The 60948-nt window shown below is 44.0% G+C and overlaps 3 protein-coding genes and 1 pseudogene across 4 annotated transcripts in view; 1 reads left to right on the forward strand and 3 right to left on the reverse strand.

The window, feature by feature from the left end:
• Window positions 1–3952, reverse strand: part of SCN2B (sodium voltage-gated channel beta subunit 2) — a 12678-nt gene extending 8726 nt beyond the window's left edge. Inside the window, exon 1 of one of the 2 annotated variants that reach the window (XM_037505364.2) lies at window positions 3885–3952. Coding sequence is in view for 1 of the 2 variants with exons in the window: in XM_037505363.2 (XP_037361260.1) it covers window positions 3692–3761 (70 nt within the window). In the remaining variant the exon portion in view is untranslated. Of the gene's footprint in view, window positions 1–3691 lie in introns of both variants that reach the window. The other variant, XM_037505363.2, reaches the window with a different exon arrangement.
• Window positions 3953–11355: 7403 nt separating this feature from the next.
• JAML (junction adhesion molecule like) lies at window positions 11356–37931 on the reverse strand. Its single transcript, XM_037504273.2, has 10 exons — window positions 37843–37931; window positions 32693–32758; window positions 29601–29755; window positions 27264–27489; window positions 23510–23622; window positions 20860–21097; window positions 17799–17937; window positions 15766–15817; window positions 14179–14262; window positions 11356–12514 (listed from the first exon to the last, which is right to left on the reverse strand). Exons 2-10 carry the CDS (start codon window positions 32748–32750, stop codon window positions 12431–12433), a joined length of 1149 nt encoding a protein of 382 aa, XP_037360170.1. The 5' UTR covers window positions 32751–32758; window positions 37843–37931; the 3' UTR covers window positions 11356–12430.
• LOC119242079 (60S ribosomal protein L7a-like) lies at window positions 35871–36550 on the forward strand (annotated as a pseudogene).
• Window positions 37932–38863: 932 nt separating the features above from the next.
• MPZL3 (myelin protein zero like 3) lies at window positions 38864–60647 on the reverse strand. Its single transcript, XM_037505365.2, has 6 exons — window positions 60501–60647; window positions 49937–50103; window positions 46645–46855; window positions 44964–45129; window positions 43255–43318; window positions 38864–41592 (listed from the first exon to the last, which is right to left on the reverse strand). The coding sequence occupies exons 1-6, from the start codon at window positions 60571–60573 to the stop codon at window positions 41566–41568; spliced, it is 708 nt and encodes a 235-aa protein (XP_037361262.1). The 5' UTR covers window positions 60574–60647; the 3' UTR covers window positions 38864–41565.
• Window positions 60648–60948: the final 301 nt, after the last annotated feature.

The raw sequence follows: 60948 nt of genomic DNA on the forward strand, positions 1-60948 counted from the left end.
AGAAATTAAATAAATAACCTAAGTTCACAGCTCTAATGACAAGGCTAGATTTGAACCCAGGGTCCAGGTTCCAAACAGGTAAGGGTATGATTGTCGTTGAAGGTATCCCAGGGATGGAGCCAGCCCCATCTGTGCCATCCCCCAGCTCTGGGCAGGCTGGCCACAGGGGACTGGATCTTATGATTTCTAATAACAGAAAGGAAGTGATGATCAACAGGGGTTAGGAGTTAGGTCCAGAGCATTCCCTGTGCTCCCCCACCCCCGCCCCTGCCTTTCTCCATGTCAGGCCCACATCATCCACTGTTTTAACTGGCCCACCTTGCAGAGATCACAAAGATTTGCTTATTTTCTGCCAACCACCATCTCCTGCAGAGACTGGGATTTAATTCTTTTTATTCTTCATTCCAACCCTACAGCAACTATCAAGGTGGACTTATCTTATTCTTGATTTTAACAGGGTAGAGAGACTGTCTACGCACAGAAATTGTCTCCTCAGCTTTCTGGGGCACATTGTCTCCTGGGGCAAACACTGCCTCCCAGGTGAGTGTGACATGCATCCCCCATCTCCTGCATGCTTACATATGAAACTTCCTGCACCCCAAGATCAATCCTTCCAGACCAGTCCATCCCATGCAGCCTTGATTTCAACCTTCTTCATCACTCCTCACCGCAAAACCTGCGCTGGCTCTCTGTTGCCTTCAAGACCAAGTCCAGGCTCCGGGGCACAACTTCTGAGGCTTTTATCCTCTGGGACCTAGCTCATGAGCCTAGCTCATGTCCTCAACCTGCCCTCCTCTCCTGCCACCTCCCACCCCTCCATCAGCCTCCATTCCAGTAACCCCAGAGTTCCTTCTTTTCCAGAAAACACCCCCTTCTTTCACTCCTTGCACCTCTTTGCCTCAGATTGGAAGCTCTTTCACCCTTCAGCCCCTAAAGCCCTCCTACTTTTCCTGCAGATCCCAGCTAATAAGGCTTCAGCTCAGGGACAGCTTCCCAGCGCCTGTGCCCTCTCCCCAGCCCTGTGCCCGTGGCAGCCACGTGACTCAGAGGCAGAATGGCAGTGACAAGGACCAGACAATGTAACCTCCCTGCACCTCAGTTTCCTCATCTCTAGAGCAGGAGATAATGGCAGGGCTGCTGTGGGATTAAAAACCTTGCTAGCATATGTCTCACAGCAGTGTGTGGCGCCTGTCAGCTCGACAGGGCTTAGCTGCCATTATTACCACCACGCTTCCTGTTATTGTTACCACCGCACCTAGGACACGGCATTGTTCTTACTTGTCGATGTGTCTCTGTCCCTCAGGTGGCTCTGGGGAACTGATTCTTATTCATCTTGGTATCCCTGGGCCCAAAGCTGTGTGTGACACACAGTGGACATGCAACGAAAGTCCACAGAAGGCAGGGTAGGCCTCTGCCCTCTGTCTACCCCCAGCAGCAGATCCATGCAGCAGGCCTGGCCAAGGACCAGACTCCACTTTCTAGGCCTCTGTCTGCAAAACCCAGACATTAGGCCAGGCCGGAGCTAGCAGTCTTGAGAAAAATTCTAGGCAACCCAATCATTTGGATTGTTCCTGACTAAAACTGGTCTCCTATGCTCCTGTTGCGTATCCAGAGGTTGCCTAGTTTGCCCCCACCCCTTGGCCAGCTCTATACTCTTCCTCACAAACCCAGCCCCTGGCCAGTCCCCTCCTTGTCACTCATAGAATATCTCCATCTTGGGACTGATGCTATTACAGCCACCAAAGTTCCACTGTCCATGCCAGCCCTCTGCCCTGGAGTGCCCAGGACATGTTTACCCACACACCAATCAAGTTCAAGTCCAAATCCCCACTCCTGCGTCCTTCCTGAGCCTTCCCACAATCCCCACCCCTCCTACCCCTGCCCTCCCCCGTCCCACCCAGGTTTGGAAAGGCTTTAGCTTTTTCCCACCACCTCACAGCTGCTATGCCCTGACCTCTTCATCCCAGACTGTTTTCCCCTAAGCCACACCCTGGTCCTGGTCACAGAGGCCCTTTCCTCTCCTCACGCAGGTCAGGCTCTCACAAGTCTGTCTCCCTCCCCCAGTGGTTCTCCTCATCTCCCAAAGGAGCTCCACCCCCAGCTGCATACACAGAGGCCATTCACCCAACTCCCCCTTTTTACTGGCACTTGTGATTCTATCATCAACTATTGTTAATAAGCAGCACTGTATCTTCAACACTGAGAAACCAGCAAAGTATCTAAGTTAAACAGCTAAGAAACCATGACAAACAGGGGTTCAAATCTCAGCTCGCCTCAAACTAGTCATGTGATCTTATAAGGAAAGTTACCTGACTTCTCTGTGCCTGTCTCTTCCTCTATAACATGAGAATGCCAGCATCTACCTCCCACAAGGACTAAGAAAGACACACAGCACACGCGAGCATGCTCGTAAAGGCCAGCTCTGATGGAGCACCCGCGGCGTGCCAGACCCACAAACAACCCAGGCAACAGGTAGGTATTCCCCGGTTCACCCGTGGAAGAACTGAAGCTTGGAGGGGTTCTAGTAGCTCTATGGTCACGAAGTAAATGACAAATGTGGCTTTACACCCAGACCCGATTTCAAGACTCATGGTCTTTCTACTCCCAAGTTTCTATAACATTTCTGCTGGGTTGTTGATATATCCAATAACTCAGCAGATCTGGTAGGCCTTGCCATGCAGGCTGCCAGGGATGCTGTGCTGTTCTGCCTAGCTCTTCTACCTAATACCCAGCGTGGTATGCCAGAGACCGAGAGACAGACTTTGTCCTAGGGAATATTCCCGCAGTCAATTCTTGGACTTGAACCTCAGTTACTACACCAGCAATTACTAGGTTTAGGAATGAGAATGAAACTACTCTAAATCACACTTGCAAATAACTGTCTAGCCCACCGACCCACCAGGAAAGTGGTCAAAATGAAATTAATATCCAGGCAATTTGACAAGACAGTCTGCGTGGCCGGATTGAGCGGTTCTGGAACATGGTCTTAATGGGCCAGAGCCTCGCCCAAACTAGGGGCTCCTTTTTATTCTGTTTTTCCTGATCCTATCACCTGGCCCCTCCTCCACTTCAGCTGGCTCAAGCCAGAGGTAACTTCTCTATCAGCCTGCTTCACCAGGTCCCCTCCCAATCCAGAAATCGCTGCTCAAGCCTGATTCCCACCTACTTCCCCCACACATTTCAACAAATCAGGGGTACAGATTTCCAGGGAACCAGACCAAGACTCAACTTTCTGCCCTCCCCAACTCCCCCATATACTCTCCTAATATCCTAAATCTACCAGATCCCAAGGAACAGGGTTTATGGAAGAAGCCCTTTAGGGGAGCATTAAGTCCCAGAACCCCACAGATTTCAGATTAAAGAAAATCCATAAAGAGTCTGTAGATCTAGCTACCCTCTGCCCCCACCCCCATGTAGGTCAACTTCAGGGAAATCCAAAGAAAATCACCTCCCTAGATAATTGTCAGCCCCAAGAAACTCAGATCCCCTGACCCAACATTTCTGTGGCAACTATTCCCAGCATGATGCAGCCCCCAGCAATGTCTCCCCCAGACCCGGCAGGCACCTCCCTTCCCAAGGACATCAAAGGGAAGCTTAGCTATGTCTCCCTCCTGCCCCCTTCCCCCATCCACTTCCAGGCGCCTCTGTACTCGGGACCCTCGGGAGCATGCAGAGGTACAGTCTAACTTACCCAAAGAGAAAAAGAGACTGAGCCCCGTGAGACTGAAGGCAGGGCGAGGTAGCCAGGCATCTTTGTGCATTTTCAGACTGAGATGTTAGTCGGGTGGGGTGTGGGAGAGGGTGATTTGAGGGGCGGAGGGCTACAAGGGAGAAATGGTTAAATGCTAAAAAGAAATGCACAGATGTACTTCAAAGACACATACAACATTAAGGAAGCTTTATTTCCATCTCTCTAATATGGCCGGCTTGTATGTTGCTGCTTAAAAGAGAGAGGGAGTGTGTAAAGGAGAGAGAGAAAAGGGGATGGAGTAAATTTTGTGGTTGGTGGATTTCAAAAAGCAGGTGGAAGGGCATGAAAAAGTCTTTCTGCAAAGAACAAAATTCCTCAAATTTTTACCCTCCAGAGCAAGCACGAAAGCAAATCCTGACTCTCCTCTTTACTGGGATGCTTGTTGGGTTTTGAAAGTTGCCAGAGGCACACATTTATCTCAAAGCTGTCATCAGGGAGAAACTCTTTTGTCATTTAAAACTCCCCCAAAAAGGAAATGCTTGTTTTTTTGCATTATGGAGAAATGGTTCAGGAAAATGAATTGAGGAAACTTTTAGGAAGTAATGACTTCTTCGTTTTTTGTGAGTTTTTTTTTTTCCCTAGCATTTCCATTGAAAACAGAACACATCAAAGCAAACTGGTGTAAAAACACCTAAGAGATTTTGCAATCCAGTGTGAGGCGAACCTATGGGGAATTCTGATTCCATCAACTCAACAGTAAAAAGACATTTTAAGACAACGGGGAAAAAAATAAATATAGACTGGGCACTATATCATATTAATGAATAATTCTTAATTGTTTGGGAGGGTGATAAAAATATAATTATCAGTGTAATTATTTATTACACTGAAGTGTCTATAGGTGAAATGATAATACTGGAATTTGCTTTAAAATAGTCCTTGGGGGCAGGAATGGGAGGGTTGGGGGTTGTCAAGAGAGGTAGGTAACAGCTGGCTATTGTAGCTAAATGTTGAAAACCCTAGCCAGGGCTTCCAAGGGGGCCTGGTACAGTTCTCTCTTCTGTTGTGTGTCTTTGAATTATTCTTCTTTTGAAAGAGGAAGACAAATAGGCTAATGTAACAAGGAAAATTTGGGATGGAGACTCAAAGTGACTCCAAACACAGAAGGTGACCCCCCCCTTCTAGGGAGCCACCGAATAAGAGCACATGCCCTCAGGCAGCTGTCACAGGAACTGTGATGGGCCATTGATGCACCAAAGAGAGAGCAACTAGTATTTCTGTGCATTAGCTCTGTGCCACGTGACAGCTCAACTTAACAGTAACCTGGGATAGTTCATTTCCTTCTTTTTTAAAATGAAAGCAAGAAAACACAGCTTCTTAGGATCTAGGAGTTATAGGCAGAGCTGGAGATAGGATTCAAACTGAGGTGTGTGTGAGAAACACTGGGGATTCCTGGGATTCCATACTATCTACCACCTAGGAGGCTATTTAAAAAAGCCCAAGGAAGGGGTCTCCAGGGATGATAAAAAGGAAGGGGCCAAGAAGAGAGCATGGAGGAACTAATGAAGGCAGCTCTGTGCTTGGCGCAGAGCACTCAATATGCAGGGGCTGCTTAATGCCAGGGGCATGTCTGAAAGAATGAATGAATGAATGAATGAACGAATGAACGAATGAATGAACGAATGACCTGGGAGAGGGAACAGGGAGAAGTGGACATTTGTCATGAAGGCAGTGAAATCTAACAATTGCTGCTAAAGCTCTTCTAGCTGGGAGAGAAGTGGGTCAGAGCTTAAAGGTAGTGGCTGAAGGCAAGAAGGTGGAGTGGAGGCTCTGTGGTTCTCCCACACCAGAGGAGGTTGTCCAGGCTCCAATCTTACACAGATTCTGTCCTCAAAGTGCTCTGTCACTTCTCTAGGGTCTGGCTGCAGCTGGTTTATCCACAGAGCACACAGCCCATATGAAGGAAAATCAAGGGAGGAAAGGAAGGGGCTGCCAGAGAGGAAGAATTCTCTGGTGACAGTGGCCAGGCTGCCTCTCACTGTGCTCAGGCTCCAGGCCCCCTCACCATTGGCAGGTGTACCCAGGGGGTAGATGGCACCAGTTTGGGGCCTCAGCTCCCGCCCATGCCATCCCAGACTGCAGCACAGCCTCCCATGCTGCCGCAGGCACATGTCAGCCAGAGAGATTTGGTTTGATGTAGCCGGCCTCCTCTTTTTTAAAAAATGCAGCTAAAGGTGCCTGTGAGGCCCAGAAACCAAAGGAAGCTGCTTACCCAGCTCCCTTGGTTTCAAGCTGGGTCCAGAAGCTTCTTTTTGAAGGCATCTGAGACATGAAATGGATACAGAAATGGTTCCTCTGTTTCTATCTAGAATTTTGCTGAAACAGGATATAACATATAACAGAATAACCCTGTCCACCTCCACCTTCTAGGACCAAGTGTCAGAAGGTGCCAGATCATGAGTAAGGGACTCTGGCAGGGGGAGAGTGTAGGGGCGGGAAGGCACAGTGCAGGTTTTCTATGACCCGAGCAGACGGGGTAAAGGAGGAGAGTCTTTGAGACTTCGGTGGCTTTTTCAAGGTTTTATTGAGTTTACCAGGTACATGGCAGGCAGGGGTGTGGGGCGGGTGGGGGGGGGGGGCAGGAGCCTGGCAGCCTTCCTAGCCCCCAGCAAATCTTCTCTCTTTACTGGGCTCTCTCTGGCATTCTCTTCCCCTCTCTTACTCATTCTCCTTCCGGTGTTTCCGTTCCATGACGCTGCCCTTATAAGCCCGTCTCAGCCCAGGTGAATCCGACCTACATATGCCCTCACCCCGCTCCAGGTGCCCGCCATTAGGCATGCATTCAGGACCACAGAGATCCATCATCAATCCTAATGGCAGGGGGCAGAAGCCTGACAATCATTTACCATACAGAGGGCTACCCCAAAACCCCCACAGCTCAGTTGGACCTCCAGATGCCCATTTGCTCCAAAAGAGTATGCCTTGCCTGGAGCCAGTAGAAGCCTGGAAGCAGAAACTCAAGAAGGTCTTTGCAGAATGAAGACACCTATGTCAAAGATAGGCTTTTTGGGGGTGAAGCCCTGATTTTGGTATTTCTACCCAGTGCCATTTATCAATGAAGATTTTATCAGACAACACTCCCCTATCCACACTGCTGGAAAAAATTTTACAAATAATTAGAAGGAAGGCAGTTTCATTTTAGCTTTAGAAGCCTAGAAGAGACTAGAGAGAATCTTCCCACTTACCTTAGGGCCTCACTTCTCAGAATGTGGTCCCCAGACCAGCCTCACCAACATCACCTGGGAGCGCTTAGAAATGCAGAGCCACAGATCCTGTCTCAAACCCAACATTTTTCATAAGATCTCCAGCTCCTTCCTGAACACACGAAAGTTTGAGAATTGCCTTCAACTAATATTAAGAGGTTTGCCTCCTGTTAGCAAGGCACTGTGAGAAGCCAGGTGTGGGGAGTTGGGGAGAAGGAATAGCTACGCAGGAGCAAATTTAGGATTCAAATGATGACCTCAGGTGATCTGCAGAGCACAGGGCTGCCTGTTCATGGACAGCAAGATGCATTGCACCCTCTTCTCTGCCCCAGGCCCTTTGTAAGCCCCATGCCAGGAGGGGTTTCTCTTAACCCACATAGGGCTTTACATTTGTAGCGTTTACGAATTTAAAATCAGGTTTTTAACCACTTGTGTAGAGGGTACACAACCGAGGGGCCCCAACCAATGGGCATGGGTGCAGGGCACCCGTGCCTGTAATTGTAGACCCCTAGGCCCAGAAAACAAGGGGAGTGTGCACGTGTTATTGGGGACACCCGTGCCCAGGAGCCAGTTTAAAGGGCCATGCCACTCTGAGGGGGCTCAAGCGGCTGTCTCCCCACCAGGTGTGTCTCCTTGGTTCAGCATTAAGGGCCTGCAAAAAATCTACTGAAGTCTCTGAAATTATCTTCTCGTCTGCGAGAACCGATGATGAACCTACCCAGCCAGGGATGGTTGCAAAACAAGAAACGTGCCAGTTTCTTCTTCTAGGAATACCTTTCCTCTCTTGCCTGCTCAGCTAGCATCTAGTCTTTCATCAAAAATCTGCTCCAAAGTCTACTTCTTGTCTTCTACATACCTCCTCTCTCTGTGTTCTTGTGATGCTGAGTACTTTTATTTATCAAATCCTTCTTGCAACAAACTCAAATATCTATTTAATGTCCCTTGTGTGCCAGACACTAGCTAGAAACTACAGACCCAGAAGTGAAGAGCTACAGCTCACATTAAGAGCTCACATTCCAGAAAGGAGGCTATTGCCCAACATCCCAGGCCAGGTAGGTTCACCATCAGTTCTAAGAGTTTAAGAGAGAACTTTGAGCCCTTGGCATCATCTTCACATGTTTTAATAGTAAGCAGGGGAGGAGACATGCCAGCAGGGAGACAGCAACTTGAATCCCCATCCCCCAGGATAACACTACCTTTTTATCACCTCCTTCCTAGGCACAGGTGTACACACTTGCACATGCACACACACCTGTGCTCCAGGTGTCCACAATCAGGCACTCGTGCCCCACACCCACACATTTTCTGTGTTAACACGACCAAGGCCACAGGTGATGGTCAGAGGCTAGTGGCATGAAAAGCCTGATTAACTCATTTACCCAACAGAGACAAATGCATCAACTCCCAACACAGCACGATGAGGATAACCCCATCTACAGGAGCAGTGGAACAAAGATCCCTGGGATTGCTTGGGTCTCCATGTCAATTGGAGTCAGACAGTATTGTTGGGTTTGTTTTTTTCTTTTAAGTTGTTGTACCCTTGGGGGCCTCCCCGGTGGCGCAGCGGTTGAGCACTGGGTTGCGAAGCTGCCCACAGCCTCTGCAGCACCAGTTCGATCCCCGGCTGCTCCCCGGCCACCGGAGGAGGGTCCCACATGGCGCGCAGACCTCTCCTGCCGCCCGCTGCTCCCCTCAGCAGTGTACTTTGTCAGTCTGCCTGTTCTGCTCCCCGCTCTGGCTCTGGTGAATTCTCTCACCCTCCCGCGCTTCTGACTGTACCCAGTGCTTGTATAAATAATAAACAAATAAATCTTTAAAAAAAAAAGGTTGTTGCACCCCAACTAAACTGTAGCTCTTTAATAACAGGAATTGTGTCTTACTCTTCTAAGTTTGCACTGAGCCTCTACTGGTCCCAGGACAATGTGAGGAATAAGAGGTCACCCAAGCAGGACTCAAGCAGGACCTTGAAGGAATGTTGATTTGGACAGGTAAAGAAGGGAAGAGAATGCCAGACAGGGGAACACCAGGAGCTAAGGCTCAGAAGCAGGAAAGACAAAGGCACATGGAGCAGGAGGTTCCTGTCATAAAATAAAAGGGGGGGTGTGTGTGTGTGAATGGGTAGACAAGATAGCACCAGAACACAGAAGGCCATGAACATCCAATGTGGTGTTCAGAGACGTGCTTTTAAAAGTTCTAGAACAGCTAACTCACTGTTACTCTCACCATCTGGGAAATAAGGAAGGTCTTAGCTTTCTGAAAAGACTCCGAGTTCCCTTATTTTATGATAAAGAAGAGATGTTTTGAGAGTTGGGTTTACAGAAGTAATGGGTTGCCTGATCTCCGTGAGGAAGATCAGACCACATTCGCAAAGCAGCTGGCCAGGACAGGTCAAGGGTCCTAAGAAATTTTGCTTATTCTTAGCGGGAGAATAACTGGTCTGTGTCAGATAAAATTTGCAAACTAAGTCTCTTTGGCTCTAAGTAGCTAAACTCACTGAATGGCCACATGATCCCTTCCAACTACACACAAAAAACTAGTGTTTTATAAAATTGTCGATGTAGACATGCAAGCCTACTGACTAGCCAAAAGGAGGGAAAGGATGGGGCTGGCAACTAGGAACAAAAGCTTAACTGAAGGGCTGGCAGAAGGCTGCAGTCTTTTAAAGAAGGCCCATCTTCTACAGGTTCCCAGTGGGCAGGCTGGGCTCTTTCCAAGCCCACTAGCCAGACTCTGTTGCTGCTGGATAAATGCTCCATTATTCATGGGTCGCCTCACCACCTCCACCCGTGAGCTGCTTTATGTTGGCACAGGCCTGCGTGCTTCTGGAAGCCTTTGAATAGTGGAGCATCTGGTGTTCTAGGAACTTAAAATACTGCAAATTCAAATAACCAAACTGCTTGTTAAAGGATCTACTGTAAGGAGATCCAACTTGCTCAGTCTCCAGCACCATCCTGGGCCTCAGAATGTCATCCCTCAGAGCTCTCCTAAGCCCTTCCCAAGCTCAGCCTCCTAACACTCTCTTTTAGGTATTTTGAGTTAAATGACTTCTTCCCACTAACAAGAATTCACAAGAGTTGGGAACTGATTCACCAGAAGATAAATCCAGCTGGGAAAAACACATTTGAAGGAGATGGAGGACTCAAACCAGTCCTAGCCCCTAAATGACCTCATTTAGTTTCCTCTAAATCCTATGAGCCTCCATTTTATATACAAGGGAAGCTACCTCAAAGAATTGAGTAAGCCTTGCAATATCGAAGAGAGGAAGAGGCAGAGCTAGGCTTTGAACCAGACCTAGATGAACTTGAAGCCCATTCCCTGTATCATACACCTTCAGTTCCCACCTAACAGACAGCCACCCCCAGGGAAAGGCATGAGGGAGTGAACAGGTCTTTTTTCATGTTCGCCTGCAGGTTTTTTTGGTTTTGGGCAAAATAAATATTTGACAGGCATGGGAGTCTATCCTCAACCCTGACGCCATGCCTATGTGTGGGGGTGGGGGTAGGGTTGGAGGCGAGAGCTGAGAGGTGGGTTTCCCTTCGCTCCTCAGTTACAACTGCTGAACCCAGAATGGAAGCCAAACTGAGTGGAATAAATTCAAATTTGAGTGAGTCAAACTCTGGAGGGAGCACCCACAATTCCCCCATCAAAGCACCCCTCTGCAGGGGGCACATGGGAAGCTGCCCAGCCCACCCTCCATCTCCTAACCCAGCCTTTCTCTTCCACCCAGAATAACAGGTGTAGAATCGTCATCCATCCTCTGCACTCTGTATCCCGAAGGTCAGCGTCCCATACACACAACCTATGAGGAAGTGGGAAGGGACCCCTTAGACAGCTGGTGGGGGGTGCTACTTAATAGCCCAGACTTGAAACCACTTCCTCTCCACAAATTCTTTGGAAATGAAAGAATCATCCTCCCCTCATACTTCTCGTGCCAATATGTGTTCCCTTTCTGGTGCGTCTCCATAGATCACTTTCAATTCACTGACTGTAATTGTTGGGATACTCCTTGTTTAGAGCTAACAGGTGAAAAAGAAATAATTAATACTTCTTCTCCATGACTGAACAAGAAAAGAGCTTACAGACCTCCAAGTGAGGACCCAAGAAGGGTTGGTAAAAAATAAGGAATCCCAAAGGGTGCAATGAGAGGGTTGTGATGTTTGGAGGATTAGGGGATTCCTTCAGAGATAACATGTAGCCCACTTGAGTCTGGATGAGAAATCAGAGAATCAAACAAGACCACCTCTTTATTCACGTCCTGAAAGGCTAAACGGGAGGAATGGCATGCAGAGAATGAGAAAGGGCCAGGGTAGTCAAGGAGAGGAACTGACCTGAGTCCAGGCTAGAAATAGGAGTGCAGAGCCAAAGGATTTTTTTAAAAGATTTATTTATTTATACATACAAGAGCTGGGGTACAGGCCAGAGATGCAGGGGGTGAGAGGATTCACCAGAGACAGAGTGGGGAGCAAAGCAGGCAGATGTACTGAAATACACTGCTGAGGGGAGCAGTGGGCCAGACAGGAGAGGTCTGCTGCGCCATGTGGGTCATCTCTCTGGCTGGGGATCGAACTCTTGCTACAGTGGCTGGGGATAGCTTCACAGTGCTGTGTCTTAACCCCTTGAGCCACCAGGAAGGCCCACCAAAGGATTTTTAAGACGAACCTTACCAAATCTTAAAGTGGAAACCTCACATTTCAGATGAAGCAAGTGCAAGTGGCTCCACTCTGGTGACCCACACCTGTCATTTTGAAAGAGACAGGTGCCCAAGCTCTGCCTAGAGATTTCAAGTCAGGATGCCTGTGGTGAGGCCAGAAAAAAGCCACTGGTGATGTGAGGTCCGTCCAGAATTAAGAAGCACTGGCTTAAACCCTATACCCGTAGTATAGCCCACCTCCAACCTGTTCACCCTCCAAAAACATTCCCAAAAAACATTCCCAGGGCCAAGACCAGTCCCCCATGGGTGAGTCACACAGGATTCCGCCAGGAACTCTAGCTCCCCTAAGAGTTCCTGACTGTGAATTCCTCACCAAGTCTCCACTCGCCCCTCAGCCAGGGCATAAAAACAGGAGGATTTCCTCAAAACACATTTATTTTGAGATAATTTGCCAAAGGAATCCTTTTGATTGGATTTGATTCCTGTGATCCTTCCCTGTAACTCAGCCAAGAACAATGTCCAAGCAGAGGGGCTGATTTGCTGGCATGTCTTCAGCAGCTCAGTCAGGTTCCCCAGGTCCAGAGCCCCCCTCCAGAGAGACCAAGTCCATCGCCACACTCCCGCCCCTTCTCAGGGCCTGTTCCTCCAGAGCCATCCATCTTTCTGCCAGATTCTGAATGCTCCATCTTCAGCCCTCTGACCAGGCAATGAGGCTGGAGGTCAACTGGAGGGTACGGGGTTCCTGAAATAGTTGGTGGGGTACTCAGGAGGCACGGGGAGAGAGTTTCTGCGACTGCTGAGAATGAAGGGAACACTCCTTTCTTTTCAAAAAGCTTGCATTGTTTGGGGCACCCCCCAAGCTGACTTCCCTTCAGGTGGCATTGACCTTAGAGAAGGCCGAACTGGGTGCTGCAGGGAAGGGAAGAAAGAAACAAAGGATGTTTGTAAGAAGAAATTCAAACATGACAGTTAGTGTTCACTGAGCTCTTCTATGAATCTGGCCCAGTTCTCGTTTCACATGCACCATCTTGATTGGTTCTCACCACCTGGGAGGGAGGTATTATTTATTCCCATTTTAAGGATGAGGAAACTGAGGCTCAGAGAGGCTAAGTTATCTGCCCTAGATCACCCAGCTTCTAAGTCACAGAGTCAGGATTTGGACCCAGGTCTGTCTGATTCCAAAGCCTGTGACCTTAAACCACTGACATCTAAAGCCTCGGAAAGAGGGCACACCAGTATGCCTTCACTGGAGTAAATTTAATCAAATCAACAAGAAAAAAATCAAAAGTTCCTTATTACTCTGCTCCCTCTCCACTAACACATTTGTACCGGAAGTCTCCAACAAGTGGCCTGCAGACCAGAATTCACCTGCACGCTTGTTTAATTTGGCACAGCAGGTTTTAAATGAACTTGAGCAGCCCCTGAAGGCCTTTGGGTTTGTGGCCTTGGCCTTTCATCACACTGACTTTCTTGGATCTGTTTCAAGAAGACAGAAGGGCTATTTTCCACGGGGTTTAAATCACAGGCACATATCACTGAACCAGGGAAGGTAGATTTGAAGGAGATTCACACCGAGGTCATCTCAGCTCATAGACTTTTTGCAAAAGTCTGTCCCCAGGTGGGAGACACAAGCAACTGTATCAGCAGGTCTCCCATGGCATTCCCATAGTATCACGTGACAGCAATGGTGTAAGGATGAGGGGAAAATGGCTCCATTCAGCTGCAACTTGGGAGGGAGGTACTGTTGTCCCCGGGGTGGAACCAGGCCAGGTCTCCGACCTCACACTTCCCTGGCTTCACAACCTTTCCTGGCTGCGATCATCTGGGAGTCATGTGTCCACCGTACTGGGGCGACAGGAACAAACACAAGCCATTATCTCACAAACAGAGGAGGCCAGCCTTCCTGGATCCAGCCAAACACTGCACCTTTGCTGGCCTGGGTGCCTATCTACAAATAGCTGTGTCTTACAGCTCACTCCTTTTGTCCCTGCCACTACTCACTACATGCCAGGTGGCCTTTCTAAGTGCCATATAACCCCGGGGAGCTGAGCAAAGAGAACACAGGCATCAGGCTCCCTGTTATTATTTGAAATTTGGCATGTAGCCTGCCTGGGGTTATGTTATATCAAGGTATATAAATCACAGAATTTAAGAAAAAATTAAGAGTTGGAAGAGGCCTGTTGATAGAAAGGAAAATAATCCTTGCAACACAAGCCTTGTCCAGGAATCTGCTGGCACCTTCTTTACTAGACTGTGTTTAACTGATGAGGCAGACACACTTTGCCTGACTGATGAAAGTGCCTCTTTTTACCAATAAAATTAACCATCTCAAGCCCCACTGTCCCTTAATACTCGAGGAAAAGATGTAATATTACTCTTCTGTCCAACAGAGCTTCAGCTTCTCAGATGTCCCCACTACTTACAAAAAATCTACTGAGCACAAATCTCTGCCCTCAGCAGTGACCTCCCCAGGTGACCTAGCCACATCCACCACCCACAAGTCCACCGTATCCTTCCCAGCACCTTCTCCCACCTCCAGACATCTACGTCAGCGGGCCCAGAACTACCCTCACCATAGTCATGTACATGGCTTCTGATTTTCCACTTGGTTCTTCTTCCTCGGGCACCATGGGTATTATTGGGGAGTAAACGTGCTTCTGGTCGGGGAAGAAGGGAGAAATGGTATTAAAGTTCCTAAAAAGCTGCACATCTTACATGCAAGAGAAAAAGCCATCATCTACTATGGCGTCAGTCACCAAAACTGGTAAGTTCAGAGGGTTACTAAATGCTAGAGAGCGACCATCAATACTGATAATCCAGTCCTCCTAAAAACTAACAAAATTCATTTATCAGTGAACAGCAAATTCATTGCTTCAACAGCCAAACATTTTTGTTCAAATGGGTGTTGCAAGAGCAGCAGGGAATCCTTATCTTGCCAAACAATTTGTATTCTGTGATGATTTCCTATTAATTGGAGGCACGGCAGGGTGGTATTAGTCAGCAACTAATTATCCTCCTCTGGGGGGGGGTGCTTCTAAGGCAGGGAAAGCCCTCACTGAGGCTTTGTGGGGCTGGAGGTGCTTTGTGAACCCCATTCCTGTCATTACATGAGGAAGCAACATCACTCAGTGACAAATTCCTGGACTTTGGGAGGCCCCCACTCTATGTTGTGAGAAAATCCTATAAACAGGGCCTCCTCTGGTGGCACAGGCAATGGAGTCCAGTGCTGGGAAGCTGTCCTCAGCCTCTGCAGCGCCGGTTCTATCTGGGCCAGCCAGCGAGGGTCTCACCTGGCGCGGCAGACCTCTCCTGCCACACCCGCTGCTCCCCTCAGCGTGTATTTCGTCAGTCTGCCTGTTCTGTTCCCCGCTCTGTCTCTGGTGAATCCTCTCACCCTCCCACGCATCTAGCCTGTACCCCGGTTCTTGTATAAATAAATAAATCTTAAAAAAAAAATTAAAAAAAAAAAGAAAAGAAAATCCTACAAACAGCCCAGAGATGGAAAGAAAACTATGGAAAAAGGAGCTTTTAAATGTATTTAAAAAAAAAAAGAAAGAAAGACAAAGGAGTCCAAGGAAGTGAGTCCACTCCTCAGTCCCTTATTTATAACTCCATTACAAACTAATATGGAGGGGGAAGTTCTTCTTGGTCCTCTTCTTCTAAGAGAATATTGAATCTCAACCACTAACTCCTCCTTCGCTTCACTCCTAAAGGTACCATAACTCTCCTGTGTATTTACACAGTGCCTCACAGGGCGCGAAGCACTAGCATATCATTGTGCTGTGTAAACTTTACAATAGAGCAAATATGTTGCCCTTATCATTTTACTGATAAGAAAATGGAGTTTCAGGGAGGTGATAGAGCTTGGCTCAAACCCAGACTTTCTGATTCCAAGTACAGTGACCTACCAGAGTGTGCTGCCCCGCTGGATGGCCCTGCCTGCCCCATCCCAGTCACCCTGGGGTGCTCCTACTCCAGTGATGAGGATTTCCAGAGCTTCTCCCCACTTCCCACTCTGTACCTCCAGACCAGACCTTGGGCACATGCTGAGATATGCTGGTGACTAAGACCTGAGAAATGACAGCCACACCCGGTGGATCCTGGCACAGTATCTACTTTACCCTCAAGGGCTCAACAGCAAAATGGTAGCATTTTCTTACCTCTTCTTCAGCTTTCTTTGTGTTCTCCAGGTTTTTTGTGGAAGTTGGTGAACTGCAAGGAAAAGTGTGCGGAATTAACAAGCTAGCACTGCCTATTCAAGAGTGTCTGTGTGAGACACCCACCCCATCCCCCCACCCTTTGCTCTGTAGAGACAGAGTCCTCAGGAGAGAAACGATTCTGTCTAGAGAATCCATCTCTCTAATGGAGAGCAAGAAAGTATTGTGGATATAGTTTGGGCTAAAAAAAAAAAAGCTTCAGCTTCTCTATTCACTCGAACAATTTTCCATCCATAACAACTTCAAGTGAATGAATTGAGCGGGACCCCAGATGAGACTTTTATCATTTCTGAGCGCCAGAGAGATGCACCTCAACCAGCAGGGGGCAGCAGAAGCTCAACAAGACACCAGTTCAAAGGACTCCGGGGACGAGGCCAAGCAGAACTATCCCCACAAACACCAAAGCTGTGACTCTGGCCCCTTCCTTCAATCTCTTGACCATTTGCCCTCAGCATTTGCCATTGAAAAACTGCACTTTTTTTCCTATTTTGACCTAAGCTAGACCTAAAATAAGTCTGAGTTAAAACTAGAAAACTTATATTCTTATCTCAAAATAGAAGTATTTGTATTGTATTTTATGATTATAAAGTTATATATTCTCACTGCAAAAGAATTCAAATAATACAGAAATGTAGAGAATTAGAAATTGAAGTTCCAGTAAACTCCCTACCCCTATGGGAGCTGCCTTTTCCTTTATCCCAAATACCACTATTGATATCTTAGAATTACCCTTTCAAACCTGTCTCAATGCAAGCACCCGAAAATATATTTCCTGTACATGCTACTGAAGTGAGCACTGTGTAATTTTCTAATTTATAAACATACATTACACTCTGTATCTACACTACTACTCCTTGGGCATCTTTCCATGCTGTTGCATTGAATGGACTACTAACCCACTGAGTTATTATCTTTCTGGAAAAAACTGAGGATGATTCCAAATTTTTACTGGAATCAGTGCTACTGAGAACATGTCTGTGCACAAATATCTCAACATATCAACCTGATTATTTCTCTAGAATAAACTAGGTCACATGGAAATGCTGCCCTTGCTTTTGAGAGGAACTGAGGCTCAGATGAGGAAGTGAGCAGATATGGAAGCAGGTTGTCTAATTCTTGGGTCTGTGCTGTCTGCATGTTCAGAGCTAAGATCCTCAGAGAGGTCAAATGGTCAAAAACCAAACCAGAGAGTGGGGAGAGAAGGGGCAGCTGGGGGAAGCGCAAAAGCAGAGCAGACACGCACTTTCTGTAGAAGCCACGTTCTAAGCAGAAAGGAGACTGGAAAGGCAGCATTGCTTAGCCTTCGTGGGAGTCTTTCCCTACTGACCCTATTTCAACACAAGAGTCAGTCTGCCCTGGCAGCTTATTTCATCAATCATTGGATAAACAGCCAGTGAAACACTAGCACCACGTCAGAGCATCTGAGCGATACTGGGAAAGCTACTGATGAAATCCAAGCCTTTAAAAACACCTTCCAACAATAAATAATTTGGAGCCTGAGAGCATCCATTAGAAAAATAACCTCTCATGATCACAATGTGGTCCCTTGAAGCCTCTGACAACGCTCAAGATTGGAGTTTCTATAGGAAGCGTACAGTGTGGACAAAGCAAAAACCATGTCTCTCATAGTTTTTGCCTAAGATTTATACTCTTAATTATTCTCCACTTAAACCGTAAGAGCTGGTAATCTTTGTGAAATACCAAAATGAGCTAGGATGCTGTGGGAATGTGCCAGGCCATTCAGGAGCACAGTGAGTAAAGCGCTGAGGGGTGGGGGGGTGGGAAGGGAGTGTCACTATGGAGATGATGTCCAGTGTGACATTAGGAGACCTATCTGTGGCCACAGATGATGCTATTTTAAAAAAGCCCTTTCTGTGAAAATGGCAGTTAGAGCCTGATCACTCTCTTCCACTTCAGGTTAAAGGCAGTCATGCACCTCCAGCCCCCCAACTCAAAGGGTTCGTGCAGCTCCGCACCTCATGCTTATGTGGGTCCTCTTCATAATCAGTATCAACACAGAGAGCAGCAGGATGGTGGCGCAGATGATCCCCACAATGGTCACCAGCTGGCCACCAGCCAGGATCTCGGATTTGGGCAGTCCTGATGTCACCAGTCCTTGGGAAAGGAGAAAGCAATGAGAGGGCCTCATTATTCCAGAAAAGGGCTGAGACAGAACCCCAGGATTCCTACAAGTCAGGTCAGAGAGTGGGGGATAAGGCCAGACCACACCCCAGGATGAAATATTGGACTTCAGTTGTCCCCAGTAGATTGAGAACCAATGTCTGACTCCCCTTACACACCCCTAACATGTCGATTAAGGTAGGTGGGAGGAGGGAGAGCCCCTCCTAATGAAAGTAGAGTTTCCTTTCATATTAACAATATGAAATGTGGTTTGTTGAATGACAGACTTTAAAAAAATATATTTATGCATGCATGCATGCAAGAGATGGGGTACAGGCCAGAGATGGGGTTGGGGGATAGAGGATTCACCAGAGACAGAGTGGGGAACAGAACAGGCAGATTGAAGTACATTGCTGAGGGGAGCAGCAGGAAAATCAGGAGAGGTCTGCTGTGCCATGTGGGTAGCTCCCTGGCCAGCTGGGGATCGAACTCGTGCTGCAGAAGTTGCTGATAGCTTCATAGGTTGCGTCTTAACCCCTTGCACCACCAGGGAGGCCCCAGAAATAACAGACATTTTAAAGGTAGCTGATGTCTCAATGGGGAAGGTGTTTCTGAAAGACCCTATGCAGAGCACCCAGCCACACAGTCAGGATACCAAGCAGGGCCTTCAGAGGTGCTCCCTCACCCCTCCCTCATTTCCTCAATTCATTCTAAATACACACAGCAAGTACCTCTGCGTTGCCAGGCAGCACTGGGCATGGAGGGTACAAAGGCAAATAGTGTGTGGTCCCTGCCTCCCTTCAAGAAAGGGGACACACGTAAACATAAAACCACACACTACTAGAGACGCTGAGATCAACAGCACTCAGAGCACCAAGGGCACAGAGAAAAGGGTAGTCAATTCTAGGGAGCAGAGGGTGAGAATTTGCCAGTAGACATCTTAAGTTTAAGCTGAGTCTTAAAAGAAACACCAAGTTTCATGGGCAGACAGCCTGGAAAAGGCCACCGGCCTTTATGCACCAGGTCTCTGTGGTGCTCTTGGAAACTAGGAATAGCTCCAGGGATCTGGCTTAAAGGTTCTATTTGTGGTAGGAGATTAGACTGGAGAGATAAAAGGGGCTCCATCATGAAAGACCTTGATTTTGGACCAGGAGTTAGCTTTTTTCCTGTAGGCAATGGAATGACTGAAAGACTATAAAAGGAAGAGAGAGTTTAGATCAGTGATTTAGAAAGATGGCACAGATAATTGCAGGAAGAATGAGAAAGGTGATTGGGAATAAAAGCTAAGACTGCGTAGGGACAAGCCAGAGATGTGACAGCAGAACTAAGGTGGTGGTGATGGACTGACTGGAAAGGATTCAGAGTGAGTACAGAGAGGACGGGACATGCCTGGTAAACAGGGAGACACAGGGAAGGGAAGAGTCAATTCCAACTCCGTGGGCATCCAGTTAGATAACTGTGTAGCTGGTGGTGAGGCCGGGGGATGGGCTGGGGAAAGGTATGCTGGGGCAGGTTCAAATATATGCATTTGAGTATTTGTAGCATATATGGGTGAAGCTGACCTTTACAAATATATATAAAATTGTATATAAGTATACACATAATATTGTGTCCAACACAGGATTATGTGCAATATTATATCCAGGATTACTGAGGAAAAGTAAGCTGAGGATGGACAATTAGAGTACCTTTGTGATCGGAGCTACCTAGGGTAGAAGCGGAAGGCGGGAGGCAGTGCACTGAGGTGTTAGTGGCAGACGAGCCGGGAGACACCAGGATAGCCTTTGCATCAGCAACTGGCTCTATCAAGAAAGATATTGTTGATTGTGGTGAAGGTTATACAACTCTAAGTATACAAAAAAAACCACTGAGTGGGGTATATGGTTTGTGAGTTGTATCTCAATAAAACTATTTTGAGAAAAAGGGTCAGGAGGAGAGCGATAGTAAGCAAGGACACGGGAGACAGAAGAGTGTTATCTGCGTGCTGAAGGCAGAAGCAAGTGAGAGCTTAAAGGGCCACGTTGTGCAGCTCCCGAGGAGAAGGAGAGTGTGGCCCCTGAGGGTGGGGTTCTGATAAGCCCCTCACAGAAGGGAGCTCAGGATGGCAAGGGAGAGAGATGGGTGGGAGCAGATGTAAACGTGCTGTGAGCATGAGGGCTTGCCAGCTGAATGAGCTCCCACTAACGGCCTATGTTTTTTCTGTGAAGTGGAAGTAAGACTTCTAAGAATAAAAAAACCCACAGGCCTGCTTCCTTCTCCACCTGGGACCCTTTGCTATTATTCTCCAAGCAACCACAGTCAGCCCTTGATGGCTCTAGAGAGGCAGAGTCCATGGGCCACATCCTCACAGCACACTGTGGGTCATTGTTTACTTTTAACCCTCTTCACCTCTCTCAGTCCACACGACTGAGTCTTTTCTTACACACCACTGGTTTTAACACACAGCATTTGCCAGAATACAGACCCTTTGATCACAAAACCCGTCTCTTTTAGTCCTGGCCCCTTCCTGTTTTCTCTCTGTTGCTTGCTCTCTCACCAGCTCAGGATCAGTTTTCCTTCCACTGCAGAGCATAACAGCATCTCCTGAGAGCCAGTAAAAATGACTTTGGACAGCAACTCCCATCCATTTCCAAGCTCCCATAAGTCAGTAGATCACATGGCAATGAGTGAGGTCTGGCAGAGGCCTGGTGTTCACTAAATATTAGCTCCATCCTCCCTGACCTACCAGCAGGGCCAGAGCTAGGGGCAGCGAATCTCAAGAAACATCACTCTCAGGGTCGTCTAAGTCCAGGGTCAGCCCCTGAGAGAGATGCCTTCTTCAGTGCTTCACCCTAGAAGCCTGTCTGGCCTCACCCTAGTCTAGAGCACCTACCAGCTAGGAACCCCCTCATCTCTCCTCAGCCAAGTGTTACATACTTTGGGACTCTTTCAGGATCACATGCAGCATAATAGTTTTCTTGAATTGCTTGTTCCCCATGTAGATTCTGCAGGTGTAGTTTCCTCGGTCAGACTCCTTCACTCCTTGGAGCATGATGGAGCCACCATTGTGGGAAGGGTCCCCCACCAGGCTTACGCGGTTCTGGAAGCGGCCCCAGGTTTGGGGGTACCCCACAGGTGCATTGGGGTTGGGGTTATAGCGCAACACACTCTCCTCCTAGAAGGGAAAGACAAAAATGTGTGAGACTGCAAGGACTAGGGGGGAGGGGGGATGGAGAAGTGGGGGGAGGGCTCAGGACTAACAAGAACCTGCAGGTGTGGGAAGTAGAGATACTTCCAGGAAGTATCAGAGGGCAGGAAGTCATGCACACACACGCACTGACACACACACAAACACACACCACCACCACCACCACCACCACCACCAGACCAGGAATGACATCCATCTCAAGAGAGAGGTAAGGAGAGTTGGAAGGAGGAATTTTTCACTTTTTTGCATTTCTTCAGTAAAAAGAAATAAAAGTATACCTTCTTTTTTGGTGACATTTGTGCCTGAATTTCCAGTGGGCACCTGAAACATGTCTAGCCCTGAACTTCAAATCTTCCCCCCAAACTGGTTCCTTCTAGTCCACCTCATTTGGGTAAATGGCAATACCTGCTAGGCTGAAAATCATAGTCACTCTGAACTCCTCTCTGTCAACAACTCACATCTAATTCTATACATGCCAAATCTAGAAATACAAGAGATAAAATACATTCTAAATCTTCTCACCCCTCCGCTGTTAGCATTCTGGCACAAGCCACCACCTCTCACCTGCAGCAGTTTCCTTACTTGTGTCCCTGCTTACCCCCAACCCAGTCTATTCTCAGCAGATGAGCCTTTCGAAATATGTTAAATCATATGACTCCTCTGCTCAAAATCCTCTCATGGCCCTGCAGTTCTACGAAAAGCATAAGGCTCTCCGTGATCTTGCCCACCCTTTTCCTCTCTGATTTCACCTTCTACTTGCTCTGCTCTTACTTCCTTGGGTCACTTCACTCCAGCCGCACTGCCCTGCTTGCTGCTCTTTGAGTAATGGCCTATACAGTTTGATTCAGATGATTCTGGGTGGACAAAGGACTCAGGCATCTCACTCAAGCCAATATGAGTAGAGGATACCCTTCACCTTCCCATATACATCATACTGAAGGGTCCTATGTCTGTACTAGAGTTAATACCTTCTAGACCTGGAACAATCTTTCCCCTAGACAAACATCTGGTTCACTCCCTCACTTCCTTCAAACTTTTGCTCAAATGTCACCGTTGACCAACTACATAAATTAACAACCACAACGCCCTGCTTTATTGTTTGTTTCCACAGCTCTTACATGATGAAATGACATGTTATCTACTTATTTCTTGTTTTACCGAGTACGTGCCTCCATCTTACTTTGTAAGTCCCGTATCAGAGCAGGGACTTGAATGTTCACTGCAGAGCCGATACTTAAAAAATACTTGTTAAATGAAAAAAATATTGGAAGTTTTAATAAAGATATGTAATTGTTAATGTTTTTTAAAAGCTCTTAATACAGGAAATGGGTATGCAGACATAAAAAGATGTGAAAAGACCTGGCCTCTAACCTCTTGTGATTCAAATTCACAACTCAAAATGTCAACTCTCATCCTATTTTCTGCCATAATTCACTTAGTGGGTGACATTTAGATACATGACAGGCTCCCAGGGGTGAACCAGAAACCACACTCCACCAAGATGCCACATTTTCTGACCTACTGCATAGTATACAAGTGAGTACAAATGCCTTTTTTATAGGCATGACCTCGAATATATCTTAATGTACAAATGTTAAATCTTTTATAAACTTGGCTCCATAACTTTTATTAATGTATTAATTAAGTTACCTGGGAATGTCCCTCACAACACACCTTGACACTCAAGTACATTATCATGTGAATGTGGAGCCCCACCAGTCAGTGAGCTATTGTGTATCTACTGCTCCAGCATTCCCATGAAACACTCCTCACCCTGGCCCCCAGAATCTACTAATCCCAACACCTGAAGCATGCATGAGACAGAAAATCCCCTCTATCACATAAAAGGGGTGATGTGGCACAAGAGAAAACTCACAAAAGTAACCCAAATAAGAATAATAATGTAATCATTCTTATGCCTAGTCCAGAGCTTTCCCAGCCAGGCCCTGAGTCATCCCCTTGTCTTCTCATGGAGTCTACAAAGAGGAGGAGAGAGAAGAAGAAGGAAACGAAAATGCAGAGGACAAGTCATGTACAAATGCTTTACTCCAACTATCATAGATTCATCTGAACGATGCTAAAAGCTAAGCATTTTCTTCTTCCTCCTTTTCCTCCTCTTCATCTTTATTATCATCTCATCAGTTATTTTTCCACTAGGGACTTGAAGTGGTTCAGTCAAGTGACCAAAAAGTGGTTCAGTCAAGTGACCGAACTAGGAGACAGCTCAGATCCGACAAGCTCCAAAGCCCAAACCATTGCAATACAACAACATGACACCTGATGCCTAGATGCCCCACCTCTCCTGATCCCCCTCTCACCACACTCTCCTGACACCATTGGCCAGAAGCTTCCACTACAATGCTGGTTCCTCCCCATTACCTTGGCACTCCCTTCTGATGAGAACGTCCATTCTACGTTGGTCACACGTTTTTCAGCTGTGCTCTCAAAAACACATCCCATCTGAGTCGGGTCACCCACATGAACTGTGAGCTCTGGAGATAAAATGGTAAATCAAGTCAAACCCAAGGTATAATCTATGTAACCAAAAAACTTCTTCTAGACCAGAGACTCCTTAAAGATACATAGGAGTAAAATAAATGTCACTACTAAATATGTACATGTCTCCTATACAGTTGATTCAGATGATTCTGGGTGGACAAAGGACTCAGGCATCTCACTTAAGCCAATATGAGCAGAGGATACCCTTCGGCTTCCCATATACATCGTACTGAAGGGTCCTATGTCTATACTAGAGTCAACACCTTCTAGACCTCTTTCATCTCTTTCTCCTTTTCCAGAATGCCTTCCATTAGGCCCAATTCTATTTTAAATTTATACTAAAGAAAGTACAGAAACTTTCTTGAATGTTAAAGCCCCTACTTTCTGTTCACCCATTGGAATGCCCATATGTGCTTAACATAAACAGGAAGTGGAAAGTTATATAACTCATTCTTACATATAACCCACTGACTTTCACAGCTGAAAAACTGAATCATTGGGTGACTTTCTCCAAATTCTTTTATTCTTTTTTTACAAGTTCTTTTGGCCTTACTTAGGATTTAGTTCTGGCTACAGTACAGATCACAGGACTCCTTGCTAATTAGGTCAAGACAAAAGTTTTCCTATTGACTTTTCTTTCTGCTTCAACCCCTGCCCCCACTCCTCCAACTGATGCCCCTTCTGGCTTTCCAGCTCTTCTTCCTTCTGCTTAATTGTATAAGCAGCTGACCCCATCACATGTCTACTGCAGAAAAGGTCCCTAAAAAAGAAAACAATTAAAAAGACATTTCTGATTTTTTTAAATAACACTCTATCTACACAGATCAGTCACAAAGTCAACTGGGCAATGAAAGACACAAGCCTCGTTCTAACTGGACAGAGTTCCTTCAAAAGAGCATTAAGCAAAGCTCATGCAGAGGAACAAACACAGAACATAAGCTGACCTTTTCATCCACATTGTTTCCCCGGGAGAACATTAACTTAAGTCCCAGCAGGAAAGACGCACAAAGGGAGTAAAGCAGAAGAGAATATTGTGAACTCTAAACCCTGTGAGGGAGGTTATTTTGACTGCTGTAAAAATCCACTCCAAAAAATACCAGTAGATGAAGATCAACACATTAAGAACTAAACTAAAATGCGGTAATAGCAACCAAACATTCTGAGTCATTTCAATGTACCAGGCGTTATGTCTGACACTTTGTACATAGTCTTCCAGCGAGTCACTACTGTTTTCCGAGATATGCTCTGTTACTCTGACTTAACCGAAGAAAGTAAGAGACCAAAGGGGCATGGCCAGCGAAAGGGGGAGCCTGCTGGTCCACCCAGGCCTGAGCGAAAACAAAGCCCAAGGTTTTTCACTCACTATCCTGTACCACCTCACGTAAGTGGAAGAATGGCTGATTCCAGAGGGAAACTGCAGGAATATTATTTCAATTTTTAAAAATATTGTCTATGGTATTTAAAATAAGAACTGTGGGGCCTCCCCTGGTGGCGCAGCGGTTGAGCGCTGGGTTGCGAAGCTGCCCGCGGCCTCTGCAGCGCCGGTTCGATCCCCGGCTGCTCCCCGGCCACCGCAGGAGGGTCCCACATGGCGCGCAGACCTCTCCTGCCGCCCGCTGCTCCCCTCAGCAGTGTACTTCGGTCCTTCTGCCTGTTCTGCCTCCTACTCTGGCTCTGGTGAATTCTCTCACCCTCCCGCGCTTCTGACTGTACCCAGTGCTTGTATAAATAAATAAATCTTAAAAAAATTAAAAAAATAAAATAAGAACTGTGGGTTAAAGAGTTGAAGTAGTACTACAAATCACTGGATGACTGGACAAATGAAGTCTCATACAGGAGGAGACGCCCTCCATCAAGCAAATTGGATACCTTGCTACTGCCTACTAGGTAAAATTTAGGAGCTGGATCTATTTCCACTCTGACTGGAAAGAAAAATAAATACAAGTTATTCCACTGGCCACTGGGAAAATACCTGTCTACCCCTAAAATTGTTCTAGTCTCTTTCCACAGATTCTTCAGTTCTGGAAATTGTCTCCCCTTGCAGCAGGCCTTCCTATATCTCTTCTCAGCAGCATAGGCATCCATCTCAGAGGCTGTGCTGATACGGACAAGCGTTCATCATGACTTTAGTGGACAAAGCAGAAAGGGTAGCCCAAAGATAATCCTCAGGGAACATGGCAGCTGATTCACTTCCTCTTCTTAGAGAAACATATTGTTTGGAATCAAAAGAAAAATGCCAATTGAAAAACAAAACAGTAGGAAAAAAATTGGAGAGAGACCAGAGGTCACTTTCTACCATTCCTTCTACAGTCCAATTTTTACAAATCAGATTTAAGTGAGGGAGGCTAATTCAATAACTTACAAGTGTTTATTGATTGCTTATTCTTGCCAGGCACTGTGCCCAGGGCCATTTAGAAAACAAAGAACACAACCCCCAGAGTATGAGGGAAGACACAACTGAACAGGGGTGAGGAGGACAGGGTAGCCCAAAGGAGCTCATTGAAAGAGTGGATGGAAACCAACTACTGGAGAGAGGACAGTCCAGATTCTAGCTCCTAACTGAACTGCACCTTCCTGAGGTCAGATAACTCCTTCTAGCTCACACTTTTTTTTTTTTAAGATTTATTTATTTATGCATACAAGAGCTGGGGTACAGGCCAGAGATGTGGGGGGGGGGTGAGAGGATTCACCAGAGACAGAGTGGGTACAGAACAGGCAAACTGACATACACTGCTAAGGGGAGCAGCAAGCAAAACAGGAGAGGTCTGCTTTGCCATGTGGGTAGCTCCCCAGCCAGTCAGGGGATCGAGCTCCTGCTGCAGAGGCTGAGGACACCTTCACAGTGGGGTGCTTAACCGCTTAAGCCACCAGGGAGGTCCCGTCTAGCTCACACTTTTAAAGAATGCATCTATTTCTGTAGTTTTCAAACTTGTTTAAAGCAGCAGAATTCTTCCTTCAAACAAAGCCTTACTAGCATCACAAAGAATAAAAAACAGGGGGGTTAAATTCTGGTCACAGAGGGGAGTGGAATTCAGGTCACAGAGGCAGGTGGAAGCATGAGGTCTTCCCTGCCTGCTTCTCCATCAACACCCTACCCTGAACTCACCCTTTATGCAGCCTACAAGGTTCCTTGCACCCTGAGGGCTTACAGAGCACACACACCGTGAAAACCACCAGTCTACAGAAGCCACTGCCTCCACTTACAAATGGGAAAATAAGGTTCAAAGAAGTTAGAGAGATCTGCCTAATTCTTTTACAGCTCCAAAAGACTTCACGTAGTTATCCACAAAATATGGACATTGCCTCCATGTGGATAATTGATGGGAAGAAACTGGACTTTGGTCACAGGTGCCAGGTTCTAGTACCAGATGTGCCATTTAGTAAAACAGTGAGCTCGGGCAAGCAAGTCACTGAAGCTCTCAAAGCCGTAGTTACCTATCTGTGGATTGGAAAGAACCAATACTCCCTTTGTAGCATTTTCATGAGGATGAAATATATTGAGTAAAATAATTACTGTCATTGTTTTATCTAAAGAGCACCATTCGTGAGGAGTGTCTCCTCCTCCGCATTTGCTCAGCACAACCACTTCCCCGCCCCTTCTGCACGTTAAATCTCTAGGGAAGCACCAAGGTACCTCTGGGCTCCTCAGGCAGCACGTGCAGCACCACGCTCCGTTTCAACACCTCACTCTCCATTTCCAGGCGGATTTCACAGGTATAGGTCCCCTGGTCAGCTTCCTCCACATTTTGGAGCAGGAGAGAACCGTCGTGGTGTAAGATGTCCCCCACCAAGAGGGTCCGATTCCGGAAGCGGCCCACAGACACACTGAGGTTGGAGTAGTAGTACAGCACGTAATCCTCCTGGAGGGAAAATCTAAAGTCAGTGGTTCCAGACCTGGGAGTCTGGATTCAAAAGATCCTGTTCTGTGGGGGCAGCAGTGTCACCGCCATCATCCTAACAGCGATTAAAGAGCACTTTGTGCCCAATTAATGACCAGCACATGCCAGGCACTACTCTATAACTGTTATAAGGCTCTGGGGCTCATTTTACACAAAGACATCTGGAGAGACAGGGTCCCTATATGTGTATTTCTTACAGTTTAAGATAAGAGGAAACATAACTTTTGAAAACTATCTCCTGCCTCCACCCTATTTTCTGCCACGGCCCCTGAATTAGATGCCATTCAAAGGCATGATGCAACCCTACAAGCTGGCTGGTGGCAGGAGTGCGGGCAAGTTGGCTGCCACTCCTCTTCCTTCTGTCCTCCTCAGGCAGCATATCATAAGGAATGAGGAGGAGTCAATGGGAATGGTTTATGGGCTGGGAGGGGAAGAATTCTTATTTCAACTTATACCATATAAAAATTTGAGTGAGAATAGCATTATAGGGAAAACATGCTCTGAGCTAGAAAAACAATCTATTTCATTTGCAAGCACTGGCATTTTACTGGACATATTTCATTACTAACGACATATCTCATAAATGATCCTGACATACTATTGGAGCAGCTGAGCCCTGTGCCTCTGGGCCCTCAGAGCAGCCACCACCGCCTCCCAGGCTGAGTGCAAATGGAGTTTTTTTCCCACCAGGATGAAGGGCCAAACTCGACCCCCTGATGTCCAGACACCCAAGAAGTCCAGCGGGAATGCATCCTGAGTGAGGGGGCTGAGGAAGGGAGTAAGCTGAGTGGCCATTTTGTGAGCCTTTAAAAAGAAGCAATGCACACAGATTTGCTCTATTTTTCACCGGAGTGGCTGCAGAAGCAGCACCAAACCAACTGGGTGGTGGGCCTTCGCCCACCTCCCCCCAGAGCAGGGGAGCCCCCCCCGACCTCAGTAGCAGCAACTTGCCATACCCTGCCCATTTTTGTAACTACAACTCCACCTGGCATCATTGGTTGGTAACTGGGCCTTTCTCCCTCCCCCTCTACCTTATTGATTTAGAATAAATAGGTTTTTTCCTTTTGCTGTACCAAAGGCCCTTTGATTTGCATTTATGGTTGTGGGTGAATGGACCCAGAACTAGAGATAGGTTATGACCCAATAACAGTTTTTAGACCCTTTGCCTGATAACAATACAAGTATCTCCACAGAACCTCTGCTGAGGCTTCATACACTATTTCCTCTTCCAAGGAGCTCCCATGAAAGATGCTCACTCAGCCACGCTGCACCCTGTTAACCCCAACACTTCCAGCATCCGTGAAGGAGAAAGAGTTGATTCCCCAGAATATAAGTGGGCAGTGGAATGCTCAAAGAATGTCTCCATTACTCACCCAAAAAGATGATTGTGATACCATCCTTTTCTCTTCCCCACCTACCTATGCTTCTCCACGAAGGGCAGAAATGGCGGGGCGGGGGTTGCTAAAAGAACTTTATGTGCCTATCTCCCTTTAGCTTCTCAATGACCTGAGAGTGAAGCATTACCACTAGTACAATCACCCTCATTTTCTTTTTTTTTTTTAAAGATTTATTATTTTTTATTTATACAAGCACTGGGTACAGTAAGAAGCGCGGGAGGGCAAGAGAATTCACCAGAGCCAGAGCGGGGAACAGAATAGGCAGAAGAACCTAAGTACACTACTGAGGGGAGCAGCGGGCGGCAGGAGAGGTCTGCGCGCCATGCAGGACCCTCTTCCAGTGGCCGGGGAGTAGCCAGGGATCGAACTATCGCTGTAGAGGCTGCGGGCAGCTTTGCAACCCAGTGCTCAACCACTGTGCCACCAGGGAGGCCCAATCACCCTCATTTTCACAAATGGGGAAGCTGAAATCAATGAGGTTGAGTAACTTTCCCAGCTGATTATACAACCAACAAGCCAAGTTAGGAGGAGGCCCAGTTCTGACAAACTCTAAACTCACGCTCTTGCAACACCATTTCACAGCACCTCTTGACCTGAATCCCTTCTCTCCACACTGTTCTGACACCATTGGCCAGGACCTTGCTGCTACTCCATAGTCATATTACCTCTTCTTACCTTGGCATGCTCTTTCGATGAGAACATCCAGTCTACCTTGATCACACGTTTCTCTTCTGTGCGCTGGAAAACACATTCCATCAGAGCTGAATCACCCACATGGACTGACAGCTCAAGGGAGGAAACAATCACATCACTCAGGCCTGAGGAATAATCTGTAGAAGTCAAAGGCAAGAGGAGGTTATCATTTAGACAAATGCCCTCACCAACAAAAACCTAGTAATCACCTAAACTGTACACCTTCACTCTGCCAGTGACCTAACATGGATGATGTATTCAGAGTCCCCTCACTCGAACCAGGATGGCATTCCCAGGGGGTGAGGAATACCCTGTGGCTAGCCACACAACTCGGGCAGAGAGACCCTGCAATCTTCACACTACACCACAGGCGCTCTGGTCCCCTCCTCTTTACCAGTCCCTTCTTCTTCTCCAGATTTCCTCCCCTTCCCACCCCCAATCACCTTTCTAAAAAAAAAAGAAAAAGAAAAAGAAAAAGAGAAATCCTGAAGTCCCTCCTTTTAGGTCAGAATTTAAACCCCATAAATAGGAAATGTGGGGGACTCTTGCTCTAAGTTTAGCACTGGTTCCTTATCTGAAAAGCCAATTACAGGTAGATTTATTTTTTCTTCCTCTTTTCCCTTTGTTTCATTCCTTTGCAAAAGCTTGTCTCCAAATTTGCCAGTTGAGCTGGCTACAGGGCAGATCCTGACAATTAGGCCACTACAGAGCACAGCTTTCCCCTTGAACTTCTTCCATGCTTGCCTTCTCCCTACTCTACCCCCTCCTCTTCACCCCCAGTTTTCCGTCAACCCTGGCTTCTCAGCTTCTACATGTTTGCACTTGTAGTACACCAGCCATCATCTGCACGGTGCTGAGTCATTTCTTTTTTTACCTAAAGAGACCATCTCTACATGGATACTTCTGTTTCCACAAGACATGCTCTAGCAAAGAGATGAAAACAGCAAGAAAGACACGTTCAGAAGCTGGCCAGGTCATACCACAGGAGAGCCAAGTGATGGCATATGGGAATGTGGCAGTCTTTTCATGCAAGCTGTTGCCCTGAGAGAAAAGCCTTTGCTTCCTGCTCAACAGCAGGCACACACAGTGGGGAAGACAGAAAAGAAAACATAAACTCTAAAGCCTTTGGGGGGAATTATTTTGAAAGAAATCAAAATTAGCTCCAAAAACTATTTGGAATTTTCCTATAAGGAAGAACTGAGCAACGGTTAGGTGGTATAAGAAGCTAATTAAGAGCACTGTATGTGGAATTAAAGGAAAGTTTGCTAAAAAGCAAAAGCAGCAACCAAAGCAAAGAGAAACATATATCTATCTAAAGGGTAAGCTTTGTGGAGAAATGGTTGAAGAAAATGAGGCTTTCACAGAAGAGAAAAACCCCTCCACACAGAAATGCAAAACCACATGATGGCCCCAAGCCACAGAGTGGACAGTTAACTCTCCGGGTAAAAGGACAAAAACCTGCAGACAGCATCACAGACCTCTGAGGAAAGGTCTAAATGCCCTCTGAGATCATTATAACCCTGCTGCCATGAAAAGAATGTTTCTGCTTCGTGCCGTGTGTGTGTGTGTGTGCATGTGCATGCACACACATGTGTCTGCATGTTGTGTACACTCTGCATTGCCTGGACTTAGAGCAAAGGCAATTCTTCCATGCTCTTTGCTGAGTCTGTGCTTTGGTCACTCTCCACGGTTCAAACACCAATAATAATGAAAATAAAAGACTATGAGTATAAATCACCTAACTAATTGATTCTTCCTACAAAACTAGATCTATGGAATAAAGAGAAAAGGAAAAAGGATCAGAAAAGTTAGAATGTCAGAGATGAGCAACAAGAAGCATCCTGAGCTGTTAGGGGACTTTGGCCTGGTCTGAGGAGGTAGCCCACACTTTTGAGAAAGAAGTGGAGCTTAAGGGGGAACCTGAAGGATAAGAAGCCTTCCGGACAACTGAAGAAAAGTGAAGAGAGAGGTTCTAGGCAAAAGAAACCACCTCGTAATGGAAAAGAGCTCAGTGCATTTGAGGAACCAGTGCACTTAACATGACTAAAGCATGAAACAATTACTGGGATTCTGGGACTCTCTTTGGTAATTTCATTTCCTGATTTGAGTCTAGCTGTGGTTTTAAAGATAACAATTTAAAATACAGGAATGCCAGAGCATAACTTTTTTTGTATCCCATCAGAGAGTCCTAGACCACCCAGTAAGGACCCAAAGGCATTCTGTTCTTAACAGAAACAGAGGAACATTCTGATTTCCAAGAAAGAATGTGCTACCAAGCTTCTAAAACAGCTGTTTCAGGCTAACTGTGAAGTTCCAGGTTAGGGTTTCTGTTTTCAACAAACCAAGGAGAAATGAAAATACACAAAATTGGTTTTGAAAAATGAATGTGGGGCCTCCCCAGTGGTGCAGCAGGTTGAGCACCATGCCGTGAAGCTGTCCGCAGCCTCTGCAGCACCGGTTCGATCCCCAGCCGGCCAGGGAGCAACCCAAATGGCGCGGCTGACCTCTCCTGTCTCGCCCGCTGCTCCCCTCAGCAGTGTACTACAGTCCTTCTGCCTATTCTGCTCCCCGCTCTGTCTCTGGTGAATTTTCTTACCCTCCCCAGCCTCTGGCCTGTACCCCAGTGCTTGTATAAATAAATCAATCTTTAAAAAAAAGGAATTTAAGGGCCTGCCCGGCGGCACAGCGGTTGAGCGCTGGGTTGCGAAGCTGCCCGCAGCCTCTGCGGCGCCAGTTCGATCCCCGGCTGCTCCCCGGCCACGGGAGGAGGGTCCCACATGGCGCACAGACCTCTCCTGCCGCCCTCTGCTCCCCTCAGCAGTGTACTTCGGTCCTTCTACCTGCTCTGCTCCCCGTTCTGGCTCTGGTGAATTCTTTCACCCTCCCGCGCTTCTGACTGTACCCAGTGCTTGTATAAACAAAACAAACAAACAAATAAATAAATAAATAACATGCCTCTATAAAAAAAAATAAAGTCTAAAAAAAAAAAAAGAATTAAAAAAAATAAATAATAAAAATGAATGCATCCTACAAGAAAGCAAATCCCCTACCTTGTTCCTTTGGTGTCTACTTACCCAGTAACAGTGGTATCAGGATGAATATCAGGGGGCAAAACATGGTCCTCCTCTCCATCTTCCAATCTTAAGGGGAAAAGAAGGGGGGTCAGAAAGAAGTGTTGAGGGAAGTTTGTTGATTTAACAAACCAAAAGGAGCCCCTCCATGGGCCAGCCTCTGTCTGAGTTGCTGGGATGCAGCCTGAGCAAGAAAGACAATTTCCTCTCACACATGTGGTTGCATGAGGGGGGTAGGCAGAAAAACTAAGTGAATGCATGAATAAGAAAATAAGAAGCTGATTAAGTGCTCTGATGAAATAAAACAGGGGGTGTTTGTAGAGCCACTGAGGGGGCTGCTTTAGACTGACTATAAGAGAAGATGAAAGTGGTCTTTCAAGAAAAAAGAAAGCAGATAATTGCAAGATACCCTTAAGAAGATAGCCCTGGCTAGTCAAACAAAAAAATGCCAGAGACTCAGATTTTGTTGTGGCCATCATTTCACTATATATGTGAGTCAAGCCATCAAGCTGTGAGCCTTCAACTCAGCCAGGGATATATGTCAATTTTCTCTCAATTAAAATTACAGGATACTCGGCCTGAACTTTGTACTGATCTCTCCAAATTAACTTAAATGACTATTTCTAAACATAATGAATGATCAGGACATGTGGGAAAGGAAACACACAAATAAAGGGGAAATTTTCCACTCAGTTAAGGCATTCACCAAGCTCTTTAACTAAAAGAAGCCACCTGAAAGGTCCACAGTGAGCTTCCCCGCCTCCCCCCAACACCCCTTTTTAGAAAACTTTTTAAGGCAGGGCAGTGTAGATATAACAAGAATTGGACTACAATGGGCAAAAAGCATTTTTTTTTTTAAATTTCTGTATGATCTGCATTTACTTGACTGCATCCACTAGCTCCTGGGAAAGACACCACTGTTTTATACAAGACCCCACAGTTTTCCTAATGAAACAAAAGGAGTGCAAGGAGTTGCAAGGAGTTGCAATTCAACCACCTTGGGCTCCTATCTACTACTGTGGCTGTTGTCAGTCATGATCCCTGCACCCTAACATCCTGCCACTGGAGCAATTCCACCTCAGGACCTGCTAGAAGAAACAGTCTTTTTTTGTGCATTAACATGCAGTACCCTACCTCGCTCTGGGGGGAGTCCAGCATATACAGGGACCATTTTAATTGTAAAAAATTATATGCATGAGATTCCTTGCCTGTATTCTAATCAATAAAATCCTCCATCTGGAAAATCAGTGTCAAACTGTTCAAAGAAGTCCTACCCTAGCTCCCACTTATGCAGGAAAGTCAGTTGACCTTGCTTAACCTCAATTTCCTCGCCTGTAATATGAGAATAAAAATGCAAGGATTAAATATAATCACGTAGATAACAGTGCTATTGAAAAATAGAAAGTATTACCACAAAATCCTCTTTTATCACTGAAAAATCAGATAGGAAACAGAGTTTGTGGCTTTAAAAGACATTTTGGGTTCTGAGATTTCTTTATAGAGATGGCAGGTGATGAGCCAGAATGAACTGGAAACTTTGAAGTTTCAATTTTCCCATTGTAACAATGTAGATAATAATCATACTGACCCAGATATATGGACAGTCACATTAAGTTTTCCCAAACATAAGTCTAATGAAATTACAGTTCTCCCTCAAGATCACCATAACCCTATTTCTGCTCCCTGTCACCAACCTTACTCCACACATACATGGGAGAGGATGACACAGGGCTCCCTTTACAGCATGTCAGAACTTTAACTTATCATATCTGGAACATCTGAGGTTCCTGTTGTATCTGGATCAATTGGTTGCACTCCCTCTTCTGCCCAGCCTACAACTCTCATTTATTCCCTCCAGCAGTGCATCATTTGCATGGAGGAGTCATTGATTTTACATGCTTAACACCAAACCCTATTAAGTCTACATTCTCAAGGGCAGGGTCTGTTTGCGCTTTGTTCTATGGGTGTCCCAGACCTGTGCTACAGCACCAATAAAGTACCTGGTATACACTAGAAAAGTGCGGATGGCACAAAAAGACCATCAAGGTGAAGTCAGCTTAGATGTTCTGCAACTGTATCATTTTATTCTGAGAAAAATGGGACCACCAAAAGATTCTGAATCTAATCACCAAACGTAAGTCATTCAGAGCCACACCCAATTCTAAGAAATGTGCAAACAAACGCATGAGTAGAAGATACCCATTTTCAGACCTAAGTACTCAATTGCACCATTGGAATTCTATATGCATCAATGGAGAAGTAATGATTGAATTGAAAAAGCAGTGAACTGAATTTATTTTTTAAATCTCTTCCTGAGACAGACCTTTTGTTAACTAACTCTTAGATTATTGGGAAATCAGTCAATGCCCCTGAGCCTCATCTTTAAAAGATTGGACTTTTCCGCTGAGATACATAGCACCACATTAGAAGTCAACAGTTGATATGCAATAAACTGGAGAAGGTTATGCCAGGTACCGAGTTTTTTTACACAGTGACCCACTTCATCCTCACAACAACCCTATGAGATTTTACTGACGAGGAAACTAGATACAGGTTGGTGAACTGACTTGCCTCAGAACACATATCAAGTGGCAAGCCAGGATCCACACCCAGGCACACACTGCACTGCCCCTCCTGTAAAAGCAATGACTGCTGTAGAGCAAAGCTTCCCTGGATTACATTTGTCAAAGCAAGATTAATCTGCCCCCCTAACTGAAAGCTCTCCCACACTCTTCACAAACACTCCTCTTCATCGTTCCGATCTCAAGTTAAGTGTCATTTCCTCAGAGAAACCTCTCCTGAACCACTCTTTGTGGGTCAGACCTCCTAGCCACATGATTTCTAATTGTCTATTTATTTGTATGCCCATTTAATTAAAGTCTCCACCCTCACCCCAAGACTACAAGCTCATTGAAGCCAAGAGCTATACCCATATGCCACTATATCTCCGGTGCCAACTCAGCGTAAGGCACAGGGTAACAGCCAATAGCCACTTGTCGCATGTGCTACTAACACCTAGGAGAGTCATTAACCACTCACCACATACTTAACACTTAGTCAAATTTCCTTTTCCTAGTTGGCAAATATTCAGAAATTCTCATCAAACTTCCACATAGTCAGAGTTATATATACATATATATATGCATATATAAAAAACAAATTTCTGAATTTTATATATATGATGAATAGCAATCATTTAAAATCTAACCAAGCAAAAAGCGAGCTCACCCATCGAGTTGAATGGCCAGCTACATCAGGCTGCAGTGGCCAAGGGTGATTCTCTAAAAGTGGCTGAAAGTGTCTCCTGCCATTAGCGCGTTCACCCAGGCCTTGAATCCCAAACAGCTACTAAACTGTGTAAGCTGGCCCACAAATACAGACCAGAGACCAAGCAAGAAAATAAGCAGAGGTTGCTGGTCTGGGCTAAAAAGAAACTCGCTGGCAAAGGGGATTCCCTACTAAGAGGCTACCTATCCTTCGAGCAGGAGTTAAAACCATCTCCCTCCTGGTGGAAAACAAGAAGGCTTGTGACACACATAACATGGACCCCATTGAGCTGGTCAAGCTGGTCGTCTTCTGCCTGCCCTGTGTTGGAAGGTGAGGGTTCCCAACTGCATGATCAAGGGGAAGGCGAGGCTGGGGTGTCTGGTCCACAGGAAAACTTGTACCACTGCTGCCTTCATACAGGATAACTCGGAAATCCTAGCTGAGCTGGTGGAAGTTATCAGGACCAATTACAATGACAGATACACTGACATCTGTTGTCACTGAGGAGGCACCCTCCTGGGTCCAAAACCTGTAGCTCACACGGCCAAGCTGGAAAAGGTGAAGGCTAAAGAAATTAACATGAAACTAGGCTGAGTGAATGTCGTAGCACCTTCTCTACACTGGTCTCCTCTGCCAGTGCCAAAAAAATAAAATCTAACCAAAGCATTCAGATGCACCATAAGCACCTTGATAATAATAGACTCCATTTAAATTTTGCACTTCTACCCTGCTTCCTTCTCCAGATACTAGTTTATCTCCTCAGCAGATGTTCTGGAGACAATTCTGCATCTACTGTTTTGTCCTGAGCTCAAGGCTCTCATAATATAACTCCCAAAAAATATCTTCTATCATTCCTGGAGAGTTGTAAATGCCAGGATTACTTTTCCTGTTATTAGGCTAGAAGAACTGCTATCCTTGGCAAAATTATGACAGAACAGAAACCTTCCAAAAGGAGATTCATGACAATAAGACTAGCACACAGGATGTGAAAGTGACTCCCAAATATTTCAATATTATAAGACAAAATAAGGGAGAGGTACTGCCTCTCAGTAAGAATGTTTGCCCCAGTAAGCACTGAGCAAACATACCGGCATGGCCTTCCCCACTCCATCACCTGCTCTACCCCTAATGCTGAGACCCCTCCACTTACACTTGCCATGGACTCCAGGCTCACAGATGTCTTTAGGTGTATGGGTCCACAAAACCACTCTGAAGCATAAGCCTCTTAAAACGTCTCCTTGTTTTTCCTTCCAAGACCAGTTAATGCAGACAGGGAGGTTATGTGGCTCCTTGTGACACAGTCTAGGTCCTAATCTCTCAACTCTCTATTTGAAGGGAACTATGGAAGTCATCTTGTTTCCTTTTTCAGACTGGGTTATACCTAAACCATCCAACATCAGTCTTCCCGGAGACCAGGATTATGGAGAGGGAGTGACAAGTATGGGCAACAGCCTAGCTCTCTCAGGAGGCATAACTCCCTGACTTTTTAAGGTTAAACACTGGCCTGTCTAGGATTGGAAGAGGGAAAACAGTGAAGGAACAGACCTGCTATGAGTGCAAGGGAAGCGAGACACTCCTCTACCTAAAGCCACAGCTGACTATAAGCTAAAACCATATCATCACCACCACCACCATCATTTACTCGTTTATGGAGAGCAAACCTCACTCTTCTTTTCTCTGAGGATCATAACAGAAGTTACTCCACACTACAGAAATGAAAACTGTTTCCACTAGACTCTGTTCCAACAGTCCTCCTGTGAGGCTGAGTTTTGGCATGTGGCCTCGCCACCCAAAAGGACTGCCTTTAATTAAACCTTCAGAACCAGCATTCTTCTGAGGGAGAAAATTGCAAATCACTGTTTAAGAAATACAGAGTGATTGCTTACCCAAGATGAGTCTGCGTCCAGGAGAAGCACTGCACTGGACTCCCCCACAACTGCAGTTCCCAGGTCCTACTGAAGAGGCTTCTTTCAGCACAGATGGTTAGACTCAGCAAACCAAATACATGAGTTCCGAAATAGCTAGAGATATAAACAGGAACCTCTAAATCAAGTTCTCATTTCAGCCCTCTAGCCGACTATCCAAATATTTTTTACATTTTCATTCTAAAAAGAGGTAATAAATTCAATTCACTGAGGGGAACCTCATATTCCAGCCCTCAGAAGCTATCCTGCCCCACTTCTAGATTACAAGATCTCTTGGGATCTCGAATCATCAGGGGAAAAAAATCAGCCTCCTACAAACAAAATATAGTAAATTTAAGATTAATGCAAAACATTATGTATTCAAAATACAAAAACCTCTATGTCTTTCTCCCAACTGTCAACTTACCACTTAATTTGTTTATTTCCTTTGACCATGTGACAGCATTTCCAGACTACAGGTAGCAATTTTTTCCCCAAGAATCCCTTGGGTGACTCAGAATCTTAGTTAAGAACTCAAGGCTTTTTCAAGTATTTCTTGCTCATAAGTTGCCACTTCACTGAACGTATTCTCAGCCTACACGTCCTCAGCCTGGTTGAACTGGCTTGACTGACACAAGGGTATGCTTGTTTTCTGGAACTTGCCCCGTGTCATTTGAAAGTTGTTGAATGCTGGCTCTTCTTAAACCATATTCTTATGAAGTGGTATGCTGGTAAGTGTATGCTCACCATGACTTATTTCAAGGTACAAAGCGTTTAACTTGCAAAAATCCTAAAAATATAACCGTTGACTCTTGCTCTGTGAGCTGGCTCCAGCACCCACCTAAATCCATGCAGATTCTTGCTGTGGTACAGCTCAGAGATGAATGGTTGCCTGACAGTAAAAACCACAAACCACCCCCCACTCTGTTGCGCACGACAGTTTTCATCTTATATGTAGATATATAACAACAACAACAAAAAAAAAAGACAGAAAGTGCAAAGAAGTTTATTAACTATGATGTGGTAAGGATATCAAGAGTTACAGTATCTGTGTACATGGCCCAACTTTGCATACCCACCGACAAAAACTCAAGTAAAATACAATAATTAACAGTCCAACAGTCCAACACTACAACTCCAGTCAAAGGAATGGCGCTGCCTCTACTGGCAGCAAAGTTTTGAGTTGTGCAATTAAATGACAGGCTTGGTCCACTCACTCTTCTTGAACTCTCCTGTGGAATCATAATTGAGTGACACAGTAGAACATTTAGGTTCCTGATTTGGCCTCCAAATATTTTTTTCAACAGGGACATGAGTGGTTCCATCTTGAAGCACCAGGGTCCAGATCGACAACTGAAGAGAAATAAGATGTGCCCCAATAAGCCTGAGGTAATAGGCCATATGGAAAACACAAAGCATTTTTTGAAATTCATATACGGGAACAGAATTAAGAGCTCAATGCACAAAACTCTTAAGGTCATGTCACCACAAATAAACACTTCAGCAGCCAAAGAAAAATCCTAAAAGGTTTTTTACCCTTTCTAAAACTTTCAAGATAAAATTGCTTTTCTAGCCAAGGCTGGTCTCCACACAGTAATAAGAACTCAAGGAGCAACAGAAAGAAACAGAGAAATAATAGCACCTTAGAAGATACTCAAACAATTGGTTAAAAAAAACCTGTGTTCCTCCATCTTTAAAGAAGGCTATGTCTAAACACTGCATGGTCTGCTTTGAAGGAAAAAGCTATAATTCAGACATATAAGGGATGAAGAAAGAAATTGATAGCAGCCTATGACCGTGATGTGGCCATAACCCCATGCAGCAGACTAACTTACCAACTTACTCTTTCACCATGAAGGACCCTGTTGCTCAGTCATTTTAAAAAGGAAGCAAATCCTGAACAAAGCTAAAAAATAACATTAAAAAATCACATATTAAGTGTTCCCACAGCACCACTTACCTAAAGTGCCAAACATACCACACTGGATGAATCCTTGTAAGATGGCTAAAAGGACAGTACAAAATCTAGCCAAAACTAATTCCTCAATTAATGGCTTTAACTGGATTCCTTTCTCAGGGAGACAAGGATGCACAAAAAGTCTGCCTCACAATTAGATCTTTATCTTCAAATTTTCTACAGCCCCAAATTATTTACTTTCATTGCTCAAACTGTTTTCTTCATTCTTTGAGGTGTCAGAATTGGTCTCACTAGATTGGGCTCAGAAACCACAATTTTTAACAAGTAGGCCAAGAATGTGAGGTTTAACCACTAGAAATACAAACTGTAGAGGCTGTCTTTGCCTCTTCTACTTTTTTACATGACTAGAAGCAAACTGTAATCTCTGTTAACTAATCAAACCCTGTAATCTATGGACCAGGTTTACAAAAGAGGTGAGACCAAAACTCTTGGACCTCAATACCTGAATTTTAAAAATAGATCTTGGCAAATTACATAAAAGTGATTTTTTATAACATACAGAATATGATGCTATCATATGGAAATCCCCTGAGTCAACTAATGAAGAACCATGGGAAGGGACAGTTCTGTTTTAAAAAAAAATGGGATGAGGGGAATAAGTTTTGTCTCTTAAAATTGAGAAGTGAACTGTATCACGCTATTACAGAGGACTATACTGCTAATACTTTCTGACATGTCACACATATTTCTTAATAGTTTGTAGAAAATCCCATGTAAATTTTGACAAAGGTTACCAATGGAGGAAGTTGATAGAAGGTATCTAGAGAACAGAAGGGGGAAGTCTAAATTGCACACAAACTCACTTCCTTTTCCCAAATATTATGCAAGATTAGCTTGTAAATACCTTCATTTATTCATATTGGTGTGTTTTAGAAATCAAAAAAGTTTTGAAGAAAAACACTGGTAAAAGAGATTTCCTTGCAAATAATTACTAAAATATTTTATACATCCTCACTAAAAAGCTTTTAAAGAGTTTTCCTTGCCTCTAATCTGTAAAGTCAAGAAGGAAATCATATAGCAGTCAACTAGAAGATAGTAAAATAACAAAATGCACCTAGCAAGACAACAGAAAGGAATCCTCATGCTTCCTTTCCTCCTTTGTAAATGGATGACCCTTTACTATTTCAAAAACCCAGTCAAAGCGGAGCATTGATTCTTAATCCCACCAAGAAATTTAGGGTTGTACACTTCAAGTCACTCAAACACAAATAATATCACTCAATGGTGATATTATTAAATCAATAAATTTATGCTATATGCTAAGTCACAGCTGAAAATGTTCATGGAGCATAAAACAAAGAATACTTATCTCAAACAAACATTTTATCTGGTAGTGCAGCAGGAAGTTACACATTCCATTTCATTAAAAAAAAAAAATTTGGCATCAGCAGCATGGCCAACATTTAGAATTCTCCCTTAAATAAATGGAAGAAATCATGTAATACATTCAAGAGAAATTATTTTCAGGAAAAGAATTCCTTCCTTCAAATTAGAATATAAGTTATTAAGAGGGGTAGTTATGAGTCTCTTCTGAGAGTTTTTAAACAGTTTATAAATACAAAAAGAACATTTCTTCAATAAATAAATGGCTCCCTAAAGTCTTTACTGGTGACTTCCAGAATCCTCCATCACTACTGTCCAGGCCAACTCCACCTCTCTGAGAGGCTTTGGCTACTAGTGGGATGGCACATTTTCTGTCTTTAGGTGATTTTTCATGCAGACTTTCATCAATATGTCTCTTCACAGTCTGAATCCTAGACGGAAAAGTACAATAGTTAGGGTTTATATATGAAGTATAATACCACAATTAGAATCAGGCAAACACCACACATTAGGACCCCCATATGAAAGTCAGCTTGGGGAACTTTGAATCAACACTCCGAAATCCCCATAAAGCTTCACAGGACCTCAATATAACTGAAGTCTATTAGACCTATTTCTGCTTTGAAATCCTAAGGGTTCCCTCCACATCATCAGATCATCAACAATCAATTCTCAGTTCTCATTTTACTAGATCTGACTCAGCAGCAATTGACACATTTAATCATTTTCTTTTCACTTTCTTCACATGGCTCCCAGGATATTCAACTCTCCCGGTTTTCCTCCTACCGCACAGTACATTCTTTCTCAACATCTTTTACTAATTCCTCTTCATCTCCCCAATCTATCAGCCTTGGTGCACCCCAGGGTTCATTCCTTTGACATCTTTTCTGTATACACTCATTTCCTTGGTGCAAATAGCTCCACTAGTCAATCTGCTACTGAATACTAATTATGCTTTCAGTCTAGATCTTTCTCCTGAACTCCACACTTACATAGACAATTGCCTATTCCACATCTCCACTTGGATATTTAAAAACTATTACAAATTTAATACATCCAATCTCAGCTCCTGATCTTCATCCTAAAACCTATTCCACCCACAGACTGTGACTTGGAGGATGAGATTTTTCCAACATGCAAAGAATATAAGTTATTTGAGGGCAGGAATTTTTGTCAGTTCTGTTTACTACTGTTTCCTAAGTACCTAGAATCATATCTGGCACATGTCAGATACTCAGTAAGTAAGTGCTGGGTAAATTAATAATTGAAACGTAGATAATAATCATATTAACTTATTTTGTGCTGTCAATATTTTTAAACCCCAAAGGATTGGTATTAGATTCTTTCCAATGGCACCATTAACCCTTCTCTCATCTTACCTATTATAGTGAAATGCCCAAGAGGAAGAGAAACAAAGAACAATGCAATGAATAATTGGGCTGCAGTATCATGGCCAAGTGCTGAACTTGGCAATAAGTACAAAGAGGCTCAAGTTTAAACCCTGCAAAGACAGGTATGCTTCATATTAGATCATAAGTTGCTTTTGACCTGTTTCCAACTGCACCACATCAGCGAATCTCTTCCTCCTAGGATGCTGGGACAGCCCCACAAGCCTAGTAGTCACAGGAAGAAGGAATGACAGGCCTTCGAAATTTAAATCAAAATTTATGCTTCCCAACATGGGTATTTCTTATTAGCAAAGGCATTAGTCATTAAAATGTTATGGTGGAAAAGGTTTTTTCCACTCCTTCCCTGGAAAAAAGTAAGGCTCTGCAGAAAAGTTAAATTCAGGACTTCTGGGTCAAATCTCCTAGCATAACCTCGGTCGGCGATAGGATACGCCTCTTTCAGGATGCTCACTGTGAGTCAGCAGAGGCTGCCCTACACCGTCCCTGCTCTAATATAAGGACACAAGAGACTGAGTCCATGAGAACGGAACACAAAAAAATGGTTAGAATTGGCAGGGATTCCCTGAGACCAAATGCTCTAGGGGAAGACAACGATTCACATCTCAATTTAGAATGATCTCTCCTGCCTCTAAGGACAAAGCAGGACAAATAAATACAAACAGCAAACAGAAGAAATGGACGTACCAGGCACTCAGCACAACGGACACAAAGCCGGGCCATACAGTCACCCTCCTCCTCCTGGTCAGTGCTGCAGAAAGAGGACAAACCCAAGCTGAGCAATTGCCAGCCACAGTAGAGAGGAGCGGTTAAGACACAGGTATTGAAATCACACAGGACTGGTTTTACATTCCAGTTCTGCCACTTACTGGCACAGTGACTGGGTGAATTACTTAAACTCCAGGAGCCTGTTTCCTCATCTCTAAAATGCAGTTATTACCACCTACGCTTAAAGGCTAGTGATTAAGACTAAATTAAAAAAATACATGAGTTTATACATGTACTCAATAAATAGGAGCTGGTAACAATCATTCATTGAGAAAGGCACTGAGCACTGACCATACAAGAGGCATTGTGCTAGGTTGGGGATACAGACATCTTAAGACAAGGTCCCTCAAACAGCTCACAACCTCAAAGGGGTAAGAGACCTGTTAAAATTTAACAAGCGTGTTACAATACAATGTGATGACTATTAATAGAGTTAAGTTTAAAGTGCTGGGACAGCAAAGAGGAGGGCATGACTAGTCTCCCCAGGGGATTCAGGGACACTTAAGTGGTGACATTTCAGCTGAGTCTGGGAGGATAAGGAAGGAGACTAAGGCAAACAAGAGAGGGAACCATGGGGATTCCAGGTAAGAGAAAAGCATGTGGGAAGAAAAAAATTTGAACAAGTATATATGTTCAGTGAAGAAAATAAACTCTACAGCTGGAATGTGAGGCACATGAGAAGAAATGGCAGGAAACAATAAACAATGTGACTGAGGGTTAGTCATGTCGAACCACGCTTAGAAGTAGGCATTTTTGTATTTTACTAAGAGCTCTTTATCTTGGAGGAGGCGGGACAACACAGATTCCTTGTAAAGGGCACGTCTCTCCCATTGAATAAATGCATATGGATACCTGGTCAAGGTAAGGATTCCCTCCTCAGGGGGGAGGGAAGCAAATATTGTTTTAAAATGAACAATGATGTAAAAAAATAAATAATAATAATAATAATAATCAAAAGAATTCCTGCCTCAGATTAGGAACCCCTGACATAGACAATGGAGAAAGAACAGTGTCTTTATGTAGACTTCCGTTACCTTTTTTCTTTAGCAAATTTGTTTTAAGGGAAAATACTGGATTATTAGTGCCCACATGTTTGATAAATGTTTTTGAGAACTACAGCCCAATTAGCTCCAATTTAGAGAATCTGCTGATGCAGAATAGATGTTGCTTAATTTAAATTGCTTTTGCTCTCCAAGACTATTTTTAAAGCTGCTCTCACTGCTCAGGCATTTTTTTGGGGGGGAGACATCATCTCAGTGGCAAAAGATGGAAAGGAGGGAAATAACTGACTTGTTGGATTTTCCTGTTAATTTTGAAGGAATGCTATATCCACTGGAGAGTTTATATTCAGAACCATTGCATTGTGCAATCTGATATCCAAAGCAGGAGACGAAGAACATACTACCAACCCCTCCATTCTCTCTCCAAATTAACATCCACAAATCTCACCCTCAACCTTCCTTCTAGTACTCCTCAACAGAACTAGCCTCTTTAAAAAGGAAATTTCACCAGCAGATCTGAACTTGGCCTGGGAGAGAAGAAGTTATGAACATAGGTCTATGTACTCTCCACAAAGCAGGAGTCTGAGGGGAAACAGGATCACAACTCCAAGCTCCAGCTGAACTTACTCATCGGAAACCTCAATAGACGACTTCTTATAACCAGACTTGCTCCTCTTCGTCAGCCCCGCAGACTTCCTCCCCATTCGCACCAACAGCAGAACCACCACCACAGCTGAGGGGATGAAGACGAGAATGGAAAGAAGGGTGACAGAGGACAGCATGGTGCCAAAACCTAGAGGAAAAAAAAAAAAGGTCAAAGAGAGACGTGCAAGAGTGCTTCCTTTCACTTGAGCTAGGTTTTTACCTTTGCTCGTATTCCAGTAACACAAGGAATAAATTCATTGCAGAAAAGGTAGAAAATACACAAAAGTACAAAGATAGGGCCTCCCTGGTGGCACAAGGGGTTGAGCACCACACTGTGAAGTGGTCCACGGCCTCTGCAGCATGAGTTTGATCCCCGGCCGGCCAGGGAGAAACCCACATGGCGGGGCAGACCTCTCCTGCTCGCCCACTGCTCCCCTCAGCAGAGTCTTTCAGTCAGTCTGCCTGTTCCATTCCCCACTCTGTCTCTGGTGGCTCCTCTCACCCCCCGCATCTCTGGCCTGTACCCCAGCTCTTGTATGCACAAATAAATAAATCTTTAAAAAAGAAAAGTACAAAGATAAATAAAAATTTATCCACAACCCCAAAGCTAGGATTAAAACATTGGTACCTACCCATTTAACTTCTTTCCAGGAAACCTATAAGTTATTGTCTTAAGAGATGAAGAAGGAAAAAGGAAGGAGAGAAGAAAAAGAAAAAGAGAGAAAGAAGGTGGAGAAGAGAGAAAGGAAGGAAAGAGGAAGAATGGTAGAAAAGAGAGAAAAACAGTCCTAAGACAGTCATCTGTAATGAGCCATGATACGGTGGTGTGTCTCTACTAAGTCCTTGATTTAAATCCAGTTAAGGACTGGCATGACAGACCCCCGGTCACCAGGGGATAATGTAGGTAAAAAGGTCAGTCCTTAGCCTACTCTCCTCCTATTTCACACTAAAACGAAACTGATGCTCTTTGCAACATGAAAGTAGCATGCAGTCGCCCATCCTTAGAGGGATTCCCTTTCAAGACACAGGCAAGAACACAGGTCTTGGGCCTCCCCTGGTGGTGCAGTGGTTGAGCGCTGGGCTGAGAAGCTGCCCACAGCCTCTGCAGCACCAGTTCTATCCCCGGCCACCAGCGAGGGTCCCAGATGGTGCGACAGACCTCTCCTGCCGTGCCCACTGCTCCCCTCAGCAGTGTACTTCGGTCCTTCTGCCTGTTCTGTTCCCCGCTCTGGCTCTGGTGAATTCTCTCCCCCTCCCGCACTCTGACTATACCCAGTGCTTGTATAAATAAATAAATAAATCTTTAAAAAAAAAAAAAAGAACACAGCTCTCATAACCTAGGAAACAGAATGACTTCTATGTCACACAGGTGGCCACCCTCCCTTCATTCAGGGATTTGCCATACAATCCACAAGACCCTTGGTCAACCAAAGTTAACATAAAAAATAACAATAATAGAAACTATGATGATATTTGATGAACAACTTTAATTTGCAAAATAAAGATAAAAATTTCACCCTTATAGTCAATTCAGGATGACAGAATGCTTCAACAGTCAACTGGCTTACAAAGATTAAGTAGCTTGCTTATTATCGATCGCTCCAGAAAGCACCATAGCAGTCACAGAGCACTACACAGAGAAGGGTGGTCACCGGAAGCTTACCCCTTTCTGTGACTGTTAGCTCGGTCACAGGAATATTATGGTGCACGTCAGGGGGGTTCTTCACAGCACAGCTGAATGTCCCGTTGTCCTTTGTGGTGGGGTTGCTTATGCTTATGGATGCATCCCCTTTGTACACATCTCCAACCCAGGAAATTCGATCCCGAAATGTGCCTGCTGTGGTTGGGTACTGGAAAGACTGATAGTGAAAAATCTAAGAAAGTGACACCAGGAGGAAAAAAAGTTAATATGGAAAATGTAAAGCTAAAATGTCCAAAATAAAATACAAATGTAAAATGGGCTTTTTTAATTAAGCACATTTTTTTATGCTTTAACTATCCTATTGGTTAAAGGACAGGTTAATAAATGTTATCAGAAAAAGACCCGATAAAAGAGTCCTGGGATTGAACTTTCAAACCTCTTCTAAATTCTCCCTGATATCCTAAAGCAGTATTTCTCACCTGGGGGTAAATTTGCCTTCCAGGAGACATTTGGCAATATCTGGAGATATTTTTGGTTGTCACAATTGGGGGTGTGCTACTTACTGGCATTTAGTGGGTGGAGGCCAGGGATATTGCTTAAAACCCTACAATGCATAGAGCAGCCCTCCACAACAATTATCAGGCTCAAAGTGCCAACCATGCCAAGTTGAGAAACCCTGTTCTAAAGTAGCATCTAACACATGTATGGGATTTCATAGTACACAAATAACTTCCACATATTTATTCAATTAACCTCATAACAATGTTGAACTACATGGGACAGTTATTATTATTCTGAATTTATTGAAAGAGAAACAAGGTCAAAAAAAAAAAAACTAAGTGAACCTAAAAGGCACAGCATTCACAAGTGGGAAAGGAAAGGTTTTTGTTTATTCTCAAAATCACCAGGAAGATATAATATAATCAAGCCCCTCTCAAGTTATCTATCTCGGCAATAAATATAAACCCAAATCAATTGCATGGTCAGTACTCAATGAATATATGTTAAATTAAAATGAAGCTGCTTCAGATTGGTGATCAGACACTCACTTCGTCACCAAAAGCACATAATTATATCTGGTGGCTGGTCAGGCAGGTACTGCCACATAATATGATCTCTCTCTCTGTTGTGCAAGATTTAAAGCTTTCCTCTTTCTTTGTTTACTTGGTACCCCGAATTTTACAACCACTGAATTGCCTAATTTTGACAACATCTCAGACAAGATGCTGAATCACTTACTGGCTCATTTATTCATGCATTTATTCAGCAAATATTTATTTCACACCTGCTATGTGCAAGGCACCATGTCCAGCAAAAGGATATAGTGGGGCCAAATAGGCACAGTACCTGCTCACACTGAACTTACAATCTAGTGGGAAAAACAGATACTAAGAAATAATATGGGGCCTCCCCAATGGCCCAGCAGCTGAGCACCGCGCTGTAAAGCTGTCTGCAGCCTCTGCAGCGCCGGTTCAATTCCCCCCCAGCCATGGAGAACCCCACATGATGCAGCAGACCTCTCCTGCCTCACCCACTGCTCCCCTCAGCAGTGTCTTCAGTCCATCTGCCTGTTCTGTTACCCTCTCTGTCTCTGATGAATTCTCTCACCTTTCCATGCCTCTGACCTGTACCCCAGTTCTTGTATAAAATAAATAAATAAATCTTAAAAAAAATAATAATAATATGTGTGATGAGTCTGTCAAAGAGGAAGTAAAGAGTGTCTAACCACTAATGACCAGCATCAATAGAAAAAGGTCTGAAGCATCTTATTGACAAAACAAGATCTGCTGTGTATTGTCAAAATTAATCCAACTTGTAAGTTCCAAGCTAAAGTAGTGACACACAAACCCTTGCTAACTAAATTAGTCTGATAGAATCCTAACTGATCTTGTAGCTGCCACATCATGCTGTGACTTTAAAGGATCACTAACTCAAGGTGGGTGAGTATGCAGATTTTTCTGACCAGCCTCACAGAGTGCATTTAAGCTTTCTGACCGTGTTGCTTGCTCTGCCCTACCTTTAGCCAAGGAGGAAGAGCCAAATAAGATCTTTCACAGTTCCGTGAACCACCCAAAAATAAAGTGAACCAACTTAAGTCTAAAGAAAAAGGAAGCAGAACTACAGCCTAGTGTTCCTCACATGAGCCGGCTACCTACCTCCAAGTGAAATGACATTCACCACTGGCTCCCAAAACAAATTCAAAGCTTAGAGATTAAAAATCAAAGAGAAACTTTTCCAATGAAGAAAACAAGATAAACAAATTGAGGATACTTTCAAAATACACTCCTGGTAGGATGTTCACATTCTCAATAGCATCTACCCTGAGCTAAGGATACTGCTGGAAGCATGAAGACAAAGGACTTTTTACAGCATGGCAATCTACCATTAGACATCTTCAATGTGATCTGAACCATAAAATCTATTTTATATGTGTGATGAAAGTATATTGCTTCTGATATTGTAAGACCATCTGTCACCAGCAGAGTCGGTCATCAACACTAAGTGCCACCACTGCCTTCAAAGGGAGATGTACAAATCAGGGCAGATGCAGAGTCACTAGAAGAAGATGCCAAGATAAATCTAGAGTATAGATCTACAAACAGATACACCCACTAAGATAACTTCATATGACAGGAAGCCAGCGGCTCTAAGAAAAGAGGACCTAGAAAACTTTTCTATCCAACGGTCCTGGAGGGGCCCTTCTTAGTAGCTCAAATTTGCAAATGAAGCCATAAAACAATGCAAAAAGAAATAAGAAAGGGAAAACAAAGTAAACCACATTTCCTCTGAGCGTCTGACAAATTTTTTCCTAGCGCTTATTTATAAGATTATTACGTAGAAGAAAAGAAAAAGCCCTAAAAGACCAAATGACTGTCATACAGGATAGAAGCTTATCCTTTTCTATAATATTTAAATAGAAGCTCATCTTCTAGCCTAAGATGAGAAGGCCTGTGACTTGAAATAAAGGAATCCCAGAGCTGTTGACCACAAAAGGCTCATAGAAATGTCCTTAAAAATATGCACTTACTGGGCCTCCCTGGTGGTACAAGGGGTTAAGCACAGCACTATGAAGCTATCCGCAGCCTCTGTAGCATGAGTTCAATTCCTGGCTCGGCCAGAGAGCTACCCACATGGCGCAGCAGACCTCTCCTGTCTCACCCACTGCTTCCCTCAGCAGTGTATTTCAGTCAGTCTACCTGTTCTGTTCCCCACTCTGTCTCTGGTGAATCTTCTCACCCCCATCCCTCTGGCCTGTACCCCAGTTCTTGTATGCATACATAAATAAATCTTTTTAAAAGAAATATGCACTTACTGATTCCGTGCGACTGCTGCTGGGAGGTCGGTATGTCCAGTCTATGGTGAGCTTGTCAGTGACAGACGAAGTGGACTTGAAGGTGCATCTCAACTTGACCTTTTCGCCAACATAACCCCGGACATTGGCATCCACTTTAATCTCCAAGGAAAGGACGACACAAACACCTAATCAAAGCAAGCCCAAACATTTAAAATGCGTTCATTCGGGTGGAGTATACAAAGATACTTATTATAATTTTTAGGGCTCTCATCAAAAACCATAGCAATAAATATCTTCTTAGGCCAACCCAAAAGGATAAGGAATGGTTATCTGAATTAATCAAGGATAGTATTTTTATCATTTTATAATATTAAATCATAGAATAAAAGCTTGGATAAAAATTTTAAATCTGATCACACCAGCATTTTTTCAAATACAGATTTGTGATCAAATTAAGCACAGGGCCTCCTTGGTGGCGCGAGGGGTTAAGATGCAACCTATGAAGCTATCTGCAACCACTGCAGCTCAAGTTCGATCCCCCACCAGCGAGATTCCCACATGGCGCAGCAGACCTCTCCTGACTCGCCCACTGCTCCCCTCAGCAGTGTATTTCAGTCTATTTGCCTGTTCTGTTCCCCATTCTGTATCTGGTGAATCCTCTCACCCCCCGCACCTCTGGCCTGTGCCCCAGTTCTTGTATGCATAAATAAATAAATCTTTAAAAAAAAAAAACCAAATTAAGCACAAATAAGTAGGTCAACCCACAGCAGTCTAAAAGGCAATACCACCCACTGCCCCAACATACATGCACTGGGGGAATATGGCAGCTGAGGGGTCTACAGGACTTATCCCACGTATGGCATGGTTGTAACCTGAAGCCACCACTGCCTCAACCACTAACAAAATGGAGAATAGGAAATAATAGGAAATTGTTTTCAAAGAATATAATAAAACTGCCTCAAGTTTCCATCTAGTTTTGTTTCCTTTCTTAGAGCTGGTCAATGAATCATACATTCATTAAAAGTAAATTATGGAGGGCCTCCCTGGTGGCGCAAGGGGTTAAGCAACACACTATGAAGCAATCCACAGCCTCTGCAGCACAAGTTCGATCCCCGGCCAGCCAGAGAGCAACCCACATGGTGAAGCAGACCTCTCCTGACTTGCCTGCTGCTCCCCTCAGCAGTGTATTTCAGAAGATCTGCCTATTCTGTTCCCCACTCTGTCTCTGGTGAATCCTCTCACCCCCCACATCTCTGGCCTGTACCCCAGCTCTTATATGTATAAATAAATAAATCTTTTTTTTAAAAAAAAAGTAAATTATATGGGAGTTACAGAACAATTCAATACTTGTTTAAAAGGTATGAATATACGTCATTTTTAAACTCTCAACTTACTTTTTCCAAAATCATCTTATATAACCAACTCTGACACCCACAAAAGAGTGGCATTTTCTACTGATCAATCCCCTCTGCTTTCTAAGAACAGTGAATGGAAAATTATCTTTCACTAGGTAGCCATTTTTTAGAAAAGTAAGTCACTAGGATGCTGTTTTTCTGCTTCCTTCACTGCATAAGCAGTAAAGTGGTTCTTCTGGTAATCCAAAGGCAAACAGCAGCAAGGTTTCAGAAGAGCAAGCAAACCCACACACCACCGTGAAAACCAGCAGTCCCCATAGTAAAGGATGCAAATGCCAGTCCTATCGCTTGCTGTCTCTGTGGTCTTAGCTAGTTACTTTACTTCTTCATGATGGTAATGACAATAACAGCACTTAAGTGCTTATCTTAGAAGGTCACTGTGCGGAGTAAATGTGTTAAAACATGGACAACACAGAAACATATCTAACCCACAGTAAGTGCCATATGCCTGTTAAATAGCTTGACCATCATTACTGCCACCTCTTCAATTCAGCCTCCACTCTCAAACCTTCCTCACCAACACAGCTATGAGTCATCATTTCTACTGCCTTTACCTCTGCCTACTTTGAATCATTTTTCTTGCTCCTCTCTAGATAATCTAGTCTGTTCACATTCCTCTTAAAAGGAGGAAATCAAGTCTGAGTTCACAATTCTAATAAGAATTTGACCCATTCCAAAGATGAGGATTGCTTCTGGCTCATCCACAGCATCCTTTCTGACTTTGCTACACTTGTCATTTCTTCTGTACCTTGGCAAATGCTGGTCCTCTTCCTGCAAAGCCTCAGTCTTTGCTCCCTCCTAAGACCTTATTTCTGACCCACTGTTCTCTTCACTCAAGATGCAGGCTCAAACAATGAATAGTCCACATTCTCCTCAACCCCCAACCCTTTATCCCAAAATATAAGCACAGATGAGAAATTTTAAAGTATGGATTTAGAATTAGACCTGGATTTGAATTCAAGTCTATCTGCTTCCTAGTTATGAGGCCTTGATCACAGTTACCTAACCTGTTCAAGTTTCAATTTCCTTACTTGGTAAATGAGAACAATAATAAGAACTAGCTCACTGAATCATGGTGAGGATGTAATATGATTAAGTAAGAGAACACATAAAATGCTCAGCACAGCACCTGAAATAGAAACTTTCGATGTTAGCTATTATTAAAATGAACAATGACAAATTTTAAAACCTTCAATTATTCTCTATTGGACTATAGAATAAAATCTAAATATTGGAGCCTTCCCAGTGCGCAGTGGGTTGAGTGCAGTGTTGTGAAGCTGTCCACAGCCTCTGCAGCATGGGTTCAATTCCTGGCTGGCCAGGGAGGTTCCCACATGGCGTGGCAGACCTCTCCTGTCTCGCCCGCTGCTCCCCTCAGCAGTGTATTTTGCTCCATCTGCCTGTTCTGCTCCCTGCTCTGTCTCAGGTGAAACCTCTCATCCTCCCACGCCTCTGGACCTGTACCCCAGCTCTTGTATAAAAATAAATCTTCAAAAAAATCTAAATATTGATAATCTATCCCCAAACTGCTGTTACTCCACCTACCTACCCATCCCACCCTCTTCACCAAAACCAGGACATGCTGCCATTCCTAAATTTACTATGTCTTTTCATGCCACTATATCTTTCTTTGAATATGTCTTTGTCTGGAAGACTCTCCCCATACCTGGCATGTTCCCACTATGCCATACCCGCCAACACTCACACACTCTCAAAACTCAGCTTAAATGTCAGCTCTTTGTGTTGCAACCATGCTACTGCCTTCTTTTCAGTTCCTTGACTGATTGCTTCCCAAAAGCCCTACTATACTTCATTGCTTTCTTTGATGTTCCCATAACAGTCCATAGTGCTACTCAAGCACATATACAACTGATTACATTCAATTTTTAGAGACTGTTTGTCCATTAATTGCTAGTACCTTCAGGGCAAAAATTCAGAGGGAGGTGAGTGAGCAGGGAGACTGAGAGGAAGAGGTGGACAGGTCACGAAAATTTCTAGTTTAGAAACAAAGTAAGTGGTCACCCACTTACTTCCTGTCCCTTTTTACAGCATTTTCAATATTCTTAAGTCTCCACCACTCTCTCATTCTGAACTGAAAAGTTCAGATCTAGGTAGCCACTCCTAGACTGTATCTGTGTATATTAAAAGAGAAAACCACACAACTACAAGATAGTTAAATAATTCATGAAGTCCACCCACAGCTGACCCCTGAAGGAGGCGTGATAACCCTTGCAGTGGCCTTGGTCAGCTCCTCTTTCTGACTTCTCAAACATTTGCCTTTCTCTTTCATCCTCTATGCAATCTCCGGGCCCCTCAGTCTCAGAAGACAATGTCTCCTTCTTCAGGAAACTTGAGGCCACACAAACTGCCCAGTCATACGCCTTCCTGCTTTGCCACTTCGCCCCTAATCTCCAGTCTGAAAGGGTGTGGTATTCCTCTTCCTCTGCAAAGCCAACCTCTTCTGCTCTGCCCTGGATTCCTCCCCTACAGCCTTGCTACCACAGAAAAACCCTCTCCACTCTCCTCAACCTTTCCCTTTGAAGAGGGGCGCTGTCTCCCCTCAGCCTCTAAACACACAGAAGTCTCTCCCATCCTTGAAAGACAAATAACATTAAAACAAAACTGTAACAATCTTTCCTTCACCCTGTATTATTTCTTACTACCAATCACTGCCCTCTCCTTCCTTCCTAAGTCAAGTTTGTGAGAAAGTAGTCTACACTTGTCATTTCTATTCCTTCCCTTTTGCCACTCACTTCAGGAACCCAACAGAAGAATCTGGACATCACTACCACTTCTGGTAGAGGGCATTATGTCTTAAAACTGCCAAATCCAAGGGATAAAAACTCCAATAAGTAATTTTATACCCTGGTTTTTCTGAATCTCTCTGACACAGTGACTACTTTCTCCTTGATCTTTTCTGTCCCAAGTCTTCCATGACAATGCTCTCACTCACTCATTCTTCAAACATGTGTTAATTGAACATCTGTTTTGTGCCACCCCTTGAATTTGAGATTAAATGTGAGCAAAATAAATGTACTCCCTGTCTTAGAGTCTAAAATTCAGTGGAAGTTTGAAACATTAGTCAAATAATCATCAGGACAAATGTATAATTACAAACTTTGATAAGTACTATGAACAACATAAAAGAGAGTGACTATAATAACTACACCTATTATTGTAGAGGAGCAGAGAGTGGTTAATGAAAGCTCCCCTAAAAAAAGTTACTTTTGAGCTAAGTTCTGAAAGAAGTATAATAAGGGTAGGAGATGAACGGCATTCTAGGCAGAAGACACACCATATGCAAAGTTTCTGGGCCAGGAATGAACAGTCAGTCAAGGAACTGAAAGGAAGGCAGTATGGTTGAAACACAAAAAGCATGGTGAATAAAAAAAATGATATGTACCTAGGAACTAAACAGGAACCTGATCATATGGGACCTCAGAAGTTTAGACCCTTATCCTTAGAGTTGGAAAACTGAACTATGGGACCGAGTGGGAAGAGACATGATAAAGTTGGCCTTTTTAAAAGATCACTCTGAGGAAGAAACCTAGGGGTCAAGAGTAAGTAGGAGATTATTTAGGAAGCTACTGTAATACTCAAGTGAGAAATAAGTGAAGCTTGAACTAAGTTGGTGGGAGTGGAGATGGAGAGAACTAGGAAGATAACAATACTCCCAAGGTAAAATCAGCAACAATTCATGATAGATCAGATGTGGCATATTAGGCAGTGGAGGTATCAAGGATAACCCCTGTTTCTGCCTTAGTGATTAAGTGACTCAGAAAAGAAGAAAGAAATACTAGACTTGGCATGGAAGAACATGAGTTTGATTTGAGATAAGTTTAAGGTGTCTCTGAGATACCCCAGGGATAAAAGGAAAGTTGGTTTAGGACAGAGGTTAGCAAACTATGGCCCCTGGGCCAAATCCAGCACACAACGTCTTTTTATAAATAAAGTTCTATTAGAACACAGCCATGTTCATGCATGTATATATTGTTTATGGCTGCTGTGGTGCTACTCCAGAAGGGTTGCATAATTACAACAGAGACTACGTGGCCCACAAGCCTAAACACTACCACAGTGCCCTTACAAAAGTTTGCCAACAATGGTTTAGAGCAAATAAGAAATATGAATTAAAGTTACAAATCTGAATCTCCTCAGCCTCCCTCCAAACAACTCTAACACCAACTGTGGTACATACACACACACAACTCTACATCTCTGTAGTTTCTATCCAATTTTTTTCTAAGGCTCCTTTTTTCCCACCATCCCTTAAACACTGGTATCCCTTAGAGTTCCACCCTTAGCCCACAATTCTTCATTCAACATGTTCTACTTGAATAATCCTACCAAACTGCTATAGTTTTAATAACTGCTAATAAGCTAAGAATTCCCTGATCTATATTGCTAGCCATGACTCATCTGAGTGTCCAAATGTCACGAGATATACCCACTTGAATCAAGAATCCACAGACGTGGAAGTGAACACAGTGAACTTTTGTTTGCGTCCAGCTCAATCTCCGTTCCCTTCATTTCCTTTCCGAACAATACCCTGGTTTTCTCTGACTATCCACCCTTTCCCACATTGTGCATGAGTGTGGGGGAAGATAACTCTATCAATTCTGAGCCCAGGCAGGAAGGTATAATCAGTTGAGATTTTGAAAAACGTATGGGCCGGGCCTCCCTGGTGGCACAGCGGTTGAGCGCTGCTGGGCTGTGAAGCTGCCTGCAGCCTCTGCAGCACTGGTTCCATCCCCGGCCACCGGTGAGGGTCCCACATGGCGCGACAGACCTCTCCTGCTGCTCCCGCTGCTCCCCTCAACAACGTATTTTTGCGGTCTGCCTGTTCTGTTCCCTACTCTGGCTCTGGTGAATTCTCTCACCCTCCCGCACTTCTGACTGTACCCAGTGCTTGTATAAATAAATAATCTTTAAAAAAAAAAAAAAAAAGCGTAAGGATAAAAAAAAAAAAAAAAACGTATGGGCCATTTTCAAAAAAACTTTCCTCAGGGGCCCCCTGGTGGCGCAAGGGGTTAAGATGCAACCTATGAAGCTATCCACAGCCACTGCAACACAAGTTCAATCCCCGGGCAGGGAGCTACCCACATGGCACAGCAGACCTCTCCTGACTCACCCACTGCTCAGCAGTGTACTTCAGTCAGTCTGTCTGTTCTGTTCTTCACTCCATCTCTGGTGAATCCTCTCATCCCCCTCACACCTCTGGCCTGTACCCCAGTTCTTGTATGCATAAATAAATAAATCTTTAAAAAAAAATCTTTCATCAAGCTCAAGGAAGTCAACAAATACACAAAGCCTTTACACCCCCAGATCTGAAGGAGCAAAGGGAGAAAATAATGTTACCAGAGCTTATAAGATCTAGAGCTGTGGGCCACCTGACAAGGGAGAGAGCAGGGAAGAAATACCCTGATGTCTTCTCTTCTTGCCCTTCAATTTCTTGCCAATGTCTCCCATTGGCCACACCTAACTGGCAGTCAGAAAAAGGGTTCCTGGAAGATAACTTCTATAGGATTAGCTTTCCAGGGACTAGAAAACAAAGAAGGTAAGTGAATAGATCTGGTGGGAGAGGCGCAAACTAAGAATAGCTAAAACTCCTCCCAACTCTGAGGGGGTGAACTAGATTGGACTAAACCAATTATTACATGCAGAGGCATGCCTGTAAACAGCTAGTAAAAAAAAGCTCGAATACGTAGGGTTTGTTAAGTTCTGTGATGCAAATACTCCCATCATGGTTAATTTCAAGGCAAAGTCTCCAAATGCTGAGTTAGGAAGAAATGTGTATAATTGCCTCTTGAGAGCCAGTAGGCACTCCTTTTAGCATATCATTCTCCTGACCACAGAGGATATGTTTGGGTCAACATGTGATTTAAGCTAAACCAATCGAGGTAGGTTTCAAAAATCTTGCTTGGAAAGTTATTCAATGCCTCCGTGCCTTTTTTATGTCCCTATGTCTGGAATTTTCCTCACTTCCTATCTCTAATTCATATTTTTCTTTCAAGATTTAACTTTGGAAATTTAAATCTTGGGAAGTCTTCCTGGGAAGTCTTCCCTGTGTCTTCATGGCAGATTAAGAATGTCTCTATGTGCTTCCATGGTTTCTAATGCATTTCTCTTTGTACCAGATTCTAAAATTATCTATTAAGGCTTCTGCCTTATGGAAACAGAACCTAGCACACTGTGGGTGCTCAGTTACAGTTATTCAACAAACAAACAACACACCTCTCTTAGTAAAACAAAAATGTTACAATATAAGCACTAAAATGCTGCATTCTGGGCAAATTTCTAGTTACTAAATTACAGTAAGTAAACCATGAACAAAGTCACATACCTCCCAACTTCTTCCTTGTACATATTTGAACTCCAAATTCATGACCACAATTTTGCCACAAAGGTATCAATATTTAAAGTCCCTTTACTAAAATCTAAACTCTGGGCAAGTGGGTCTGAAATGTATAGTTACAGAAATAGGATCCATTGATGAACCAATGTGCACTGTTACACATCAAAATATTGGCTCCCTTTAGGGAAGAAAGAATAATGACTAGAGGAAGCACAGGGAAGGCTCCTGAAAAGCCAATAACATTATATATAGTGATTTATGTGCTGGTTACCCAGGTGAATTCGGTTTCTGAAAATTCATGAAGCTGTGTTTATGTATCTACATTTTTTTTAACATATAGTACTCTGAAATTGTTTTAAAATCAATGGATATAAAAGGGCCTCCCTGGTGGTGCAAAGGGTTAAGCACCGCACTATGAAGCAATCCGCAGTCTCTGCAGCATGAGTTCGATCCCCAGCCAGCCAGGGAGTAACCCACATGGTGCAACAGACCACTCCTGACTCACCCACTGCTCCCCTCAGCAGGGTATTTCAGTGGATCTGCCTGTTCTGTTCCCCACTCTGTCTCTAGTGAATCCTCTCACTCCCGCATCTCTGGCCTGTACCCCAGCTCTTGTATGCATAAATAAAAAAATCTTTAAAAAAATAAAATAAAATAAATGGATATAAGATAATTTATCTCCTCCACTCAAAAAAAAAAAAAGAAAAATATTTATCCAAAGTTACATCTTATGTAGAAATTTTCATTCTAGCTCTAATGTTCTTATGGCTATTTATCTTCACTTGAGTAAAAAAGAATTCTTGCCAAGTAAAAGCAATATTCATGATAATTAACATGCTTTTTTCAATCTTTAAAAAATCTCAATAGAAAAATCACATTTAAATAGAGGTCAGTCTCTGTTTGTAAGAAATGAGGGGACTATGGCAAAACTCCCAATACATACACTGAGTTCTCCAAAATATAAATCTGTCAACTTTGGTTCATAAAATTCCATGCTTAAATGGATGCTTTAGTGTAAGAACTCCAGGCTGCTTCATCTACTGTTTCTACATATTTAGACAACTGATATAGTAGCAAGACCACATTATTAACTTAGGGAGAATTCAAGCAAGCTAATAATTTAATGGGTCCTATCTTTGATGAGCAAATAAATACTGGTAAGAAATCGGTCTAGTACCCAACAGATTCAAAACAAAAGCAAGACCCCTCCCCCAAAAATAAACCTCAAAAACACGCTAAGTGAAGGAAGTTAGTCACAAAGAAACACATATTGTATGATTCCATTTATATAAAATGTACACAATAGGCAAATCCATCCAATAAAAAGTAGATTGGTGTTTGCCAGGGGTGAGGGAAGGGAAGGACTGGGAATGATTATTAATAGGTATTAAGTTTCTAATTTAGGGTGATGAAAATTAATTGTGGAAATTATTGCACAACTCTGTGAATATACTAAAAATCAATTAATTGTACACTTTAAATGGGTAAAGTGTATGACATGCTAATTACATCTCAATAGTTATTTTTTAAAAAGCAAAGAATATTCAACAAATACACAGATCCTAAAATCAATTTTTAATGTTTGCTTATTTGGTCTGGATTTCATGGATGCTTTTCAATGTGAAACGAAATCAAGCTTTAAAAGCCATTATATCTAGATTTTCTCTTAGGACAATATTTGAACTGTGTGTGTGTATGTGTGTGTGTGTGTGTGTGTGTGTGTGTGTGTGTTAGAGAGAGAAAGAGAGAGAGAGAGAGAGAGCCCTAAGATTATTTAGAGTGACAGTAGGTCATCCTAAACATATTGCAAAAGAATTTAGCTGAAAAACTGGACACTTGTGATGACACAAATAGCTGGGAGGGATCAGGGAGTATGCTAGTAGCATGGATATTAGTCACCAGGTAAATTAAAACTTCCTGGCTTTACCTGCTGAGATTTAGACAACAAAAGCTTTTTCGTGTTAAAGATCTCCTTCGGAAATTCCTATTACCCGCAGGGAAATTTTACGAAGTTAACAATTCACTCTAGTGCTAGTCCTAACTAGCATATAACTTCCCAGCAAGACACATACACACACCATCCAGAAAATAATTGCATTCTAAAATAAAGATAATTGTGTTGGACTGAAACAGCAATTTGAAAATTGCACGAAAGCAGCATTTGCACAAATTTCAAGAATGTCATATGTAATGCTAATATTACTTAATAGATTAAAATTCAAGAGTTGGCAGACCCTTCCTAAAACTGTTTAAAGTTACTAAAATGCAAAAGTACAAGCTTCTTTCTCAACAAAACAAGTCTATTATAATGAAATCACAGCACATCCTTTCTGTGACTATAAAGGTTTTATTTCGTAGATCCTAACATCTACAAAAAATGAAATTATCAACAGTCATGATTTTCTTGACTGGGACAAACTGAATTGAAATGAACATTAGAATTACCCTTTCCGAGTCAGGAAACACAGCCCAAAAACCAAAGCAGGGCCAACCACTGATATCCCGGTCACAAGTCAGCCCCGTCACAAGCTAGCACCCTCCGAGGTGCTACAAAGGGATGCCAAGCATCAAAACCCAAAACCAAGTCACGCCAAGTGGTCGCGTTACCAGCAGCTCATGAAAACACTGAAAAACAACCAACTCTCCTCAAAGGGTGGCGATAAACTCAACACCACATCCTCCCGCCCCCTCCATCCCCAAAAGCTTTGTGGGGGCTTTCCTAAGACAACCCCCCACACACCCGGAACCGGAAAAGCGCCAATCCTTCCAAACCCCCCGGCCGGAAGTGGGTCAAAACCACCTGTGCACTCACCCTGGAGCAACAGGACGCCCAGCAGTGGGACCAGAGAGCAGCCACAGCCTCTGGCCGCTCCGCTCTGCTGCATCCCGACAGCTCTTCAGGTGCCTGCACACCTTGTTTACACCTCCCGGTAACCACACAGGTAACGCCGGAAGTGACGCAGAGGGAACCTGTGAGGAGACTTAAAATGACGATTCCCAAGTTGCCATGGGAACATGGCTTCATTCCAAAGCCGCACCTGGGATGGCTCGCTGACTGGCGATTCTTTAATTCATGTAGGAGTTATTTTCTTTTGCTTGAAAATTAAGTACAGGACAGACTTTCGACATTTTCACATTCATTTTTATGGAATTCTGCCGTCTTCATTCTGACTCTATTCCAGATTATTTTATTTGAATGCTCTCAAAATAGATTTCTATAAATTTGAAATTCAGAGAGACCTAGGAGATCATACAGGATA

The sequence above is a fragment of the Talpa occidentalis genome, unplaced genomic scaffold, assembly GCF_014898055.3.
Source record: "Talpa occidentalis isolate TD23 unplaced genomic scaffold, MPIMG_talOcc4v2.1 talOcc4.12, whole genome shotgun sequence".
Lineage (NCBI taxonomy): Eukaryota > Metazoa > Chordata > Mammalia > Eulipotyphla > Talpidae > Talpa > Talpa occidentalis.

What these genes read in the sequence shown, in the direction of transcription:
- JAML (XM_037504273.2), bottom strand. Translation starts at nt 32,750, where the DNA reads ATGGAGAGGAGGACCATGTTTTGCCCCCTGATATTCATCCTGATACCA. An exon ending in CCTGATACCACTGTTACTGG is followed by an intron (nt 29,756 to 32,692) that starts GTAAGTAGACAC and finishes TGACTTCTACAG; the next exon opens with ATTATTCCTCAGGCCTGAGT. An exon ending in CATCAGAAGGGAGTGCCAAG is followed by an intron (nt 21,098 to 23,509) that starts GTAATGGGGAGG and finishes TTTCCCTTCTAG; the next exon opens with GAGGAGAGTGTGTTGCGCTA.
- MPZL3 (XM_037505365.2), bottom strand. Translation starts at nt 60,573, where the DNA reads ATGCAGCAGAGCGGAGCGGCCAGAGGCTGTGGCTGCTCTCTGGTCCCA. An exon ending in GGGCGTCCTGTTGCTCCAGG is followed by an intron (nt 50,104 to 60,500) that starts GTGAGTGCACAG and finishes TGCTTTGATTAG; the next exon opens with GTGTTTGTGTCGTCCTTTCC. An exon ending in GCAGCAGTCGCACGGAATCA is followed by an intron (nt 46,856 to 49,936) that starts GTAAGTGCATAT and finishes TCACTTTCTTAG; the next exon opens with ATTTTTCACTATCAGTCTTT.